General features: G+C 40.6%; 1 long non-coding RNA gene across 2 annotated transcripts; it reads right to left on the bottom strand.

The window, feature by feature from the left end:
• Positions 1–12916: 12916 nt before the first annotated feature.
• LOC104149413 (uncharacterized) lies at positions 12917–57774 on the bottom strand. Of its 2 annotated transcripts, XR_695326.2 has the most exons (4): positions 57630–57774; positions 57317–57381; positions 20236–20410; positions 12917–19046 (listed from the first exon to the last, which is right to left on the bottom strand). It is a non-coding gene; the product is annotated as an uncharacterized lncRNA (long non-coding RNA). The 2 variants fall into 2 exon arrangements; XR_011144004.1 differs by lacking the exon at positions 57630–57774 and having other exon boundaries at positions 57317–57624.
• Positions 57775–72089: the final 14315 nt, after the last annotated feature.

Genomic DNA, 72089 nt, shown 5'->3' with positions numbered 1-72089 from the left:
TGTGGATGGAAAAGTGAGGCGTTTATTTATTTTTAATAAGGATAAGTTCAGGCACTAGAAACTAGCTGTGCTTTCCCAGTTTTGTATCAGTCCCCAAGCATCCTCCTACCATCTTACAAACTCAGACTGACACAGAGCTGATAAATTGACAGAAAGTATCAAATGTCAGCAATGGCTCTGATTCCCTCTGGAGGCTCTTGGGAAGAAAGTATGAACAGATTGTTCATGCCAGAATATCTCATTATTTTAAGCAAATTGACTTTCTTATTGACTACATTGAAAGGTTGTACACTAGTTATAATTACCAGTTCTACTTAATTTTCTTTTATAAAAAGGTCTGTACTCTCTACTTGACAGTATTATTTTGATTAACCTACTTTTTGCCCCAAGAGGCCATTTAATATTTAAAAAGAATGACTCGATCATATATATGTGTAGCACATGCACACGATTATCGTGTTATAATCACTCCTATTTAATCTGAGTAGTGAAGTGCATTCTACTACATTTGGCAATGAACTATGAGATTTTGCACACATGGTGAGGTTAACAGTAATATACTCATTAAAAATAATAAAAAAAATCCTGCAACAGCAGGAGCACGAAGACCATTTTGAGCACTCTACCATAAAATACAACATTGTGATGTGAAGCAAGAAGATTAGAATCTTTGTTTCACACCCCCTTGTTTTTAGTTCGTGATTGTTTTATGATCACTATATTGAGCTGATGTTCTATTGTTAATAATAAAGTGATATGTTAATTTTTACATTCTCACCCCTATTCTCAAATCTAACTTTGGCCCATCTCTGTTTTCAAGGTGACAACGTAATATGAACTGACTACTGTTTGGCCTGCTCAGATACGGTCAAGGTAATTGTTTGAAACAGCTTCTCGGCTTTCTGAGAGACAGGAGGGATCCAAAAGAGCCTGCTGATGCAGAAACGTCTACCTAGAATGAGGGCCAGTGAAATGTCACTTGTAATCCCATTAGAGTAATCCAGGTTGGCTACTCCACGTTGCCCTAAGGGAACTACTTGGTCTCTACAGTAGTTCATAGAACAATATGGGGAAAAAAAGATGAGTATTTCAATAAAAATGATACTGTCAAGGGTTTAGGGCTGAATATTATGCTGCCTCTTGTTCTTAAAAAAAAAAAAAAAAAGATTTATTTTCTTCTTAATTTTTCTTTTCTTATTATCTCACAAACCACCGGGACTCCCTGCTGATATAGTCTAGTTCTGATGCTATTTCATGTTGCTCTTTCAAGCCAAGAAATTTAAAAACAAACTTTGATGTCCTCCACATATCAATTTTCTCTCGACACATTAACAAATCTCTGTGAAATGGTGTTATACTATGACACATGACTTTGCAAAATGACCTATTCTTATTCATATATCTGTCCTTACTATGTTTATCCTATTGACAGGAAAAAACCTTGGTACCACTACAACTACAAAGAAGTCAAGACAAAAGACCGAATTAGAAAGCATTTTCATCACTAGAAAGGTAAAACTCCTCTTGCAGGATCTTAACTACTGGCAATGAGGAAAGAGGCAAGAGGAGCCCAGCTTGGTTTTCATATCACAGGCTGTGTCTGTAAGCGAAAGAAAAGAAAATAAGCGGGTTTTCACTCATAAAGTGAGAAAACTGGATCTGGAATCCACTGGGAGAAGACATAGGAACCTACGGTGTCAGTTTTACTGTCACTTTCCAGATTACAAGCACTTTTTGGGAACTCCAGTCAGAGCTTGAAGGAATGATCTAATAAAGCACATTCTCTCTGTGGGCCCATTGTGCTATGGAATGAGTGACCACAATTAAAATGACCCCGAGATGCTTCAAAATAAGATTTCTGAGATTTATTGTGAAAGCACTTAAAAGTGGTAGGCTGCCTTTCCTACTGCATGATGAGCCCCCTCCTGAGAAATGGAAGTAGTCCCAAGCATGCCCCATATAAGCAGAAGATTAACTGAAGAAACAATCTGTCTTAGAGATGTCAGAGACCTATAGCCATTGCCGTGGAGCAGATGTAAGAAATATGTTGTTTTTATGGAGCTCTTCTAATAGCAAAATTTAGGGACATAATTTGCTTCCCATTTAATTTTTATGAAAATGATGCAAAATGATAAGTATTGCACTTTAATATCCAGTATATATTTGGTTTAACTTATGGGCATGCAGCATAGGAAATCTGTGGAGATGATGCACATCTTATACTATTCTATATACAATACACACCCTGAACATGGCTATTATATGGGCATGCAGAATAAGATCCAAAGAAGGGTTTAGGCAACTAAATTGGGGCACGGGTAAAATTTAGGTTCCAGGATGTTATACTTCAGTGGCTTTCTAGGTCTTAAGGTGCTTAAAACCAGTATTTCTAAGCAGCTGTTTTGCCTAAATGATTTCTTAATAGCTAGCGATTCTTCTTCTGCACTAATTCAGAAATGCCGTACGCAGTTATTTGCAGTAGTATGAATAGCTATTTGCTGCTTAAACTATATACCAATACATATGCATACACACACAGACACAGGCACAGACATGCTTATATGCATACATCGAGGTTTTTTTTAACAACCTTTTAACCACTGTATTGAACTCCTGCTCAATACAGTCAATAGAAGATAGAGAGCAATTCACCTCACCTAAAAGCAGAGAAAGATTAAGTTGCTTAAACATATGTATGCTTCTAGTGCCACCTGAGGCATCTCTGAGCATCTGAGGTGTGCCAGGAGAGAGAATGATATAACACAAAACGTATGATCCTCACAGCTTTCTGGAAGGGCACATGGAGGTCAGGCAGGATGCCTGACTCCATCCCAAATAACATGGGATGCCTACTTGTGGGCAACTGAATCCAACCCCACTTCTCTGCAGACTCTAATGGAAGGTTAGGCACATACCTAAAACGTAGACATGTACTTGTAGATATCTAAGCTTACATGTCTTGGGCTGAGCTGAACCCTGCTTGCCTTCTCAGGACCATGACGGACCTGAGCTCTGAGATCCCAGATGAACTGAGACTCTTCCCTGCATCTTTGAATCAGGTTCCAGAAAGGAGGAACAGTTTGGGCACATCCCTTTGTCTGTGGCAGCTCTGGCACGAGCCTGGCATTTACCTGATGTGGCTTGTAACACAGGGACATGCAGTGCACTGAAAGATCTGCTCTGAAAAAGCCCCAAGTGTTAACGTGATTAAGAGTATGACAGGGTGTCTAGGAAACCACACATTACTAATGCTAAAATGCATTCTGCAACTGCAGTGCTATTTGCCAACAAATATATAAAACCAGGTGTTTCTTATTAGATGTATAAGAATTTATTGTCATCTAGGGCACCATATTACCTATTTTATGCATGTATCTGTATGTACATGTGTATACTAATATGCAGATATAGGACGGTTTGTATTTAAAAAGAGAGAGAAAAGTGCATATAGAGTAGCTAGAACTGTATGTATGAATTTTTACAAGTTGTGAAAAGCTAACATAAAAAAAAGCTCTAGAAAAGCATAATGGAACAGTAATAAATCAGCTTAGTGCAATTCATTACACTCACACTTAAGTCTTTCAGCATGACAGCCCTGCTCTTTGCACTTAAAATGTTAAGGAGGGAACGATGCTTTTGCTACAGCTGTGCTCCAAAAATGTGTGTGCAAAGAAGGAGTTACATAACCCAGCAACTCTGGGTGGGTCTGTGCATTCGAGCTCTAACAGACCCATCTGCACTCGTCTACCCTCGCGCCTACCTTATACCCCCACCTATTGCTTTCAGAGAGGTGCAGCCAGCATGTCAGGGGACAGAGAGGAATAAAATGCCCGAGCAGCATGCTAGAGTGAAAAACCTGTTGTAGAGAGATTCATTAAAATCCTTCCGCTTGAAATCTGCTTATTCGATCCATAGCTGTATTTAAATGCGTTTTACATCCAGGAATAGGGGATTCTGTTGCGCATTGGTGTCTGACATTATTGATTGCAGAAGCGGGTGCACCGGTGGCCTGTGGAGCCTGAAATCCTTGCTCTGCAAGCCGTGCACATCGTGGCAAGTGCAGAAATCCCCACACTGGCATGTCAAAGCAGCTCAGCCTTGATCTGAAAACATGGCCTCAATGGGAAAAAATTAAGGTCATTTCTATCTCTGAGTGTGGAAAATGGCAGCAGGAATAGCAGCAGAGGTTCTGCCAGGGTTGCTAAGATGTTGCGGTGCTCCTGCCTACAGGCAAGTGGACTACAAAGCTTATTTCGCTTACCTTCGGAAACAGCCAACAGATGGCAATAACTTTTGACTGGTTCTCAGCTGTTGAAGAACAAATATCAATCTATTGAGGAGCTTGGTTCCTCCTGCATTCATAAATATGGTATCTTACAAGTGACTGAAACATGGCCTAAATATATTTTCAAGGAGCCTATTTTCTTTCTCTAGCATTACGCTATCTTCGCAGAAACAGCAAAACTGGAGGTTTTTCCAGGTTTGGAAATGTAATCCCCTTTCCTATTCAAAGCGTTTCACAGTCTACTAAAGGCCTGATACACCATAATGACCTGTTATTATGGGTACGTTACCCATTGTACAATAAACCTCTGGGGGACTGTCACCATACATTTTTGTCAAGAGCAGCATCGTGATCTTTCTAGTTCCAGCTCAGGACCTGGACTGGGATAGTTGAATAAACTGTAGTCCACCAGGAGGATATTATATGACGGGAAAACTGTTTCTTCAGGAAATGTATAACTGGGAGCTGTGTGAACTGTTCAGAGACAATTAGGCTGAGAAATGGTGTGTTTCTGGCACAAGAGCAAGTTAGAGTGTATTAGCTCTACTTTCAGACTATTTTAAACCTTTTCTAATGTAGGTCTTACTTATAGTCTGCTTTCCAGCTCAATGATTTAGGCATATAATTTTCACTTTGAGTGCAAAAACTCGTGGATTCCAGTTGCGGATGAAATCCTTCCATCACAACCTTCTTGAAGGCATCTAAACGCCGTGTGGAAAAGTGCATTTGAAGCTGTTTCCCTGGAACAGGAGCTAGTTGCTTTATGGTCTCCAGAATTCAGTGCAAAGTCCCATAGCCATGTTGGGCCAGGACCATTCTTATCCTGTATATTGAATTCCCATAATTAAGAGCTGGACTTCTCGATCCCAGCCATTCTAAGGCCTCTGCTTCAATTCTTAAGACAAAGAAATGTCTGGTACGATTTCTGACCTTAAATGAATTCAGATAAGCTGAATGTTTCTTAGAAGTTGTTTTACTGCTCCTTCATCTTCCTGTCTTTTTATGCAATTCATCTACTGGCTCAATCACAGATAAACTAGCACAAATCAATGAAAAAGATTTCAATCTTAATTGCCTCTAATTCGCAATGGAATAATTAATTGAACATACTGTATTCTGAAAAGCTTCTGTCTTTTGTTCTGCAGTTTTACTGTGCCATGTTTAATTGATTCTGGTAGTAGCTTATAATGGACTGCAAGAGCTCTCTTCATAAAATTAAAAAATAATGTAGAAAAGACTTACTGAAGCGGATATGAAAAGATGCATGTTTCCAGCAGTTTTAGGGATCATAACTTACAAATTTTACCTTGGCTCGTAAAGCAAACATGTCTTACAATAGTCTTCCATAACAGTCCCCTGCGTTCCCCCCAAAGCTGGCAGATAAAATTTATCACAGAGATGAAAGAAGGACACAGTTCCATTTAAAATTACTCAGAACCAAACTGTGATCCTAAATGCAACACTATAAAAAGAATGCTGGCAGAGACAATCAGCTGAAAGATGTCCTAGCATCATCAAAGGTATATAATGTTGCTGTTTGCGGACATGCCTGCTCCGACTGCAGAAGAACCAGAGGAATTATCTCTTCCTGTGAACACTGCATTGCTAGAGGGAAGGATGATGATCTTTTTACTAGGGTGCTGTGATTCACAAAGTCAGACTCTGCTTTTTCTTCTTTATAGAGCTTAGGCAGCGCACTAAGCCTTCTGACATGCAGTTTCAAAAGCTTGAGAATTTTCTGCTGCTTCCCCTTTTCCCCCCAAACTCCATGCTCCAAGTTCCTTATTCCCACCCATCTGTCCTCATGACTGTTCAGGGTTCATGGGACTGCTGTTTTTTTTTCTTTTTCTTTCTTTTTTGAAACTCATCTCTTTTCAAAAATCTGCGTTATCGTGCAGCCTTGCAAACAAGCGGCATTGGTAGAACAGAAGTAGTGAATTATTCCGGAGAGACATGGGCTGGAAGGTGCCTGGAGCATGATGGGGTAAGGAAGTCTTACACAGGTTTCTCAGCTAGAGAAGGTGTACCATGGAACGACACAAATGAATCAGACAGGAAAAAAGATGACGAGCTATTAGGGCTGTTGAAAGCAAAATTCAATTGACTGTCATCTTTATATAAATCTGTGAGAGTCAAGTTTGAAGTCACAGGGAAGAGGTCTGAGAGAGCAGAGAGAGTGTTGCTAAAGTGCAGGGTTTTTCGGCTTCTTTTTGGCATAGTCTTGTCCCTACATGTCAAACTACAGCCCTGTCCTACTTTACCACTGAGACGGTACGAACGCGATGCATTTTTGCTCACTTGTATCACATAACACCCACTTTGCACAGAGATGCAAATAAATACAAAAGTGCAGGGCAATTATGAACCAGAATCTATGTCTCTTGTTTTGAGCTAAGATTCTATCATTTTGCGCTCCATTCTTTTTTCTTCATGCCTTCTACTTTGTCATACTCAGATCACGCCTCATTTAGCTAAATTACTCAGGTCACCTTAGATTAATTGTGCAATTTGGCACTGATGCAGCAAACATATCCCTATACGAGTGCTGTGTCAAGGAAGTCATAATATAAGCAGGATGTAAGCAGATAGCTTCTAGAAAACAAGAACAAAGACTAGGAAATCTGATATTTGCCACCATCTTGTTTTTTATGATTAACTGGTGGATGTACAGAGTAATAATTCTCTGCATGTGCAATTTTGCTTACATATTCCAAGTCCCATCCCTTCAATTTGACCTCACATCCTCATTAATTCTGTGTTGGATATTGGAAATGTTCTTCTCCTATAGCAGTTTTCCCTTGTACAGCTATTTTCGTAATTAAGAGTTTTGCGAACAGGATGGCAGTGAGACCATAGCATGCATTGCAGGTTAAAAAAAAAAAAGTATATCCTGAAAAGTTGACTTAATTTTCAGTTAAAGTCAGCTAATGTGGGAATCAGCTAAGGCATGCGGCTGAAAAGAGGTCCCAAATATCTGCATAGAAACCTAAGCTGCCAAAGAAAGACTTTGAATAGGAGAAATTGATGTTGTTCAAAACATTATCTTCTTTCATAGGCATTGCAAGTTAACCAATCCCCAGAAGCCCTAATCCAGCAATACATTTAAGCATATACTTAGTTTAATCAGCTGCTGCAGTGAATGGGATTCTTGACATGCTTAAATTTCAGCATATGCTTAAGTTTCATGCTCAGTTAGGTTCCTGGTATATTATGTCAATGTTAAAAGTGCCATAGCTTAGGTAATCACAATCACATTACAGCTAGATTCTTTTCTTTGCTTGCCTTTTTATTATATGTTCAATATGTAGCATTAATATTTATAAGCATATGGAAGGCATATTTACAAGCACTTTCCTGTAAACAAGATGCTTGGAATTATTACAGCATTTCTTGTTTTTATTTTTCTTTGCCGTTTTATCATTTCTCTTTCTTCTTTTATGAGTTTGTCCTGAACTTTTCCATTTTAAGTTTACTGCTCCTTTAATATGCTGAAAATAAGCAACATCCTTCTTTCTTTTCTCATTTTGAGTTGCTGTCTCTCATTTGTTTGTTCCTATCATCTTATTTCCTTTTTTTTTTTTTTAAATCATTGTTAGTAGTATTCTACAGCTTTGGCTTTCTTTTCCTTTTCCCGTTTCACATCTTTCCCATTTTGTTTCTATCTCCATTGCTCTGTCTGCTTCTGCTACGTATTAACAGTGATAGAGACTGGACAAACGCTGTCTATGCTATTTCGTTCGCTGACGTTCCCACTGGGAGAAACTCTAGTCCCACGGTATTTCCAGCATGGTGCGCTTTGAATGAGCAATGCCAAGAATAACAAATCTGAAGAAAGCTTTTCAGTGCCATACCTGTAAACATCTGCCTATTTAGGTGGACAAGGATTTTAATTCCAAGCCAGAATCTTTACTCACCCCAAAGAAGCACAGATAATTACCTAGCAGCATATATATTTCCTGGGGAATGCTTCGGAAACATTAGAAAACCTACATCCATCAATTTTATTCTTTGCTGCCTGGTACTGAAACTGTGAAGGTTAAAAGTCTTATAGTAACAATGATCTAAAAAAAACTAACAAAAATCAACACAGTGAAGTTTGCTTTCTCTCTTGAAGCTCTAACATCTGAAGGCTATTTCATCAGGCCCTGGGGGGAACAGGAACCTTTGTAAGGTAGCTTAATAGGTGTTCAGTTGTCATCTTAAAACCAAGAAGAGGAAGAGGATTTGCACTCGCCATTACACTAGACGTGTTTGGAAATTTTTGGACAAAGTTAACAAACAAAACTCGGATGTCCCAACACAGATGCAGCTGTCAAAGAAAGCCCTGGCTCTGGTTCAGCACGTGAGAATATCACTTGAAGCCTTGGATATATGAGGTTCTTACTTCTGGGATAGTCTACCTGGTGGATTTGCCCTAAAGCCAGGGAGCTAAGGGCAGCCCTGTCAACCCAATATCCTTGCAGAAATGCAGGTAGCCAAACCATTAGTTTCAATGAGACCTGAGAGCTTCTTCTTTGTAGATAATTTTAGCATAAAAGAAATTGCAGATCAATTCAGTCTGTTCCAAAAGAACACGGATTTTTCCAGAAATTGGAAATATTGCCATTTGTCTAAATTAACATCTCCCCTTTTGTAATTGTATATATATAAAAGCAGCAGCAGGTTATTCTCATGCTAGTCTTAAATCTGATATGACAATTATGTATATTCCTAGGATCAAAAAAGGTAAACTTCTTTATGCTCCAGTCCTGACCCTCCCTTTAATATGTCCCATTACCTAGATTAAATGATGTGATCTCTCTGTCCCTCATATTACCCTTCTGAAAAACTACAGAATAGTATGCTTTGAATTGTTTGTCGTCAGTACTGAATGATGAAAGTATTATTTTAATGCCCCAAACGTGCTATTCCATTTTTCTCTTTGTGAAGAAGAAAGGAGGAAGAAGGTTGGGGAGGGCTTTTCATTTTCATTGGCAACCATGGCAATTCTTTCAGCAGCACCCGACGCTGAAATACGAGCTCTCAAAAGGGATCACTAGCCCTTGTAAGTACTGTAGCAAGCCCAATTAAAGCAAATATTGAATCAGACAAGATTTATACGGATGCATAGTATATTGCTTTTTGATTGTGCAACAAGAAGTTCCACTAACCTTGTTTTCACTGACCTGTAAGAAAATGCGCATTCCCTTTTGGCTTGGTATAGTGAAATCTCATAATTCCTCATTTCCACACACAAGTGCCCACCTCTTCCCTGAGAAAGCCTTATAATTTATTTAGAAAAATTTATGTAGAAAAATGTGCTTTTCAAAGTCAAGACCAAGATACGCAAGAAATTAAAAAATTAGTGTTACTTGAAAAATATTCTAGGTTCCAGTTTTGATTCTAAATATGCCCAAGTCAGCTACAAATGTTTTTGACCATGAATTCATTGTAAATGAAGTTTCATGTTGAAAGTATGTCTGTCTTGTGACAATACCTGGGGTTTATTTTGCCTGGCAGCTGTGGATAATCAAAGCCTTGTTTTGGGTAGAATCAGGGAAACAATCCATATTTTGTTACTGATGCTTCAGCGCAAATAAGCAAGCAGAACATGGAGGCAATACTATCTTTTCACTTTAAAAGGTGTGCATTAGAGCTGCCTGACACATCGTTTAACATCCTTTCAGGAATACAGTATTCTTTGCTTAACACTGAACATTCATTTCTGTCTGAATTTGTCTGAATTCTTTCATCAGCCAAAATCTAACCTGCATCCCATTGTACTGGGCAATTTCAGAGAGTAGATGTCTCTCCCAAATGGACTCTCTCCTTTGGAGTCTCCTGTACCACCAAACAAAATAATCAGTGTCAGAGGTACAAGGCAATCATTTTATATAAAGCCACCCACTCCTCTTTTGTTTTCCTAAGAACATTGTGTGCTTTTTATTTTACATCCTCCTCTTCAGATCTGCAGATGTGAAACTTTAAATGCAGGGTATTAAAAAAACCCATGAAAATTACAGAGCTTTGCAGTCAAGCACTATGTGTCTACAATTCTACAACAAGAAGAGCAGAAGTATTTTTATACGTTACTTACAGGCATCCATGTGGTAAAAAGGAAAATAAAAACCTTTTTCACAAAAAACCCCGCAAAGAGTACAATTTGCATTTAATATCAAATGCTAGAAAATGAAAAGTGCATTAGTTTTCGTGCAATAGATAAAACTCTTTAAAATGAAGCTCTGAAGGGGTGTTACTAAGAATAAAAGGAACTGTAAAACGAACATCAGCAAATGCTTCCTAGCAATTAGGTCTAACACAAGTAAACACAAGCAAGGACAAAATACGAACTCTACACTTATGAGAAATGGATATGATATCGGCAAATCAGCCAGGCGAACAATGCATAACAGAAACCTCAAAAACCTAAGAAGAGTGCCCTCTGTATCTAGTTCTGCAGCTAGCTTATCAAAAATGTGGTACATTACTCCTTGCTCTTTTTGAGTTTGGATTACAGTTAAAATCTTGGCCAAAAAAATTCCCATTTCCTTCATTGGGTCAGAACTTCCCCCTGTGGTACAAAAGTATTCCTGGAGCAGGATGTAGCTGGTCTTATATCTAGCATGCTTCTGAAATAAAATATGATTAGCTTCTCTCTCTGTAAATGTCAGCTTTATTATAAGCATGATATATTATTATTAATTGGTTTCCAATAGCAGTGAGAATTCCCAGCAGAGACTAAAGCACAAAGGAAGAGAAAACTTCTCCCAGAGATCTGACAGGATAGAGATAAAAAGGGAAATGCAGATAAAAATGTAGAGAGGTTTGTCCAAAACCAAAATCAGCGACAGAGCTTGGATGAGAACCCAGGTGTCCTCATCTCCGTGTATTTTCTGCATCCCTCCACTTTTTTGTTTATGACTTTAAGGAGAGTTTTGTGCCAGCAGATGGTGAAGCACAGACACTGGAATTATTTAGATTAAATTTATGCGGAGTTCAAGAGAAATAAACCCCTAAAATATACACATATTCAAAGGCAGTTAGAACTGTATTCATCCAGACTCCCACGTACATTTAGACTGATATATTCAGAACTGACGCGTAATATGCAGCAACTCAACAGGAATAAACTATGTACCAATATATGTACATGTATGTGTACATATATACACACATATGTATGTGTGTGTGTGCATGTGTGTGCGCGCGCACATGTGCATATGTTTGTATACTTACATATCATGAAGAACAACTTGCTGTGTAGCTTTCCACAGAAAAGGAGCTGGTTTTTATGGTGTCTTAAAACCTAAAAATGAGCCAGTGCCATACTGGGAAATATTAGGAAGGGTATAACCTCCAAGACGCAGTAGATGGGTTTCAGATGCCTTAACATAGACAGGTGGTGCCATTTTAGACACCCTGGAATATTTGAGACATCTGTACAGGACAGGTGGACAGCATAGAGGAGCTGTGTGAGATGCATCCCTTTCTGAAGAGGAAGGTGGAGACCCCATGGCATCTCCAGGATTACTTCTCTAGGCACCTAGTGCACACAAGGGAGTCTTATGCAATACAGACAATCAAGTTTAGGATGCAATTTATTTGGCTAAAAGCCGACATCCACTTTACGATGAGACTAATTGTGCCCCGAACTCTGCTGATGTTAAGGAGCTGACGGACTCTCTGATGAGTATAAAAGGAGACTATGGTGACTTGCTCAGCTGTAGACATCTACGTCTTAGAAACTTGAGTGTTGCTAGATGAAACCCCACCCAGTCTCCACATTTGGGGCACGAGGCTTGGGTCCAACTGGAGAACTTTCAGAAGAATAAGAAAATATGATCTATAGGGAGGGAGTGAATGAAATAAGTTTTTCCAAAAGAAGTAATAAAGTGCTGTGGGAATACTAGCTCTCTTCGGGTACATAAATAGCTGTTGCAAAGGCAAGGGGAGCAATCTATTCACCATGTCATTGCTGGAGGGGTTTAGAAATAATTGGTTTAAATTAAAGCAAGAACAATTCAGGTGAGAAAAAAGAAAACCCCAAAAACCTCTTTAGAACAGTGAAGACAGGGGAGAGTTGAACAGTCTGTCTGGGAAGTTGTGATGAGTGCATCATTGGAAATCTATGAGAACACCTTAAACAAGTATCTGTCAGGACTAACACATCTGCTGTTGATAGCTCTTAGGGCAGGGGGATAGATGACGTGGCCTCTGAGGTCCTCCCAACCATATGAGTCTATAACACAGAAATGAATAATTCACTTTTCATCTTTGCAGAGCCATGGAAATAAATAATAACTGAAAGTCTAATCTTAGCAAACTCAGAAGACTAGGAAAAGCATATATAAATCATTGGTAATCCTATAAGATAATTTATACCACATTGCAAAAGTGCTCAGCACCTAGACAGTTAGCTTTTCATAATACCACCACCACAATTCAAATGTCAGGTGAAACAGACTTGCCAGTTCTACCAAGCTAACAGTTTAGAGATTTTCTAGGCCAATTGCGCATATGAATTTTGAGAAATAGATCAAGTAAGTTGGAGGAACAGTTCAATTCAAATTCCTAGGATGTGTCAGATCTTTGACCATTCACGATCCCTTGCTATGACAAAGACAACACACAAATAGTTCACTGCTAGTTTTATTGTCGAATCTACTTGCTACCTAGTCTACATTACAATTTAGCGTAGCCAAAAGTCCAGAGAGAGGGAGGAAAAGCATATTTGAAATACCCTTCCCCTGAAATAGCCCATGCTAGTTACTGTCATCAGTATTATTTAACCTAGGAGCATGCACTCGAACAAAATGGAGGATACATACAGCAGATAAAAAACAGATTAAAAACATTTGTTTTATAAAGGTTAAACCGTATATGAATAATTTATACAAAATGCTCCATATAATTAGCAATACAGGAATTATTTGGTAATAACTAAACCATTACTGCGCATTTTCTGAATTAACATAACAGCCTCTACTGTCAATCTATGGAAATGGTATAGGAACTCAATAGCAGTTTCTCTGATAACTGCTTCTGGATGTGCAGCTTTGGTGTTTCTGAAACGATTTTGACTGGAATAACAGCACTAGGTGCCCTAGTTATCAGCATTATTTTTAAGTATTTGTCTTATTTCTTTCACTGATTGTTATCGGTGTCAGCCTCTGTCCTGAAGGGTTTTAAGCGTAGTACTTGTGCTTAAAACTTCACAATTACTTTTCTTGGAATGTAGCCAAAAGAATGCATCTCCTCTGCTCTCTTATTCCCATTTATCTGACTTTCTTAGGTGATGAAATGGTCTTAGCATGAAACACGCATCATTCAAGAGCTTCTTTCTCTGCAGGTCTATGCCCTCAAACTTCCGTTGCTTTCATTGTGGTGCCCAACTCAAGAGACTATTTGCTCTTTTCTTCCGCCTTCCTTTAGTATGGATGTGCGTTAATGTGTTAACATAAAAATCTGACTTCTTTCCTATGCTCCCATCTACGCTTCTGAAGGCGTACAGAAGATCAGGGAGCTGAGTGAGAAGTAAGGATAGAGTACTTGGACAGAAATTACTCAAGAAATGAAAAGTGACAAATGCCGAACCAAGGCCCAGTCCAAAGTCTCTCTTAAACCTCTTCAAATCAAGCTTCTAACTCCAGGAGCACAGACTTTGGCAGATTCCTGAAGTGTCCCTGGACTCTAAATACAGAAATCTGCAGGTGGTTTTTTTGCCTTCTCACCTTCTTTGTGCTCCACCTCAGGCTTCAGAGAACTCTACTGGAACCATTTGCCTCAACAAAATAGAAATTCTCCATTATTTGAGTGCGTATGAAAGATCCTCAGGGAAAGTTTTCAGATTTCTAAATCTTGAGTTGCAGAGATATACCAATGCCTAACTCATGATCTTGTGTTTCCATAGAACTCTGGTCTGGTAAGATATGGAGGTTGGAAGAGTTAGATGAATGCCGTATGATGAACTAAAATCTCTCTGCTTCTTGATGGAGAGGATGAGACACTACCATTGATCACAGGAGTGATTTTGAGTGGAAGAAGCAAGTGGGAGAAAGGGGAAGGTAGGAAGGAAATGATGAGTGAACGAGAGAGACCAGGGCAAAATCCAGACAGCTGAACACTAGACTTATGACTGGATGGTGGCACAAGCCTGAGAAGATACAGAAAACACTGTCCAGCTGTGGTGCAGCTGACTAAATGGCGATGATCAGTTTCTTCACATCTTTTTCAACTTTCATATCGCATGCAGCATGGAAGATAAGGTTCTAGTATGAGACGTTTGAAAAAAATCTCCAAATTAGGCAGGGCCAGGATTGAAACCTGGCTTTTCCTCTTTCCAACCCTTTTTCCAAGTTGTGATGTCAACACAAAAAGGCATAAATTACTTTCCATCTACTCTAAGATACCAGGAGAGAAAAGTGTCCACCTAGGAATAGACATCTACTTCAGTGAGCTGAAAGCCTTCAGTCCTTCTTGCTCAATTTGTCTTTTCTCCTCCTAAGTACTGCAAGTCCCCAAAATCAACTTAAGAAAAGCTTACTGGATATACGACTGCAAAGATTTGGGATCAAATAAATAGTGTATTTTTGCCAAACATCATCCAGCAAGTTGTAACCAAATCTTTTTAGGAGTTTTCTTGGTCTCACCAATTGCTCACTAGCAAGTAAGCCTGAAGTACAGTTTCCAAGTACGGGTGATTTTTGGTGTTTGGATGCTCAGCTGAAACCACAGACTTAATTTTCAAAACTACTGACTACTGAGACAGTCCTGTCGATTCCAGATGGCTGAAGAGCATTAATGGTCTTTGAAAGTGCAGGATGCAAAAACTCAGTTGAACTTCCCCAATGGAGGCAACCAACAATGATGGACATGACTGAAAAGGTCTGTGGCTTTCTCCCGATTTCTAAAATTTATACCGATGACGTTTACCCATCCTGGCGGGACGTGTACTCATGAGCTTAAATTTGAAAATGTAAAGTACTGCAGACAGCTATGTGAAAACAACCAAGGAAGACACAGCAGAGTTCTCCCTCGGAAACTTACAGTGTTATTGTGCATTGTATCTTGCTGTCCGCTTCACATTTTGGAACTGAGCATGACACCCCGAGCATGCCTGCTAAACCAAATATGAATAAAAATTTATATTACAGCAGTTCTGTTACCAGGAAACTTCTATTAACAATGTCCAATTCTGCTCCAATATACACATCCTATGCTTAAGTGTATTGCAGTCTGCATTATTTCTGTGTGTGTTTGTATGCCTGCTAAGATTTATAGTGTCTAACCGTTCAACCGACACTGTCCTGGAAAAGAAAGCTCTGCAAATACAATGAATATACATAAAAATCTCTCCTGCAAGAAAGCAGTGGAAACTTCTTTTTACAATATATTATATGCAAAGCAGATGCAGATCCGGCTCTGCATGTTTCATAGGGTTTTTGAAAATGTCTAATTTGCCTGCACTATTTACAGCATCATTAAAATTTCTTCATTTTACAAATGGAAAAATAAATCAGAGATCAATGTCATACGTCTAGAATTGCAAGGGCTTCTGTAAGTTCAGTCCCCTTCATACTTACAGAGAAATGCAATGAAAAAAAGATTGTAAGAAAAAATCAGGTCCATAGACTCCTTGTAATCACCTTTTCAGATTATCTTAGCATTGCTGCTTCTCATGTACATCAATTAAATTTATAATGTGAGAAGGAGAGCTTTGGAAAGAGTTTTAGCCTCATTTCCCCTTTATAGCCCCTCCTGTCTGGGCTTTCAAATATTTTTCTGTCTTGAGGGACTTTTGTCACGTATGAGTTTAGTGGGAGTAAAAAGGGCATTCACAGCTCCTTGCAAGATTAGGGTCTTTACACTGGTTGCATCTGGATCAGAGATGAATTTCACTGGCACATCATAAATATACATGTACCTGTGCATGTAAATCCCCGAAAATACCTCTTTATACTTCTCCCCCAATATACACCAGCAGGAATGACTTTCTATATTCTATATTAAAAATACATTTTTTGAGATTATATGTTTATTGTTAATAGATATAATACAATTGATAAAGAATTGACTGTGAGAAACTGTCAATTGCAGACTGTTGTTAAAATCCTAGCTACTAACTAACTTAGGAATCCAGAAAAGAAAAGAAAAGAAAAAACAAAACACATTTCAGGCTTCCCTGCTAAATGGTCAGTGTAAGAGACATGAAAACTTGTCTTAATATATGTCACATATAAGGGATGTTGAAGTCTGTCTACATGACAAACTGACCAGAATTACTGCAGTGAAATTATTATTTCTAGCACTTACTCCTAATCCTTTCTTTCTCTAGGAATATGTCCAGGTAGTTCCAACTTTCCTTAAACCCTTCTGCTGTACTGTATCTAAGGTATATACTTTTCCATATTTTTTGACACATTACATAGGTATGAAAGAACATCATATATACTTTTCTTTTTAAGAAGTCACACACGTCCGGTATAAAATGAATACAGTAACCTACAGATCAAGACTCATAGGATGATTTCAGTGGCTAGATGCTAGCTTTATAGTCAAGGCAGACCTGAGAGGTAATGGATTATTTTCTCACAAGTACTGCCCTACTCTAAATATTACTCACGGTACATTACACACAATGACAAGAAGCCGAAGCCACAACGCTTTACCGAGGAAGAGCATCTCACTCTCTGCTTATAACTTCCACTTTCACTGTTAGTTTTCCAACTGTTCAAACAGAAACTCTGTTTTGGTAACAGCTTGTTGAGAGAACTCCACGTTTTCCCAGTACGTACTTGAAGAAGATTAATGAGTCTTACTAACACGCCAAGTCACTCTGTTCCTTTCTGTCAATAAACTCCCATAGAACAAGGATGTCTGTCTCATTGGCTACAGTTTCATGCAGATATGCTCCAAAATTTTAATTAAAACACTAACCACAACCGATCATGAAATAAATTCCAAGACACTGTTTAAGAAATAATTGAACAGGTATTATTAGGTAAGCCTTCTTACCAAGAACTTTTGCTTCTAAGGGTCAACGAGGAGGAAGACAAGTATAAACAATATGAACAATTTCAGAGAATAATTCTTATTATTTAATTTTGATTTCTATCATCAGCTGGTACAACCTGTTTTTAAAAATGAAATCTACTTGCAACACTCTACTTGCCTATTGTCCAAGAATAAATAATTTTCATTTAAAAGAAGGCACAGTATCACTCTTAACTTATTGGTAAGACGGGGAGAAGAAATTTTGTGCGTGGAGAAGGTAGATGACAATTTCTGTAGGACTGACTTATTCATGACAGCAGTAAGGTACCAGCCAATTCTATTATATACATTTTTAAAGAAAGAAATTAAGAAATAAGATGGGGATTTCTCATGCCCTTCAGTTCTGAGGAGTTGCAGTGTATTCAGGACAGTGCCATCACCGTGCAAGTGGAAAATTGTGGGGTAATGGCGTTCTGCCTGTCCTACATTGCACAAAAAGAAGAAAACTGTAGACTTTAGCTCTCAACCAGCCGATGCTACGGGTTAGCTATGAGTAAACCAGAGCAGACATGAATTAGCCAGCAAAATCAGAGCTGATGCTGAGGAGGGAGTACCCCTTTGAGGAGGCAGAAGTAGGAGCCAGGGAGCCTGACAAGTCAGTCGTGTTAGGGGAAAAAAAAGGTGGGCTGGAGTAGAGGCAAAGAGAAAGAAGATGAAAGTCCATCTATGGGAGAATGAGTACCACTTACGCAAACCTGAGAGTCTGAAAACAATTTCTACTGTCATTATTCTAGTTTAGCAGTGATTTAATGCTTTCCTCAAAATATAAAAATATATAGTATGTAAAAATATATAAATATAGAAATACATATATACATGACTCGGATAGATTGATAGTAACTAAAATTCCTTCCTTCCACTGAAGTAGGAAGGCTGTTGTTCTGTTTTCTACTTAGTAAGAACAGGCAAAGGGAATGAAAATTCAGGGCCCAGAAAGAATATAGAGAGTTAAGACACTAGAAAACTTCAACATATTTATTCTTTCAAAACCAGTAAAAGTTGGGCAGTTGGCCTAATAAGAGACCATTAAGAACAAAGGATAATTAGGCTCGCAGAGGTGTAACATCACTGAGGGAAAACCAACAATAGTAGTATAGGCTCTTTCAGAGAGCGCATTTGTGGTCCTTACCCATTACAGTCATTAAAAGAGAAGCCACACTACTCCCAGCTTTTCTAGCAGTTGAAGGTGACAACCAAAATAGTCAGTGCCGAAAGCTTCAGCGAACAAAATTCCTGAAGGGTCTTGGGACTTTAGTCAGCACTTCCTTTACAGATGTTTCCACTTACGTCCCCTGCGTTGTCTGTCCGGCACCCAAAGCAGCCTTCTGCCGCTGCCTCTACAGAGTCCTAGCTCAACTTTTTTTTTTTTTTTTTTTCCAGGAGAGGTGTTGAGATGCATGAGTAGAGTAATCAGGCGTGTCCGGGCCCTTAGCAGTGCGAACTAGCACACTATGTGCTGGTAGCAGTTCTGGCACTGTCCATCACAGTGTCCCTGGAGTATCTGGCTTTTTTGTCCTAGATTCATAGACCAGTAACTTCTAGTGGAGCCTAAACTGTCGTAGCTGACTTTAGCTTTAGATCTTCACAGTGCTTCTGGGCCCAGACTTCAGTCCTCTAGTTTTCCTGCAGCTTCTCTGCCATATCATCCACTCTCAGCGCCTGATCTGTATGAACAAAAGAATTTATCTGGAACATGCGTGGTGAAGACATGTCTCTCCTTCAGGTACATCTGCAAGAAAGAGAAAAGAAAACCGTATCGTTCCTTGGCACGATCAGGATGACAGTAAACAATACAACATGCACCTACCCACAGGCCAAATTTTGCAACTTTGCATCTGGATCCGAAACGTAATCATGTTCCCTGGGAGACCATCCAAAGAACAGAATGCCAGGAAACTATGCATAAATGTCTGAGAGTCTAGTAGAAATGGCCAAGAGACTTTTGCAGTTTTGTAATCTGTAGATTATGCTTTTGGGGATGGAGCAGAGAGTTATGGAGAAGATCTGTTTCTGATGTATAAATTATACCAGGAGGGATCCATGAGAGACAGAGGTGAAATTTTACTCCTCCACCTCAACCATCCTTGATGTGTTGTGCTGCTGTTATCCTAGCATTCAGCTGTGTAGTAAAACCGCTGCCCGGTGTGGGGGAAATGCAGAAGCAGTGCCTCATGCGCCTGTCTTCAGAAGAAATCTGCATCCTGCTACGGAGATGATACGCACGGTCAGGACTGGGGGCCTGAAAAGGAATAGGAACTGGATCTAGCTCGTCATTACTCTGGGAACGTCAGCAGAAGATGGAATATGATGGACAGGGTGAGGTCATGGTACGTGAGTGGAGTCTAGAGACACATGTGAGAGAATGGATTAAGAAATCGCTGGGGCTACTATGTATCACTGGGTTATGATCTAATTCTACTGTTAATCCAAATGACTTCACAATCTTTTGGATCCTAGGTTTCTGTCTTTTAGGAGCTCTAGCAGCCAGAACCAAGTGGCCTAGCTTGGATAGGCATTTGCTGTGCAGAGAAGGAGAAATAGGAGGACAGTACCTTGAGAGTGGAGCTATTTACTCAGGTCGGAGATGGTCAGGCCTTTCCCAAGTATGAACACTTAGGTTTGTGGGGTTGGCAAGGGTAGGCGATAACACATCTGGTCATGACACAATCGCTTGCTTGAGAGAACTTCCAGCCTCTGCTGTCTAATTAAAGGGAGGTTCTGGTTTTATGTGCATAGAAGTCCAGAACAAGTTGGGGAGGGGTTCTTTTCCTGAGGACGGACAGTTTTAAGCCAAAAGGGAAGACTGGCATGCTCTTTCCTTGTTGTAGCTGTCAGGCCCAGAGTGCCATACGTTACCTGTTCCCTCGACAGGAACCATTGCCCGCATCCCATTTCGTCCCCACCGGAAATATACTCACCAGTAGCTAGCTCTTGGGCTGTGGCAGGGGTCTGGCTGTGCCTGGAGACATCTGGAAAAAACGTGTCCTGGAGGATGACACCAGGTCTGAAACAGGTAGCAGGCTGAGACTGAGATGCGGCGAGGATCCTTCATGGAAGTGACTCTGCAACTTCTGTTGCATGCTCAGGTCTGCCCTGCAGACAGTAGTTTGTGAACAACTAAGAAATTCATGGTGACTTGCCATCCAAGTATTTTGTGAAAATCATCTTAAAAAGGAAAAGTAACTCTCACAGTCCTGGTCAGCCCCATCCATTCCCTACGGGTAAATCCTTCTTCACCTTTTTTTCTTCTGAACTGAGAGCTGTTCTATCAACATAAGCTTCAGCCAGGTGCCCTGGCTTCTCAAAATGGCCTCTGGTTTTCCAGAGAGTCTTTGAATAGGAAACCTACACCCTGGTTTCATTTGAAAAGTCAGTCTATGTTCTTTCCTGTGAACCGCTGCAACAAGAACAATGGCTGGAGAGTTCCTCCAAAACCAGCGTTCTTTTGTAGGGGGTCTGCTGAAAGGGGATTGTTTTGGGAAGGGGGGACTGACAGGACAAGTGAAGTCACAAGGAGCCTGAGCCAGAGCGCTCACTACATCTACAGGACGTGTAAAGACAGCACTTGAGTGCATTTCACCCGGCCAGGAAGAACTACTCCTGCCAAGTTGCCTACCTAGGCCACCTCACGCTCATATTGGAGAGCAAGAAACTGGGGAGCCTGAACTTCAGTGCAAACTGAAACCTAAACAGATACGATGGCATATGTGTGGCTTGTGTTAGCTGAGAGCATGGTGGCATGCGTCCATGAGGAACCGGGAAGGGTTATCTTCTCAGATGGAACAGGGATGCAGAGCATAAGGCTTCCATGGGAAACCTCAAAAAAAGCTTCAGAATCCATGACAATCAGCTGAATCCAGCGAGCGAGCATTTTCTCTTCTCCAGGCTTCCCAGGACTAAACAAACTAGATGAGCTCTCCTTTCCAAGGTTATAGTTCTTCTTGTTCCCTTTAGTATTAGCAGCCCCAAATTTTCCTGTTGAGTGTAGAATGACATTTAAAAACTGTATTGAGTAGGTCTAACTACATATTTCTTTGCTGAAATTTCAAGTAGGATGGCCTGAGAGAAGTCTCAAGAAGCCGTTTTTTAAAATATTTGTGGTGCTTTAAACTGGGGCCTTTTGTGGGAAATGCAGGAAACGAAAGGTTCTTCTTCATAAGAATGCCTCAGGCAAAGAGAACTAGAAATAACATATACATTAATAAACAGCTTGATAATTTAATTGTAGTATTAAATAACCACACCAGCTCAGCTCAGCCCTTACCTGCATTGCCTGCCTGTTTATGTCGTATGGTGTGGTTAGGATATGTCTAGATATCTGGTATGCAAACTTCATGTATAAACGGTTCTTTAAATTGCTGATTATATCCTTAGGCAGGTTTTAGTGAATTAATAGAACTTGTTGATTGGTGAAAAGTTATCATGTGTCCTACTTTGCACAATGCTATCTAACATAAATATTTGCCTTAAAGGTGTTAACTTTTAAATGAGTGAGTTAATATACATAAAATATCAAGAATAACATGAACAAAATTATCAAATTAGTTTAGCTTTAAAACACTTCTTAGCAAATGAACCCTCATTTATGCTCACGTTGTTTAACAAAGGGAGGCCAGATGTGTTCTGAGTCATACAACAAGTCATCACAGAGGAAAAATCAACTTCTCCCCACAAATTGGTTCCCATTCTTTTTAAAAGACACTTCCTTCGTAATCAAGTGAGATCAATACCTTGATTTATCAGAATGACACATTTAAACAAGCCACAAACTCTAAGAGAAAAGTTAATGAAGACTGACTGCCTTGGAGATTTTTAACAATTCATTTTTCTTTAGGGAAGTGAGAGAGGTTGTGATTAATCCTAGCTTTTTCCTTCTCTGTCTTGTAACAGATTAGGTATATGAAAGTGGCCCGGAGTTACCTGCTCTGCTTAAAAAAGGAAAAAAAATATATATATATATACTTCTTATTGGCCATACTGCATCATAAACAAGAAAAACAGAATTCAGATGTGGCAAGTACAAGCTTTTCTTCTGCTTTTCTTCTGCTTTTCTGTGAAATTTAAAGATAAGGCTTTAGGAAAGCTCTTTCAATATATGTTTGCTGAATTTCATTAGTACAATCTTAATGTTTAAACTACCTTTACATGTCTAAAGCTTAACAAATCTGATACCTGGTAATATCTCTCTGGAGTTCCCAGCTTTCGGGCTCTAAAAGACATAATCAAAGTGTTTCATGAAGTGTAAATTGCACAATTCTGTGTCCTCAGTAATTAAAGACACCTCTTAGACTCAGTGCATGGGCTCCAATAGGAATGATGCCACTCAGAAATAAATTGCATGGCTGCTCAAGATTCTTCCCCAACACTATTAGAAACTGTCCAGGAAAATTATATGAACTAAATTTGCCATAGTGCTAATTTACATTGCCATTAATGAGAATACAAGTTTTAAATCACAGACACAGAAGTACTATTGTGCATCCAGCTTATTTCCGCACCACTCAGGGTGATAAGACATTCTCTAGACAACTGTAATTATGAGTAATTTGTAAAAGTAATAAGAACTGCTTTTTATTATAGGCAATAAAAATCAATTCTTCATTCAATTATCTTTCCTGGCTATGATATGATAGCTGCCCTGAGTGAGTGCAACAGGAAAAAAGTAGAGCTAAGTTCTGAGGAGAAGAGTTATTAAAGAAAAAGAGAACAGCATTAAAAAAAAAAAAGTACTAGAATTTAGTCTCTATTCAAACTTCTTGTCATAACGATATGGTAATAAATGCCTGGTACTATTGTTATAATCCTTCTCTTTCTTTAAGACCCCAAACTCACATAGACTCACATAAATTTAAGCATAAGACTAATTTCATTGATTCAATGGGATAATTCTCACGGTTAAGGTGAAGCACAAATATAAATCTTTGTAGGATCAGGGAAAAGATGGAGAAAAACATTCTGGCATGCGATTAGCTTTAAGAATATAATAAAACTTACTGAATTCAAAGTCAAACATGAGCTTAATTTTAGCATGAATTAGAGCCTCAAATCACAGATACCTTCTATTTAATAATATATGCTTCTCATGCTTCAAGAAAAGATGTTTGTTTATTTTGAATAGAGAATACTGTGCGGGAGACAGACTATTGGAGAAACAGGAAAGTATTTCAGGAGAAGTGTCCTTCTGGTTTGTTTATGAAGAAAGGCAGCATAAAGAAATACAGAGGCATGAAAGTACTCAAGCCCACTAGTCTGATAGGTAGGACTCATTTTCTTATCTATAAGAAATGACAGATTTTCATGGAAGTGATGAATTAAGCCTCCTCTGCAGAGAGGATTTGAGGGTGGGCCACTTGGACCCATGACACTTCATCTCCGTTCTTCACAAGAAGAAGACATTATAGGTTCGATTGACCTTTAATTCAGAATAATAAAAATGGAGCTCATTGAGTGTGCACAAGGTGACCCACCCTGCCAAGAACGTTTTATCGGCGAACCATTTAATGTACCCATAAGGACCTGGTGAATCTAAAAGGTTATTGGCACTCTCTACAATGATTATTATTCTAACCACTTACATCTGGGATATTTGTAGTTCTGGGCACACCTACTGCTTATCTTAAAAGGAACCCACCTTTTACAGCTCTCTCCAGTGTAATGCCTCACTGCTAATATACTGTTAGATCCCAGCTGGAGTCAGGTGCCATTTTGTGAAGCATTTTATTGAAGGAAAAATTCATATAAAACATACACAGAATGATAATCACTTTCCCTCTTTCATTCCATTCCAAGATCATCTTCTTTTCTGCAGCCTTTCTCGACCTTCATCGGCTTGCTTCTGTTATATCTCCTTTCTCCTTTAAAATTGTGAGGTTTACCTTTATCTCTTAAGAATTGTTTAGAAGAGATAAAAACACCAGTGAGAAACCTTCTGATTAATATATTTTATATATATTATACAATATTATATGCTATATATATCATATAACCTAATATCATATATATATAAAAAATATATTATATATACATTATAAAATTTCTAAAGTGTGAATATTAGGAAAAAGGAGTTTTATCACATTAGGGTTATCTCAAATTTGTTGTCAAGGTTTTAGCTCCTCCTCTGAAAACAGCCGTACTGACTGGCAGCTAGTATCATAGTGACAGAAACAGCAGAGCTACGTGCTTCATAGATATAAGTGATGAACTTCATATTTTAACAAAGTTAGTTGGTGGGCAAGGCAAGAGGATAAATCTTTTCATATGCATCTAGGGATTTCAAGGTACCTTGAGGAAAGTGATCCACCTACAAAATACATTTATTCCACGATTCTAGTTCTACATGATCGACACCCTTGAGTAAGGCTTCACTCGTGCCAGTAAGTAACGTACCTGAACCTGAGCTAACAACATATCAGCAGCTTTGAGGCATCCCTTCTTAGAAAACTTGTATAGCATTTATATTCATTAAAACAATTAGTCAAATCCATAAAATATTGTCTGATATTTATATATGTAGATGGTGTATCTTAGAAATTCATTAATTTTAGTGATAGTTATTTTGCTTTTCCAAGAGCATCCCATTTGTACTCATTCTAAAAAGGCTTATGCTATTTTAGACCAGAGTGATATATAATTAACTTTTAAAAACTCTTCTTGGGTTTTCGAAAGGTTGACACAAGTAATTTACTGAATTTTAAAACTAGTCAAGGTTAGGAAAAATTCTATGTTCTTGGAAATGCAAACACTAAACATCTCTGGCTTATCACAGTCAGCTTTACATCTGGCAACCTATCCCAGGCCAACTTTCCAATGCTACTGCTTTCGAGGGCGTAAAATGCATCTTGTTCAAAAAGCTGCACGTCATGTACAGAGAGAACAGCCTCGTTCATGCTTTATTCCTTTCATCAAACAGTTCGGTCCGTATGCTGTGACCCAGTGTTCGGCAGCCGAGGCGAACAGCAAGGTGCCATTATGCTCCCAGGCCGCTTGCCCTGCTGGCGCGGTCACACCTTGCTCTGCTGTGCAACCTGCCTGAAGAAGCTCCTTTTCCTGGCACAGAAGTTTAAGGATACCTGCATACAGCAGAGATGTAAGTTTCCAGACCATCTCCAAAACTTCAAGTGCTGACTCTAGCGCTTATCTATTGTCATGCTGTTTGACCAAAGGTTTTTGTCTGGTTAGTCTCAATTTCAAGAGAGAATAAGATACCTTGGACTCTAGCCCATATACTTATATTCTTTTGTTTTAGAATATAATTTCACTCTTGTCAGCTCCAATCTTTGTTGTACTTCAATGCTGATCGTAACAAACACATGGATTAAAATTCCCTGTAGAGCTTTATGATATAAGAAAAAATGAAATTCCCAGTTACTTTGTACCATCCTTTGTACACCTAAGTTTCCTCTTTTGGTTGCTTTGTGTCCTTTTATACATTCTAGATCTAAAATGAAGTTCAAACCAGCCTGTCTGTTGGCATATTTTATGATTTCCACAGACCTGTTTCCCAGCCAAGAGAATCCTCAATCAACTCTCATTGCTGCACCCGTATTGTTGCCTTCCCGAGAGCACAGGAATTCAGCCTTGCTCTGCAGTGGAATCAAATGGAGCCATGTCGTCGCGCTCTCTGGCAAAGCTCCATGAAGGCAGTTTAACGGTGGGCATCTTCATAGCGATTACTTCTCTCCCTCCTCATGATAGTCTATAGCCATGGAGAGTATGAAGAAACAGGAGAGACCGAGGCCTCTAATCGCTATGCTCAAAAATCTTGAAGACAAAACCTGTTTGGCTTTAGCACTTTGGCATTCTAGAGTAAAATGCTGCCTCTCTGAGCGAGACCCACTCATACAAATGTAGGTATCTACAATACAGACATCTAATTCGAACCAGCAGTCGAGACTCTGTTTAGTTAATGGAGAGAAACAGGTGCTTCTAGGAACCAATTAATCTCATCCTGCAGTAGATGTCTCAGATAGATCATACTCTAAAAATGCCTGATTTTCTCTGTTGGCTGTAAAGGAGAATCTAGCGTGACTAACTTAAATGGAGACATCTACATCACAGTTCTCTAAATTTGAGTTAGTTGAACCCTACCCTGGCAGCTTCTGCTTCCTAGTAAATTCAGACTCTTGGGGATTTAAATACATTCCTTGTTTGAGTTTATGATGTTCTGTCATTCATGATGCAAAAGATAAATGTAAAAGGAAAGGCCCATCTGTATTTTATATTTCCTGCTTTAGGGGATGCTTTAATTCCTGCCTTTCCTTTTAAGCAGCATGTGGCATGTCTTTAAATACTTACACCTTATGTCCTCCCTGAAACAAATCAGAAAACTTTCTGTCTGTCTCAGATTCTGCTTTATCTGTGATGGCTGATGTATTTGTTCCAGCTACAGATATAATCTGAGGGCTGACTTCAAATGTTTTACAAGATCTTCCCCCTATAAGTCTTTTAGAAGGCCTCTACACTATCTTCTCTGCCATGACTTATATTCCCTCCATTTGCTGAGCAAGATCGTTCTTTTCTTCCTCACTACTTCCCGACTACTACATTTTGCAGATCTATTCCTTACTGTAAGATTTTTCTCTAGATCACAACTGATAATGCCAATTGGTTGGCCCTATTATGTCTTGCTTGACATGCAGGGAGCGTCTTAGAAAACTTCTTTCTAAAATTAAATCATCAAGTGCATTATGCATTTTCTACATTCTCTGTCTCTGCCGTCCACTTCTCTGTTCTCTTTCCCACTATGACTTTTGTCTTTCATTCCAGACGCCCTGTACCTTCTTGAGTGACAATTTCCAACCAAGCTTTTTCTTAGGAACAGCTTCTCAAAGTGGTGCCTTTAGAGGGACGTTCAGTTCATAAGTGAGAAAGGTGCTCTCACAAAGAAAAAAAAGCACCAGGGAGTAGTGTACTGAACCGGAGTACGAACTTACTATCTACACTAATAGATCGAAACCGGTTCCCTTTAGTCCTTTACAAAATTTTGTTTTTAACCAAAAAAGTTTGGAATTGAACACCTGAAAGATTTTCAGGTAGAAAGCATCAACATGAGATATTTAGTTTTTTAGACAAAATCAACGTGAAATGCTATCTTGAGTAGAATAAACTATTTTTCAGAGTATGATATACCCACCTCTGGGGTCAACAAGAGGACATGTTATCCTGTCCTCAGCAGCGATTCTGAATAGGGCTGGCGTAACCTAACCCCAAAAGCTCCTCAATGCAAATTTACTCTCATAAAAGTGAGTGCTCATTATACTGGCAAGATCCTGTTATATGCATAAACTCCCTGAGGATCTAGGAAGAAAATGTTCCAAGGCCCTCAGGGGCTAAGTGTGTATGGTGAAGTATATGAATAAATCTGTCAGTTTTGAATCATTAGGAATGGATGGCTTTAGGGTTGGTTTTAAATGGGTGCCAGTGTATCTCAGGGTTTTGCTAGAGACAGAGAATGGGCAGGATAAACTTAAATTATTTTTCTCGTCTGGATAGGGTTAATGGGAATGTTACCAGGGATTGTGTGGGAGTTAATTGTATTAACAAGGAAAGATAGAAAGCTAAGCAATGTCTGCTGAATGTCATAGCCATTTTTTCCTATTTTCTTGCAAGCAGTCTAGGTGGCATAAATCAGTAATGACTCTGTTGGAATTTATAAAATGTATTTCAACTGTCTCATAGTATTTATTCTTTCCCTATGAATTAAAGACAAAGCATGCAGGTGGATAGAAGGCAGCACTTTAAAGCACTGAGTTTATATATATGTTATCTCAAATGCATATGTGCATCTCATTAACAGCAATGTGAACTATTCATATAAGTCACACAAAAGTAAACTATTTACCTTTTCTTAGGAGACTGAACTGCACTGAATTACTTAGACTATGGGCAAAATGCTTTTCAATCCCTAAGAAAAGGAAGGATAGTCTTGTATTGTAGATCTGAGTTTTGAACCTGATGTGCCTGGCTCCCCCAAAGACTCTGCAGCTGATCTTCAGATGTACATTCAGGTTAACAATTTCAAAAACGTCCACTAGGTTTGGTTTTGAGACGCCTGAAGTTTGATTAGCAGAGGTGCTAATCACCTAGAGTCAGAGTGAAAATCATTCCTGAAAGTCAAAGTTGCGTGACTGCTGTGGAGTTCACAAAACAGAGGTGTAAAAAGGACCTCTTAGCAGGCGATGGCTGCTAAGTTAGCTACCCAGCAATGGTTAAACCAGCAAGGCCAAACCCGCAAACATTTACAGCTTGAGCTGAAAAGTAAAAGTTGTAACTGAAGACAGTGACCAGCTCTTATCTTCTATGGATCACATTGGCACTGAGGAAAACCAGTGCAACACACACTTACTGTATCCTGCCTTCAAAGTCTTAGCTGTAGACTCAACAGACTGCAGCAATGATGCTTAAATACTGTCATTCACTTGGCTTGCCAGGCTGTCATCTCTAGGGTGCCCCAGGACTGGCACTGCACTGTGCTACGCAAGTAAGGAGGGGAGTCCCCAATGCATCTACTCATCCTGGAGCATTCTCTATTGGTGGGCACTCAAGTAGGATATCAAAAAGAATGAAAAACCTATATACGCTAACAAAAGTCCCCCGAGCTTAAGGAACAAGAGAGACCATAGAGATTCTCTGTGTCACTCTCCATGTCTTAATCTTTTGTGTAAGCAAATAGTGGTAGAGATCTTGTCTAAGCATTGGTGAGCAGATCCTTTTTCACACAGTAAGATGGTCAGCTCTCCCAGCAGGCTACAGGGAGTATTCCCCAGGGAATATACCTATATATAGGTAGTAGGTAGAGATTCGCCTACCAGCAGTCAGACTCACAGAAACAACCAATTCTGGTTTCTAAGACAAACCTCATTTTGCTGCACACAATTAGCTATTACAGTGACGTGTACTTTAAAACTGCTCCAAGGCACTAATCTAGGACAGGCGTTTTGCATTGTGACATTTGTTCAGCAAGAAAAATTCCAATACTTTGCTAACTACACCTCTTTGCAAGAATTAGGTATTTCCCTTTCTTATTATTGCCGCACTGAAGAGCCCATTTTCTTTAGAGAAACCTCAACAGGCAGTAGTCCAGTTTTTAACTGTCTTCATCAGTTCTCCTAACTGCCTAGATAACACGGCAGATTGCAGTATTTTTGTTGTTTTAAATACGTGAAAAGTGAGCAAAAGTCATAGGCACAGAAAAAACAAGAGTGATTTAGAGATGACTGCAGTAATGTACGAGTACTCTGAGCTTATCTGATTTGGACTTTTCCTGGGGAAAACAAATAGACACAGCTGTGATAAGACTTTCTGCAATTATATTTCAGGGAGATTCTGTAATCTGCTTATTAGATCTGTCATTTTCAATAGAATTATTAATAATTTAATATAAACAGAGTATCTGCGAGTTCCTGTGATATTTTTTATGTCCTGTTAAACGGAGACTTCTCTTTTGACTGGTAGACTGTTAATTGTGCTCTGACATCTTGGTCTCATCCACTTTTCCTATTACTTTGTTACAGCTGTGAAATTTCTGACAAAGCAAGGTTCTGTGGAAAAATGCCAATTCGTCTTAAAGAAGGTGCTCTGAGAAAATATCCCCTTTTTTGCTGAAATTACACTAAAGCAGGTTTCTATCAGAAATGAGCTTGGCCTCCTGCCAGCTTATCTGCTGGTTTGTTTGGAAGCCCAGAACTTCTGTGGCTCTGGGAAGTCTCACTGCATCTACTGCCTTCAAAGCAGAGATGTGAGAGCTTTCAGCCTTTGCAGCTTTGGCACGGTGCAGACATGTGGGCTGTTTCAGAAACGGGGAATTGGGAGCAATTCAAGGTTTCAAAAGGTTCTGCACTTTCCAGGAAATGTCGTGAGTCTGGCACTTGAGAAATCCCCCCAAACGCCACAAGAACTGAGTGGGACAGAGGATATGAAGATGGGAGGCACTGAAGAATGAAAGAAAGAAAGAGATTTTACCTATTTCTAACGGGGCAAGACAGAGCTCACAAATTTATCACATCCTGAGCTGGAAAGCCTTCAGCTTTCCCCACTCTTTTACTTATTTATTTCTGCCTCACTCCCCTGACAGCCTGGAGACCTTGCTCAAGTGGTAGCTTGCAGCTTTCCTGGTTCTTCAGTACAGCTGGAGTCCTGGAAATACCAGGGTGGGCTTGAAGGTCCACAACCCTGGGGCAGACCCAGCCTGCGCATTAATTCCCTCAAAGTTGCGTGCCTTCTGGTTTGAAGACTTCCAGGCCAGCTATGTCCTCAGCTCTCAGCATGGGAATATGGCCCTAAAGCTTTCAAAAAGCCTTTAAAAACAGCAGGAAGGTTCCGATTTATGCTGTGGACCTTTAGTGCCCCCCCTTCACAAAGGGACTGAGCTGCGTTTCTGCTTCACAGAATCCCTCACCCTCTCTATGCACAAGTGCATGTAAGACCAGGACACTGTACTAAACACCATCATTTCTACTCTGTTATTTGATTTTAGGCACACATTTGGAGATTCTGGCCTTACGTTTTTAAATATATTACAAAATCTACAGAAAAGGAAAAGGAGAAACAAGCCAGCCACTGGTAACTGATTAATTCCTTTTGACACTTTATTTGCTTAATATTTTGTTAGAATAGCATAACATTTGCATGAACATGAAATCCAGGGACATGGGCTTTTAACAATCAAACTGCTAACTTAAGTGTCATAGCGGCATTTGGGTGATTAATGAAAGGTGTTTATATAGCCACTTACTCCATTTCGTTCGGCAACTGTGCAAAACTACTTACAGAGAGTATGACACGCTGCTCCCTTTATAGAGCAGTTTCCGTATGTTCATTAAGGTGGGGAAAAAAACAAGGAAACTAAACGCAGGTGTCAGCTGAAAGCTTCAGAGGATCAGAGCTTCATTGCATTGCACTTTCTTCTGTGATTCGCAATTAACGCAATTCTGGACTTTCGAATGTTTCTGTCTATTATCCCTGTGGTATTAGCATTTTATCTAGGTGGTTTTATTTACTATTTTATTTTATGGGTTACATTTTTACCAACACAAAGAAAGATGTTTGAGGGCAATAAAGTGTTCTGCTGCTTTTCGACTGCTAAGGGATAGAATATAAGCTGCAAGGATGTTTGCTTCTCTCCCTATTTTTTTAAAGCACATATCTTTATGCTGAGGACCTTGAAATCTCTTGGGAAGAACATCTTAAATGAAGAATGAAAATGTTTCAGGCTTCTCACCATAGCTGTGAATTGAAAAATAAGCACTTACGCACTATGTTCACTCACCTAGCTAAGGGACTTCATGCAGCCTGTATTTAAGGACAAAATGTAAGAAGTATTAGTGCTTGAGCCATCAGTGAGAGGGTGCATTGCACAGAGCTGAGCTACTGCAGCCATCCAAGGAGAAACCAGTAGGGCAAAGTTTGAGGAAATGCTCTGACCTGCTGCCTGCCTCACCTTCTCCCTCTCTCCTGGTACCTTCTGCACCACCTCCCTCTCGCTACCTCCACTGTATCACTACGAAAGAGGCAAGATTGCTGTCCGCTGGGGTTTCTGCAAGGATGGTAAGCAAAGAAAATCAACTGAAGGCCTTCATCTATCTTGGACTCCTATTTCTCATCTTCACAAGAGTGGGAACAGTGGTGAGAATGGCTGAGATGTCAAAGGAGTCGCTGCAGGTTGTTATTTCTGGCCCTCAGAAGGCTGGTAGGGAAAGGAGAGAGGCTATTTGTACCCTGTGGCAGGGCAGGCACTGGCATTCGCAGGGCAACAGCTGTTCATGCTTAGTGTTACCATGTCAAGAAGCAAGGCTTCCCTCTCATTTAGTCATCTAAAACCCTGGGAAGGGGTGAATGCTATTTTCCTATGTCTTTTTATCCTTTCAACTAAGAAAAGGAATCAGAGGAGTTGCCCTACTGTTTTCACTCTCGGCTCATGTCCTTATCCAATACAGTCCTAGGTGCTTTGTAAAAAATGTGCAAAAAGCTGAGAGCTGGTGGAGAAAGTGCGAGCTGCCCCTTGCTGAATCACCGTACTCTTCTCCTAACCTCTGCTAATTGGAAGCTGACTTAAGCACTGAGGCTTCTAAGGAGCAAAATTTGCCTTGACCTTTACCAGCTGTTACCAAGGAGGTGAGCAGGTGAATACACTTAAACAGAGCAAACTTCAGAAAGTTTTTGCTTCAATATACAAACCTGCTGTGCTTCTGGAAGCATGTAAGTCGAATAAGGGATGGATTTGTTAGCACTATCGAGCTGTACAATGTTAGATTACAATATTCATATATGGTGCCTGAGCTTTTTTATAAAGGGTACCATTTTGCAAAATGGAAATTGCCATCACTTAAATGATGGCAATTTAAGAAACTGCTATAGCTGCCATGGCATGGGCATATATGTATGGGATTATTCAGCACTGCAGCTGGTTTTGCAATGATATTTTTGCTCCTGACGTATAATATCCTCCTCAAGAAAATGACTATGCAGTGGTTCAGCCACGGTATTTCTACTAAAACAATTGAGGCTGTACTGGGTTTTGTATCTGTGGAAAGCTGCTTGCTGGTAAAACGGGGTCATGGACTGATGTCGGAAATTTTTCTTCCTCCACAGAGTCCAGCCCCTGAAACAAAAGGTAGCCTAGCCCCAATATTTTCTTTTGCTCAGTGCACAGGTTACCAAGAACAACTTTTGGATATGATTTCACATATGAGAATCATCTCTTCAAGAATGAACACAGCTCCTTTTCCTTATGAGGATCATATCTTCCAAACCAGGCCCTTTGAGGACAGCCTGATGGAAAGCTATGTATTCTTTCCTGCACCTTTGAAGAACTGCTGTCCCTCTAACCGTTGTTTATGCTTTTTATCATCTAACATCTCAAATGAAAATATTTTACTGATCCTGTGTTCAGAACGCTCCATTTTCCTCTTGTGTAGCTCTGTAAAGAAGGTGCAAGTGCAAGTGGAGATAAAAAAGATTGCAAAACTGTTCTCAATATATGTTTTCCATGAGCAACACTTGCTCGTCAAAGAAAGCTACTGTTACAACAGCTCAAAAATACAAAACCTCTCTTTGCATCGCAACATATTAAAGAGTTTTCAGAAATACAAGTTACAGGGAATTATGTAACCCTGGATGCGCTCAGCTGTCTGTACCACACTTTTATATCTTCCTCTTTAAAACTAGTATTTGAACATACTGTGGCCACAGTGACTTATGGAGCAAACCCCGGCAAATTCTAAATCAGGATTAGTGTCTATTAACTCTATTAAGTTCTGTTTGGCAGTCGACCAAAACGTCAACCGAGCTCACATTCCTCTTTATCCAGTGACTAATGCTGGAGAAGGCGCATGCACAACATCAAGTGGAAAAAGGTGTCCGGGGCAATACTGCAACTATCAGGCCAAATTCTCTGCTGGCATAGCTCATAGCATTTCCAGGCCAGATCTTTCAGAATAGCCCATTTGTCTTCAATTAATTTTTTGTATTCACTTTTTAATAAGCAACTTTCCAAGCAATGAGGGTTTTTAGCTGCATGACTCCTATTAAAGTCAATAGGAGTCATGTGGCTAAAACGCTATGCGATGCTTGAATTTATTGGAAATTGGCATCTGGTGCTGAGAGCACTTCTATTGTTTGGTCTTCCTACCCAATCACCACTTTCCGCCCGGCCATGTAGCCTCTTACGCTCCTACTCGCTGGAATTTCCGTGCATAACCTTTCCATTCCTTCCCCAATATGCTTTCACACACCAAAAAAATAAAGGAGCCTCCTCGGTAGAACCATTATTGCCTTATGCCCTTTTGTTTGGATTTTCTGTAGGCAGGCGCTTTGTTCAGCCTCAGCTGTTGCTGAACTTTGCTGTTGGCTGCCGTGAATCACTGTATCGTTCACGCCATCAGTTACGCTTGCACAATACTTCAGGATCTGGTTAGATGAAAGGTGCTCTGCAAACAAGAGCTTCTCTCCTTCGCCTTTTGTGTGGAAATACTAAGGGTTAAAATACAGTGAAATGCCTCTGATGCTATTACTTCATCAAAAATAAGCTTCCGACAACTGGTATCAAGTGTTACCTGATAATTTCTTGCTCCCCTAGAATGGTGGTAACTCATCAGGAGCTATTCACCGTGCTCCTGCTTCCACTTAAATCAAGGGAAAACTTTCCACTGGTATGAGAGATGCAGATTTTAGCTCCAGACGCTTATGTATTAACTAGTGCGAATAAGGGCTGCAGATCTAGTAGCGTGGCTGTAGGAATTACTTTTGAATAAATGCTCACAGCTTGTGTTCTCATATAAATACCAAAACAACTTTTTATTGATTGTCCATACATCTTATATTGATGTGCATGTGGGCAATTTGCTAATCTGTATATGTAGTGGAAGAGCGACCTCACTAAAACAAACGAGCAAAAATATTTCAGCTTATTTTTTAATGTAACAGTTAGGGCACCTGTCCTGATTACATCTAGGGAACGAATGAAAATGGTGCTTCCCCAGGGATTCCCAGAGAAGGTTGCAACAAAATGGAAAAAGAGACATCTTCACAGATGAAGATTTTTCTTCTCCCAGAGGTGGCTGGGAACACTCGAGTTTGAAAAAAGGTTTTTATTAAATGGCAATGTGCTGGAGTTTACATTTACTCTTATGAACACTGTGTAGGAAAGTCATTAATGATTGAGTCTGAATATTGTACAGCCCTGTAATAAAAGACACAGGCTGTCCAGTATCCTGAAGAGAAAGCTCAGCTCAGATTCCTTCAGGCTGAATATGTTTTTCAAAAATAATCTCGGGACTGAAAATCAAATCTATCAGGCAACACTAGTCAAGCAACTGGGGACTGTGCCAGCCAGCCTATTTTAAAGTATAGCTAAAGTAGACTGAAGATTATCTTCAAGAAAGATATTGAAGAGCAACAGAGCACCGAGTGAATATAAAACGGTTTCTGGGACAGGAGCTGTTGAAAACCTCATTAAGTCATCATATTTTAACATGGATACGCTATGCAAAAAAACAGTGTTTCTGTGCAAGACAATTTTGCATTTATTCAGTCTGCCAGAAAGATTTTTTTTTAAAAAAAATTTTCACTGAGTGCCTTTAGTGCTCATTTAAGGTGCCAGAGCTTCAGGAGCTTTGTTTATCTGAGAGAGGTGCAGCAGTGGCGCTGCAAAAATCAGTCCTCGGACATCAGTCCTTGTCTTCATTCCTTGCGGCCGGGCTCATAGATAAATAAGGTCTTTTTCTTAGGCATCTCTTCACTCCCCAGCCTCACTCCCCAGCCACAACCAGAAGTATGCGAGTCAGCAGCAAGTGCAGGGATGGTTCTGCAACATTTACCCTGAAAAAACTGAATGAAGGCTTTCAGCACATTTTACTTGTGTGACTACTATGGCCCAAGTCAAGATGCAAGCGTGTTTCCATTTGATGAGGCTCAAAACGACCTTTGCTCATTTTCCACAGGATTTTCTGTGGAGCGTATGCTGTAGCTATCGAAATAGCTGTTGAGATTTTCCAGTTTTTCTGAAGCCCAGATTTAGCCTGAAATGGACTTTGCTATTAAATAAAGGAAGCCAAAAACTCTGGCAAAGATAAATCTAGTAAGATGAGTGCACAAAAGTGCTAATACTAATATTAACAATTTGGTAAGGGCGGTGGAGTATGAGAGCTTTGTTTTTGAAGAAAGTGAGGAAAAAAAGACTTAATTAAAGAAGAGCCTATCTGGAGTAAATCTAACCTGGGCTAAATTTGAACTGCCTTAGAGGAAGCAGATATCTGTGTCACATTACGATACATCCAAACTATGCAATCCGCCAGCTAAAAGATTTAACACAGAGAGTTAGTTTTAAACTAAAGAAGACCAGCACTTTAATCTTTTTGCTTGATTTTCCTTTCAAACACAGTCATCCATTTAGCTCCCTGCTGTCCTCATGAAGAATTTCCTTACGATGAAATCAGGGTTCGGAGATTTATTATGCAATGAGCGGAGCAGGTTCAAGCTGATAAAGGCTTCCTGGGTGAGTGAAGGATGCTTAATGCCAGGAAAGATACTCTTTTAATGTGAGGTTCTTGACCGTTTATTACATAAAAATGTTAATCTGATAGTGTTTTTAATCTGCTTGTTATCGGCGGTTGCTGCTTGGTGTTAAGGACAAGATAAAAGCAAGAGCTAAAGAAGGAGATGTGGGGAGCGCTTGCTCAGTTAACATGCCGGATACAACACACCTGCTTCTCATTTATCTGCTCTTGCAGAGCGAGGAAGAGAGGGCTTACAGAAGCGATAACGCCGCAGCCCGGCAGCCTGATTGGGCCGGGCATGCTGGCGTTAAAAGGACACCGTGCGAGAGATAAGCGGCGATAAAGATTGGGACAGTCATTTCCCAGGGAACTCTATGGAGTGGAGGAGGATTTGCTGCACATGCCATTTCGAGGGGTTCTCCAGATACAAAATATATAATCCCTCCTCGTCAATTCAAATCCTTCTCCACCTCCCAAACCGTTTTGCGAGCAGCAGAATTAATGAAGCCCAACTGCACACAAGTTTGCATCCTTCGTCCCCTTAGCTTGTTCGAACTGCTGTATGGGGTGGTCGTCCCCACGAAATCCTGGTGGGCAAGAGACATCGTACGCTGCGACTAGTCTTGACTTTCATGGGACCCGATTGCTGCCATAAAATATATAGTGGCTAGTAAACTGGGCTGAAATCTGCTCTTGGGTTCAGAAGTTAATAGTACAGGCGACCTGGAGGACAAGCACTGTTATCACGCAAGTCTAGTTTTCTAAGACCAAGATAAATGTTATCTCTGCCTGCAAGACAAAAATACAGTCTACTCCCGGAGGGAATGAGCTCAGTAGTAAAGTTTTTTTGAGGTTTTTTTTTTTGAATTTACACTGACATTTGCAATCGATGGAGTAGCTGGACAGGAAACTGCTAGCCCATTTCAGAAAAGGGTGGGGGCTGAAAAGCATTTTCCATAGTACGGAACCAAACCATGGCCAGTCATGCTGAAGGAGACCTGAACTCATTTCCTGCTTGGGAGCGCTCATATTTCCCACCATCTAGAAGAGTTCTACAGTAACCCGCCATTTTTCTGTTTCAGGGTGACTGCTCTTCACCCAAACAAGATTTTTCCAGTAGAATTTCTGTCAAAATCATTATACGTCCATAAAAAGGAGTGCTTTGGCAGTGCAGGATCTCTTAATGCAAACTCACACAGCTGAGAAGCTTCCAGCTTGCCTGAGGGCTGAAGGTAGGTTCACACCACAACTACACTGAGTAGCTACTGTTTGCGTAGACGCACACACTAGCTTTATTGTAACTTAGGGAGAAGCCACAGAAACATGGGCCTGCAAGCTCGGTGCCTCTAGGAATGGGCTATATATTAAGCAGATAAAGCCTATGAAATGAACTGCAAAAGTTACTTGGATGCTAAGAGGTGAAAGTCTGCATGTGCAGGGTGGAAGTAAACTGGCCAAAACTGGAAAAAAAGGCAGAGCCGGATAGGTGCTATGCAGGCTGCTATCCTGCGTTTGCTAGCCAGTGTAATCAGTATATGACCAGAGGTCTTGTACCGTAGCCCGTATTAAAATAGGATTCCTTTATCCACATACGTTAAATTCAAGGGAGACACATATTAGCACTTCCCATGCCCACGAGCATGCTGGTTCTTCAGGGAAGGCATGGGTAGAGCGAACTCTCCAAGGCAGAGGAAAACTAATGAAACATCAACAGTATGTTGCTTAGTAGAATATTCATTTACTGACCTGCTTAACTGCATTTAAAACTGTGTGCACTGGAGAGATGCTCGGCTAATAGCATCGAGCATCTGACATTCTCCATTTCCTCAAAGAAGCTGGGCAATATTAGCAGAAGTGCTGCAAGGTTCCTGAAGTGACCAGGAATACCTCGGTACGCAACCTGTTTGAATGAAAGGTTTCTACTGCATTCAGACCCAGGAGCTCCTTGCTCACAGTCACAGTAACTTTCACACGTGCTGGCTGTATGAACACGTGCTAGGTTGAGAACTTACATCTTTTCACAGTGGCGGCAGAGGAACCATGTGGCTGAACAGCATACGGTAGCTGCTAACCCAGGTTCACGTTTATCTGGTGACCTAAAACCCTATCAGATTCATTTTGCATCGGGAAACTAAATAAAAATCTACCATGGCACAAGCCACCAGGCGTATGCAGAGGATAAACGAGCGTAAGGATAGCAAAACAGACTCAGAAATGTCAAACACTGAACTCCTTTAGATGTTCTCAGCTCAGCCTATATTCCTTCCCCAGGCAAACATCTGAGTAAACAGACGATCCCTGTGCCTCGCGCTAAATGAGTTAACATTACTGGGGCAGCACTTTGCACGCCAGAGAGCTTGGGTCCCCTGAGTTCAGCGGGGACCGTTAGCAGACGGATCCCAATTAATCTCCAGTGGCAGGACACAGGAAGGAGTGAAGAAGAAAAACAACCACAGACGCAAACCGCACAGCTTTATATATCAAGTCCAACATCCAAAAGCAAATTGGAAGTCAGTGCAAGCTGCAGAGAATAGGTGTAATGTGTGCTGTACGCTACTTCTGCTAAGTAAGCGATCAATATATTTACTCCCTGGATAGAATACAATTTTGCTGTTGTGACAGTACTACTGCTACTACTCTGCGAAGAAAAATGACTACATGGAGTCTCTGATCCCTATCTGGTCAGAGCTTGTACTCTTCTAAAGATATTTTTAAAGATAACTGCAAATCAGAAAAAAACGGACTTACTGAACAATTGCAGTTCACAAAAGCCAATAAATTTAGATGTAAAATAAAACTCAGCAGCTACTGATTAGCCTAATCTATATTACTGAGATGCAGCCAACCTGTCTGGATGGTTTCAGCAGCATGCAGCAGTTCTGCAGTTCCTCCATGGAACAAACAGAGTCCAAGTTGGATTAAAGCTTTTTGCTGCGTTTCCTTTCACGTGGATTGTTAAGTAAAACCCTTATCTTTTCAGTGTTTCTTTTTTTTTTTCTTATTTTTAGTCTTGATGTTCGTGCTTATTCAGGTGTTTAGTTTCATTTCACCGTTACAAATGCAAATTCACCTACTCACAGCATTCAGGCTAATCAGCAGGTAACAATGACAAGCTACAGCTCTGTTAGTCATATCTCATTACCTGTGGTGAAGGGAGAGTAGAGAGGAAGGTGGGAAACCAGCCCATGAGGAACGGACACATCGGCTTTCCACTAGAAGCGAACCAAAACTACAGTGATATGACATGCTAAGGCAATCCTACAGCTTGCCTAGGCATCCCATAGAGGTATCCGGCATCCCATAGAGGACAACTTGGGAAGCTCAGAAAACAGAAGCAAAGAGTTTCTTTGCGGTAAAACTCTTTAAGGACGTTGTGAAATTATGGCGAAAGCAGCCTAGAGGAATATTCTCTTTTTTTCTGACCATTGGAGTTTATTACCGGGAGATTAATGAGAAGAGTTTGAAGCAGAAGATTAATGTGGTCTATTCTCACAGCCTATTCTCCTCCTCATAAATCTCCCGTTATTACACATGCACTAAGCAGCATGTTGCTTCACCTTCTCTGAGGTACAACTCCCCCAACAGATCTCTTTCATTTGCTTTCCTGTACTTCTCATAGAGGCCAATATTCTACTGAAATTGTCCTAACCCCTTTCCTCCAAACAATCAACTTTCCTCTCCTCTCACACCAAACAGAGAAGTGAAGAAAAAAAACACAGATTCATGGAACTATCCCTTCTTGGATGAAATTTTGATCTGAGCATACACATGCTTAAATAGGGTTGTTGAAATCAAATAGTCCAAAATTAGTGAGATAAGAATTTGGTCTTCTCCATCTCAGGGAAGCTTGGTAGTTGTCTTCTTTTTGTCTTAAAAGACCTAGACAACCTTTCCTTTCATTCTCTATCTCCTAGTCTCAGACAGTAGTGTTTTAGAAAGGTAAATAGAAGTCAAGAAACTAACGTCACTGATGGCCACCATCACCTCAGCTGTCACGAGGGATTGAACCCAGAACCAGCAGACTCACATCTGCTATGGCTCACCTGCTGGGAGCAATACGTATATCATAGACCAAATCCTTGGCAGAGCTGACACTGAGGTATCCAAACACCTCACAGTTATGATTTCCTTGGTTACCTGCAGTTTGCTGGGGAGAAAAAGAAATGTTAGCCTTATTTTGATTGTATATAAAATTGAAGGACCAGCTAGATTAAATGATTTATTTAGGGGACATCTGCAGCTGAATCAGGAACCGAGCTTTGATATCTGTTGTCCTGCCCCAGCACGCTGTTGTACCTACCTGGTGACAGGCTGCTCTTCTGTCCTATGGAGCAAGGAAATCAGTGCACCAGGATTCAGCCCGTTAGAAATTTTGTCCCTTATAGCAGGACTGCAAGAGATTCACAAATTTGCTCCATGCACAGAGGCTAGAAAAACTCTGCCAAACGCCATCCTAAATTATTCTTGTGTAAAATTAGTTGGGTACGAAACAGTAATAACAAAAAAAGCAGGAAGGAAGAACTGTTTTTGAAAGTTTTTTCTTATTATGCAAAAACAGAGTCCAAAGATTTTCCAGGGAATTGTTGAGTTAAATAGCCACAGTTGTAAATTGTGAATTCATAAATGAATACAAATGTGTAGCTGTCATAATTGGCAGATGACACTTCCTGAAGGATAAGCATGTACTCTTCCCCGCGAAGGCGGCATGCTAGAGTTGCATCTCCTGAGACTTCTAATGTACAAATTCTTTGGCAATTCTTCCTAAGGCGGAACTGTTTTTAATTTAGAAGACGTCAACCTACTTGTACTAGTGGGAGAAATTAATAAGCCAAGGATGCAGGTCGGCTGTACTGTAATACTGAGTAGATATGTCTCCATTAATTGCAGGATTGTCTATGCTCACTTAAAAGCTGTTCAGTCTCGGAGCTTGATCCTATTACCTTTGCTCAGATAAAATTCCCTCAAGTTTCTGACACCTTTTCTGCTGCTGACCCCTCAGGGGTGGGTTTGTTTCAAGCCTGCATGCACCACATGCTGAATGACATACTTCTCCAATCTATACAGCACAGATACTCATATGTCCTCTATTACTAACCTGCACTGTGTTATCTGCCCTAAACACTTAGAAAGTGCTATTTTAGAGATGGGGAATTAAAGGAAAGAGAATTTAAGGGCCATATTTAAATGGCCTGAATTGCACTCAGGGTCTTGGATATCATGTTTTCTACTGGCTACTGTGTGCAGCTTCCTACACGGTGCCTTATGACGGCATCGCAGTTCTTCAGAGACATCCAGCTCTCTCCACTGACCAGGCACAGGCACTTTATACTGCCCAAGTATAGCCCTGAGTATCCTGAACAAGGGAACAACGTGAGCCTGGAAAAAAAGAGATATTAAAGCCAGTAGCAACTCTTAGCCTAATATTTTTCTGTCCGATTTCTGACCCTCCCCTAGCGCAACTCACTTAAAAGCCCTGTGCAGGAGACGGGGGACATTTACTGCAGTTATCAAGGTCTATCGTTCTGCAACAGAGAGTAGGGGAAAACCTTGGTCTAAACGGTTAGACACTACGTTTGAGCTTGCAGATCTTCTAGCAGATTTACAACATATGCAGATACATGAGAACAACCAAAGTCCTTTGGTTTTCCTCACTCACCTTTCTTCATGGTTATTCCACCCCAGTAAACAATCTATTATCTTCTGGACTATCTTACTCTCCAAATTTAGAAACTCTAGTCACAATATTAAGTGAATAATGCTCTCTAAATACCAGACACATGTTATGTACGATTAGACTTACTTACTAAATCTACTGTGAGGTTAGGGTAATAAAAAACATGGCCAGAATTAATGCTGCGTTCTCTGTACATAACCTATGTAAATGTTTCTAAATGAAGGCAAATAAAGCGCTTTCATTCTGCAGTGAAATTCTGTATAGGTCAGCACACTGCCTAGGCAATGGGTATGGGTATTTTTTGCGATGATTGCTATTTTTCTATATAGAGAGGAAGTCTACCCCGTGTAGAAAAGCAGCGTATATTAAAGTCTGGACAGTGCCTGTTTTTAGAAGTAGGCTTCAGAAGGAGCATTAATATTAGAGATGCACCAAAATGTTTTGTTTAGGAGGTGAACAGCTTCTACTAGCCTCAGTAATCCTAAAAATAGCTTAAGCAAGTGGAATACATGCTACATCGTGGTTAGAATCAACTATTTTAATATTATTTAGGTATATGTTTTAACTGAGATTGAACCGAGTTTCGGGGTCAGATTTTGATCCTAGCTTACGTTAGAGAACACTCAGTGGAACCAGCCCAAATTTGTGCCGACATTAAAAAAAATCAGAATCTTTTATTTCTTTTATTTTTCATTCCTATCATTAGGCAAACACAACATGAGTACTTTCAGGTTGTTGGGAACCATGGTATAGCTTCAGCTTCTGCGTATTACTAATAAAAGCCCTTCTGTGTTTATGTTATCTGCTCCATCAGGTAGGGGCAGTATTTTTTGCAACACGAATCATATTATCTTCATTAAACAAATGACTAGCCTACCAGGCCTGCAACTATGAATAAGTACAAAGGGATTTTCACACTCCCAAGCAGGAGCTTACCATTGACTTACGACTGCATCCTTTTAGAAGCCAAAAGGATAGTGTGGTCTAGTAGTTGATGAAACGCTAGACTAATACTCAGATGTTTCACAGAATTATTTATGACCTGAGGCAGTCACACCTTCTCTCTCTGCTTTTCTCACTTCTCACTCTTTGGATGTCTCTCTTCTTCAACGGGAAACTTTTCGGTAAAGACTTTCTTCATGTACAACACTGAGCACAGAAAAACCTCAGTTTTAAGCAGAGACTCCAAATGGTGACATCAACAATAAGCAACATCTACCACACAGTATAAATGACTGTAAAATGGTATATAGCAAAACAATGTGGAAACAAATTCATTTGAGATATTTAAGGTTCAGAAAATTTGATGATTCAGTCTAATTGGACACATTAAACAAACTATATTCAAGAGATATGCTCCTGGCATGCTGTAAAAGCCTTTTTTTCCCTTCTTAAAATGAGAAATCTGGTTAATTAAATTTACTTACTAAACAGCTTGCGTTACAACAGGAGAAAATGACAGATGTCTTTCATAAAATTAGTCATATTGTGGTAATTTTTCCCTCTCCCCCAAACATTTTGAGATTATGGACATATTTTCTCCCATTAAAAAGCTATCTGTCATAATTGCTAACTAATTCAATGCAAAAATGTTCTGAAAGAAAAGGTGTTCCACGTGAAATGTAGAATAAAGCTGAAAAGTTTTCTGTGACACATTTTCTCAATGCAACTTTATTCTGCAGGCTGTTAGCTGCTTGTGGAATACTGCATAATTTTAAAAGCTTATACTTATAAAGGCCAATCATGTATTAATTCATTTGGTATTCATTGAGAGACCTTTAATCATGATGGATTAATTTATTATAAATGCGGATATAATATGTTATTTCATAATATCATCACTGTAATTTAGCAATTAAACAGTCTGTTATTATTTCAATCACTGCCCAGATCTGTTATCATGTTACAATGTTTTGCTCCACGGTGAATTATTTTACACTGAATATAGGACAATGGATTTTTTTGAAGAGTGAACCTTTGGGGAGACAGAAAAATATAGATAATTTGCTCTGATATTCTCCTTTGTTTCTGAGATGATTCATCCTAAATACTTAGAATCAGCTAGTCAGAGGCTTTAAGTGATTACAGGTTGGATCCGAAGCTTGCAGAAGTCAATGCTGCACTTAGCATCTTAGACACTATGACGAGCGAGAGTGGTGCAAATATTTAGCAGGAAAAGGCTATGGAGAGGATAAAAATCAGACAGGGACACCAATGAAGTGCAGTTTGGAGTAACAATTACAGATGGTCAGGCACAAGAAAATCTAATCTGTTTCTGAAAGATGAGTGAGGTTCTATTATTGTTTACCTGTACTCCTGCTCCTACAGGGGAAAATACAGGGCTTTCCAAAGGGACAGGGACAAGGCCATTATACCCTCACTCTTGAACCTACATTTCTGCAAAATTCTTATGCCTTCTGACACTTCTTTGAACTCAGAAAAGGCATACATTCACAAAAGGTAAATTTATGCCTATCTAATTTTACCAAAGGTTCAGAGGGCTAAACGTTATGGTGACTCTATATTACATAGAGTGACCTCGAAAGGAATCTGGCTCAGAAGTGTAATTTCTGTGTTACAGATGGGTAAATCAAGCTGTTTTGAAAATAAGATGTCTTGTTTCAGTGCTTAAAGCAAGTCTGGAAAGATCAGAAATAGGATCCCTGGAAAATGATACCCACTCGTTCCTCTTTGGTGTAACCACTTGGCCTCATTTCTTTCCCTAAAGCATGCTGCCTTAATATATATCATGTTTGAGTTGCCATTATATCAACATACAACTCCACAGTTCGCCACAAATGCTAAAGCTATTTTCCAGAGTGGAGAAGGTGGTAGAAGTTACCAGGTCTGCATCTTTGGCTGGACCCTTGAGAACAAATCGATCTGTTACTTTGAGATCATTTTTTAAGCTCCCTCTATTGACGTTTAAGTAACTGATTCTTCTCCGTCATTGTTAGCTGTCTTTTTTCCTGTCTGTCAAGAGCTTGCTAAATTAAGATTCACAGCCCAGGATAGTTTTCATATGAACTCAAAAGGAGTCAATATGTTTACTTGGATAAATGGTTATTTTACAAGGTAGTGTAAAATGCATAATTTTCTGTGGTATATAAAGCCATGAAGCACAATCCATCATGAGTGACTCATTTAATCTCTGATATATCAGTGGATGCCTTCTTCAAAGAGCAAGCTGGCATAAGTGATTCATTTTAGGAGGAGATCTGGAAAAAAGCTGCACTGAGAGCCAAGTGAAGAGGTCAGAATCAAAACGATAATAATGTATGGGTGATCACATGATAAAGCTCAAAAAAACCACATTAAATCCAGTGTATCATCCCGCCTGTTCAGGATTCCCCCCCTCAAGAGCATTTTCTGTTGCTTTTCTGTCTCACGTTTGGGTTGGATAACAGAGCTATCTGTAGCAGGAGATGAAGAGCATTTTTACAGGCTAACAAATCTACTAGAACCAATGGTTTTAATCTTGCCTTGGCTACAGAATCAAAGCCAAGTTCTCCGCAGGTGTAAATGGGATCTGCTCCACTGCCTTAGGTGGAGTTTCACTCATTTACACCATTAAAGAATTTGGCACCAAGGACCGCGAGATCAAAAAGTTCCAGTTGGCAAAGGGATGTGCAGGAGAGAATCCGTCCGGGGAAAAATTCTGGGAAAACTTATCTATCATATGGACGGAAGAAATATTTTTTCTCCAGAGGAGTCCGGTATTGGTAAGTCCAAATGCTATTAAATGCTGGGACATGTCTTCTGAAGCTATTAATTCTAAACTGGCCAGCTACAGAGCAAGCCTGCCAAAACCCTGTGGGAGGAAAGCACAGTGGATGTGGTCCTCAATGCGTATTTTCACATCATATTACATGCATATTGTATGCTGTTCTTTTCCGCTGACATAACACTCATTGGTGGTCTGTCGTGTTCATTTGCTAAAATCAGGCTTGGATGATGACCTGCCATAGCTGCGTGCACAACAGGCACCAAGAGGAGCAGTGTTATTAGTAGATGTGCCTACGTGATGGCACATGCTGCATTGCCAGAGATAACTTGCTCCGAAATTGGAGCTCCTGCATATGCTATGAGGCCTTAGCCATTATTATTTCCAAGACAACTAAGAAAGATCTGTTTATTTCTTAATTATTACTTTGGGAGATCTGGGACGTGGTAAAAAAATCAAGACTCAGTTAGAAAAAACTAATCTAAATTGACATTTCAAGAGAGAAGAATAACATCCCCACCCCTTACCCTATCCCCTGCTCTGTTAAATATATGCAGCTGAGTTTTCCAAATGGATAGCATCTGTGTATTCACACTTTTATATCTTTGGATGCTTGCTCAGAATCCAATTTGCTCCTGGACAAAGGCGGATTGATGAGTAGCTGCTGTGATTATTTGGATAGATACAGACATGCAAGTTTGGTTGATCTGGAAGCCAGCTCTGTTCCAGCAGCCCTTTCGTCAGGTGTTGCTAGCTTGGCACCACAAGCCGGCTCAAAACATGAGGACGGTTTTCTTGCCTCTGCTTGCACCCATTCACGTCACAGAAGGATCCTGCACTGTTTGCACAGGTTAGTCCAAATATCCAATCCACTGTTTTGTCTCCATCAGTGGCAAAAACTGGATGCCTATGTTAGTCTATAAGAATAAAGCACACACATGATAATTTTCATGCTTCCAACACTTTTTGACTCAGGAATGGCCTACAGATATATCCACATACTGAATTTTTGCTACACAGGTCAGGGATGACCTCATTTTATATTTGAAAATGTCCTATTTAATCTTCATTGTCACTCACTGCTTATTATTCCCTGCCCTCTTTCGAGCACCCCCATAGTAGGGTTGGCAAGGTGAGGGACACTGTGTGTCAGGGGCTGTTCCCAGGAGCTTGCTGGGATGTGGCCGGTCTATTTGGGGTTCAGGGACTGTATACAGATGGATATGAGCTGCTGTGTGGTCCTTGACTGTTTTATTTGGTAGTACTGACATAATCATAGAGGCGTGTCCACAGGTAGGGTGTGGACAATGCAGGAATATAAATCACCATCACCAGAAGCTTCAATATCAGTTTTACGACCTCTTATTCCACTTGGGAGCCCTGAGAACAAGTTTCCCCTCCCAGGAAAGGTAACTCTAAGGCAATGAATGAAGCTGCTTGAAGAAACTTCTCTAGGCTTTTTGGATTTTTTTTTCAGTGTTTTGTGTCAATGAGTTTCTCAGACTAGTTTTGTAACATGTGGAAACTGAAGTGTTATATGTCCTGCTTCGACGTCATTTAATTTCCCCTAATGTATTTGAGGAAACTTGTGCAGGGATACAAATTTAGATAAGATAAAGTACTCTTAAGTGTCATGGATTACCATATTTGATCTAGTAAATCTTTCCTAACTCATCGGAATTTGTGAACCAGATCTCATGAGAAAGACTTGCCTGAGATTTGTAATAGTTTGAGGTTTGAAGCTGATTGGAAATAGCAGGTAAAAGAATAGCTTCAGCATTTGCACTCTTGGATTCAACCAAAGTCAAGTAGTTACAGCATAAAAGTATATTCTGATCATCCTTGCTCAGAACTATACAGCTGTTTGTTTAGAAAAACACATCAACTGATGGTATTTCCAAGATTTTCCGTAAGGTGACTTTAGTGCTGTAGATTATAAAATATCGTGAAAGGCAGGAAATGTGTATCTATAGAAAAAGAGTGTGTGGACAGAGTCTCACCTTCCAAGAAATCATTTTATTGACTGATTCGACTTTTACTTTGGGATTTTGCTGCCAAGCAGCAGCATTTGGATCTTTGTAGGTCACGAGTTGGATCTGCATGAATCTCTAAACAGGGACACAGTATAGTAAAGTACAGAGGTCTAATTCTAATATTCTTAATTATATCGACCAGTGCCTCTCTGCACAAAGCTCCTTTGAACTCCTTCTTCCAATTAAGCAAGTCTGAAACCTCTAAATCAAGATGAGGTGCTTTGCTGCAAGAATGCAGTTAAAGTGTACTGTAGCCTTACAAAATATAGCTAGCCTTACTATAGAAATTCCTGGCTAAAATTGTTTTGCCTGTGTTATGCAAAAAGTCGGGCAAGTCGGATCAGTAATCTGGATCGTCCTTAAAGACTAGTGTGGCCCTGGAGAACATCAGCTGGGGTCAAAGGCTCAGTAGGCTTCCAGGTGTTGCTCTGGTTTTATACCCGTGGAAGATGTGGCGGACTCACAGTTGTGCAAACGGAACTGAAGTTGTTCTCAACAGAGCAAAACTGAAATGAGCACGAACATAAAATACTTGTATTTTAATATAGTTCTGATGTGGGTATAAATATACCTGTGTGTCCAAAACAAAATGGTGGTTCGGTTTAGTGGAGTGTGTATGTTTTTTCCTGTTTTATCCATTATTAACTTATTCATAAAGATTTCAGCTGCAGTGGTGTCTTTATCCTACCATAGCAGGAGCTCCTGGCTTCATAATTTCACTGGAGTAACCCACATGATGAATATGAGCTGAAGAAATTAAGCCAAATCCTTCTAGGCACTGTATATATGTGCTTGCCAGAAAAATTATGGCCAGTCGAAGGAGCAGGATGGAAAGTAGCCACCTCTATTTTGGCGCTTCTTAAAGTCCACCGAGGCCATTATACGAGCCTTTCACACTTTGAGTTACATAAGTACGCTATGAAGCGAGGATACAGGAATCGGAGGGCAGCACAGACTTATTTATGAGTTACTTAGCAGTCCCTGATCCAGCCATTGCCATAATGCATAGCCTGGACGCAGCTTATTCATACTCCTGGCAAGAACCATCCTCATGGGGAGCTGTGCTTTCGGATGCTGCTGGCCAGGATATGAGCATACTTTACTGCTTCTCTTGCAGAGTATGAGTACATCCACTCTAGGGGCAGTTTTAGCATTTGGCCCTATGCCTGGACATCATTACTATTGGGCACTTGCGCCGCATCCAATCACGCTGACCAAAGCCTGTACTGAAAAGATTACGTTCTCCCAAACCAATATTTTCAATTTGGTCCTTGTGCTTCTGACAGCAGGAAACTTTTGGAAGCACCAGAGTCAGTGTTATCCGAAAAACTTGATGAGTATCACCGGTTTCTTGAAGGCAAGATAATACAGAAATGCAGTACCCTCTAGCTAAATGGGATGAGCTGAGGTTAGGTAGTTAAACAATATGGGCTCAACATGGCACAAAAGCTCAAACTGCCTTTAAGGAGCTATTCTAAGTACGCACCTGGCTACAGAGCTCAGGGCAAACGGACGGGATTTACTTTAACTACAGAGGAGAACGTTTTCCTGTTTATACTGAAAACAGTGCTGCTTTTTTTTTTTTTTTTAAATGTTTTATTCTACTTAGAAAGGGGACTGAGGAGCAGAACACACCACATGTAAACGTACCCTGAATGTGAAAGGGGAGGGAGCTATGAATGTCAAGCTGCAAGTATTCCTCTTCACATCACAAGTGCAGTAAAGCATTTTCCTATAGCTGGGCATATAGGAGTACAAATTAACCACAGACTTTGGATACAAGTCTGGATATCATCAAATTTATGGCTTCTCAGCGTACTGAATTTCCAGAAACCGAACTGGTTAGTTTGCTTGGCAGAGGTCATCGACTGGAAAACTACAATCATACTCCTGCAACAAAACTTTTATTTACGTGATGAACTTGAAGCATTTCTGCAGTTGCAGCAGCTTCTATGGGACTATTCCCATACCATAATCTTAAGCATACAATTAAGGGCTTTACTGCATCATTGCCTGAACAACCAGCGCTGCTTTCTATGAATGCACACGATGTTAGCGACCAACTCTAAGCTCATTAAAAGCAACAGAAAGGATCCAACTGACTTTGGATCAGGACTTATTCGATCAGAGAAGTGACTTTGTCTCTGGGCTTACTGTTTCGCAGGTCACTGAGTTCCCAGACTTTGAGTCATTGATTGCATCGCTTTATCAGTGAAGTTAGAGATTTGGCATTGACTTCGATGGGTACAGGATCAGATGTGAAGAAGCAGAAAGGAGAATCATTTGCAATTTGTGATTCTGGGTTTGGCTATTTAAAGAGCAAACAAGAGAGTAAACGTACTGAATTCATAAACACAGCGTAGACCCTGTTTTGAAGCGCTGTGTGTGCCGTGCAGCGTGCTTGATAGTGTGCATTGCATTTCTTCAGAACAGCACTGGATACGACTCTTGCCCTCCCTCCCTTCCCCTCAATGCCCAGACTAATAAATCTCCCATTTGTCTCACCTGTAGTTACAATAAAGCTGTTCTCAACAGTGTTAACATCTGCCATGGTCATTCTTCTGGGGTGAGAAAGGCAAAGCATTTTCATTTGCTTGTTCATTTGTGAACACTAGTTTAGTAAAGCTGTCACTTGTGTCCAATTATGGGTGAGGATTTTACAGCACAGCTTTCTTTCTAAAGCTAAACTGACATGGCCAAACCCCATTTTACAGGTGGTCTTAAATTCTTCTCAGCCATATTTAAAATCCTTATGCTAAGAGATGGCAGGTGCCATGTGTTTTCACAAACATTAACAAATGCAATTTTGTGGCAACTTGACCATGCCAGTGAAGCAGTAAATTTCTGTAATCGCTAGGGTTAAGAATTTCACACAGGACTTTGCTGGGAATATGCAAAGCCCATTAGTACAGGAGCATGATGGAGATAAAATTAAAATACCTTTACAGTAAACTCCTTCCCAAAAAAGAGTAAAGTCTGAGATTTCTTTTTTCTGCTGGAGCAATGAAAAATGATAGAGAAAAATGCTGAAATAGAAAAAAGGCTTTACGAGGCTCACCCAAACTACCCTTCTTTTCAATGACTGCCACCAATTTAGCTGAGAAATGATAATTTGGTTTACACAAAAACTAACATGGGGTTATCCTAATGCATAGTTTGGCTGCAAACCTTTATAGATCTCTTTTCCAGAGAACCCTCTGTTCCTCTACCCTCTGTTACAGTAGACTTAAGCTTGGATAACTGCCTTCTCAATAGAAATCTTTTTGATTTTTTGGTTTAGGGAGATGGATAAAACTTTCCTCGTTTCCTAGTACGCACAGGTCATGCTGGTGCGCCCTCCACCAGTCACTAGCTGTTGTGTTCAAGCCTGGGAGATCTGGATCTCTGGGCATGAGCTGTGCTTTTGGAGCTGAGAGACCCTGCGCTGAGGTTGCACGTGTGTTGCATTAGCTGTAGACCCAGAGGGTCTGTATAGAGGGAGGGAGTGTTCATATATTATCATTTTTCTGACCTGGAAGTTATTTTAGTAGATATTTTGCAGATTTCCTATGCAATCATACGATTGCTTGTTGTGAGACAGAAGAAATATTTTGAAAGCTACACATACGGGTTCCCTCCGCCTCTTAAGACTTCACGCAGGCGAGGTGAGGTTAGGGAGATCAGCACGCACTCTTTCTACACTGTGTGGCTGCAGCGGAGCCAAAAAAGAGATTTGCAGAGTGGCCCTTTGAAGTCAGTGGAGTTTTGTCATTGATTTCAAGAGGCCCTGGATTTCATTTGCAATGTGTAAGGTTAAGCGTGTGTGTAAGTCCTCACAGGATCAAGGCTTAAATGTGTAAACTTGTTCAGCAAGAGTACCCAGCTTTTAGTGTGCTGTGAATGCTTTCTCTCTTACCACGTAACACTGGGTAGGCTGCTCTTGCTCTTCACTCAAGTGCAACAGCTCCCTTTAGCTTGCATATGTCATTTATAATTTGCAGTGACTTAGGATACAGCAGAAGAAATGCTTTAGTAGAGCTATGTATTAACAAAATGCCTACTGAAAGCATTGACTGCCTCAAATTGACTAAGAGCCACTATTCATCTGTTCTTCCAGCTCTTGCTATGCAGAATGCAGGCAACAGGTTTTCTGGATTGCTCGCTAGGTCAGTATGCACGGTGTCTATATATTAATTACTGAAAATAGCAAATGTCTTACAGAGCAAATCCTGCATTCAGAGTTCTTTCTTGAGGTCAGCAGCTCTATTAAGGACTATCACGCTTCTTGCATGTTTCAAAATCCAGGCACTTTCTGAATACAGGCTTTAATTCAGCAAAGCATGAGAGACTCCCGCTCAGGTTAAAGATAGGCTTACCTTGGTTATGCCTGATCTCAACCATTTTATTTTTAAAAGAGGGGTAGAATCCGGTTTATCTAACTTAAACTTGCACTTAATATTTAGGATGCTCAAGGTTATCTCAGCCAAGAAAGAAAACACTCCTAAAGGAGCTTGTACCTGTCTGATGTACAGTGAGTCTGTGTTGCCGAATGACTTAGCTGTCTCGTTTGATCCCAGTTGCCCTGCAACCATACTGTATATATATTTGTGTGTGTGTATACAAATATATATTTATAAATTTATATATGTATATATTTATGTGTTGGTAGGTTCGCTTTTGAAACTAATCAAATTATCCTTAGATAAAATCAGACGGTGATGCTGGGGATGGCGGTCTTTAGGCATCACTCCATTTAGGCTTTCTGAACTGCTCCAACCTTGACACCCTCTGCTCCAGTCAAGCGGGCTGTGGGCATCACCCACAGATCTTCTTGCCATGTACGAGAGCATGAAAGCAAACCCTCAGGGCCAAGCAGGTGCCATACAGACCCGGGGGGCCACAGGCTTTATTGCACTCGTAGAGTTTCCTGACTCTCATATGATTTAAAGCATTGCAGCATTACATGTAAAAGCCACTGTTCTGCAGAGTAAACAAATAAACCAATCATAGCAGCTCCCTTCATCAGATCATTTCAGCCCAATAAAAGTAACCAGGAGGAACAAGATTAATTGTACATTAAACATCCCACTCGTGGTAGCTTCCCCCAAGCAGCCCTTGAAGACTAATGATATACCTGAGAGATGTTACTCCATCTACGCAATCCAGACCTAATTTCACTAGGGTTAGCCTTGTTTTAAGTGCACTGCCAGGTATCTGAACCTTAGTAAGTCAATAGTATTATGATCGTTTTTCAAGGTATGCAATTTACAGAGTTTTAAGCACTCTGTCTTCATAAAGTAGTTACAAGAGAAGCTGGGCAGATAAGGAAAAGATGTCTAAATTAAGCAATGGAACCATACGGTTAATTAAGGAAATTTAAGGAGGAGGAGAGGTGGTTAAATGATCTGAGTCTTGTATGTGATGTCCTACAGTGGGACTCAAAGAAAATAGTCATTTAAAATAGGTCAGATAAATCACTCCCTGAAAGTGCCTGTTTGTCTCCGCTGCCTGTAATGAGACCCTGAGGTGGTTAGCTCAGATGTAGGTATCTACAGCAAAAATGTCTGAATTTGGATGAGATGAATCCTATCTCTGGTGTCCAAAAGCCATGAACAGAGAATGAGAGATATACAGGCAACTGGAGAGTCCAGTTGGGGAAGGTTAATTAAAAAAGAGCTTTTGGCTTGCTGCCCCTTTCCCACGCTCCCCGAGGAAGATGACGACTTTAGCAACAGGACTGGGAGAGACACAGCTCCAAGAGCTCTCAGAGTGCATTGGCCTCAGGATGGGAGACTAAGACATGAGCATCACAGGCCACGGGACATGCACGGCGACCGAGGAAGATCATGTATGACAATTATCATCTAGAACTGTGCTCTTTGGGGCTGTGCTTTTCTTCCCGCTTTGTTTCATTCTTGCATTCTTCATTTTACTTTTTATCTCAATAGAATACATTCTTTGTTCATATTCTTAATTTCGAGGCACCTCACAAATAGCATGCGTTCTATTGCTGTGGGTGCGACGAAAGTAATTAGGAGGTATTTGATTATTCTTAGGGTTTCTTGTGCCCTGCACAGGGTTAGGAGACCCCAGGAGTCTACAGAGAACCACACGCAAGACGCCAAGTGATGAAGGGCTGCCAGAATGATGGAAGGAGCCTGTCTGGGCAAGGGTAGGCCGAATCTGTTACTAATCACCGAGTGTGAAAGAACCAGAGACTTGGGGGTCGCTCTGAGCCAGGTACAGCATTTTTGCTTTGTTTCGTGTTGCAGAGCCTCAGAAGCGGTTCTCACTGAAAGAAGACCACAGCTAATCTGTTCAGTCGAATGGAAATGCAGCAAGCCCCTTACAATAACGTAAAACATTTGCAGTTCAGAGGGGAACCAATCATTTGCAGTTAGAAGAAAAATGTAAAAGCCTTTCTTTTATTACTAGAATGAAACCAAACACGGTCAGAGGTTAAAATCGAAGCATATCGTCACAACTCTATGATGCTTCCACTCAGCTGACCAGAAATGTGACACTAGTAATTGCTTTCAGGGAAAGAGGGGCTATAGCGTGTCCTTAAGCCTTTTGCAGAGTCCCGAGATAACTGCGAGATTCTGGCCTCTGTCAGGAGAAAGAGACTGATGAAATCCCATCATTATTGTCCCACTGCAAATCTGGGATTTAGCCTAGTTCTGCATGCTGGGTGCAGCTCAGACTTCCAGTAGTCTTGTACGGAGAGTTTGAGATACGGAAGAAATACTGCATTGTGCTTGCTTTTTCCTGTAAGGAAAAATCATGGCTATGTTATCAGAGTATTTAACTGTAGAATGTCCTTAATATTTTACTAATACGAGAAGAAGGAAGATGCCGAAACTTATGGCATTTCATAAGTAAGATTATGGGCTGATTTCTGATTGGATGACAGGGCCCTAATAATAAAGCTCATAATTTTATACTATATTCCTCTGGTAACAACAGAATTTCTTTGTGTATAACAGAACCGTTTCTATTCAGGAACCTTGTTAACAGTTGTAAACTCAGATTATCATTTTTATTAGCCTGGTATTTTCTTATTTCTGTGTTACTGACAGGAAATTATAGCGAATTTTCTAGTTCTTTTTTTTTTTTTTTTTGCTTTGAAAGTAATTTCATTCAACTGGAAATTTCCAAACATTACGTAGAGTATTACTAGAAGCTAACTGCAATTTAAAGAGTACAGGTTGGTTAAAAATATATATTTCCAGATTAAATTCAAGCAGAAAGTAGACTGGTAGATTGAGTTAGTGTATTTTTGGGTTTTTTGGAGATACAGCCATCTGGGTTTTTATACTTCTTGCCTTCAGAAGTAAATTATGATCACCGGACTCCAGATCAAAACTCGGCTGCACTTTGTTGCCGTGTTGCCTCTTCACAGTACCATTGGCACCAGTTACCCTCACGACAGAGTAGCCACGGCCACGTTTGGGCAGGGCTCCACCAGCCTTGCCCATGGCTGAGGTCCCCACCGTGGGTGGCGAGTGGGAACTGCTGTGGAGTTCCCATGGCTTTGGGTGACTGGGAAACTTGGATGAGGGTACTGGCTGTTGTTTTACCCCGTTAGGCCATTTGAGCAATGTAAAAGCACTCTTTCTAGGAGAATGTGAGGCTATAGCTGCATAATTTACTGTCAACAGCCTACAGTTTATTCATATTACATCAGATACGCTCCTAACTGTCAGTTGATACGGAGTGAATAAAAACTTATTTCCATAACAAGAACGCTGAATTCAATCCTTCTCTTCTCTGGTTATAAATGGATGGGAGTTTAGGATTACGGGGGACAAAGCCTAATTTTCTGGGCCTTTGCAGACCTTGGTGTCTGGGGTGGGGGGCCAAGTTGTCAGGGCAGAAATGAGATGTGGGAGCTACAAAGACCTCATTTCACAAGACACCAGCTTTTTCCGCACAGGCGAAGCAAACCTTCTGCAGAAAAGTGTTGCAGGGCTTGAAATTGAGGCTGAAATAGGGAGTGAGAAACTTCTGTGAGTGCAGTGCCATTAACCCTGTCCTCTAACAAAGTTGTTGCAGCTGTGAAAGTAATTTTCCATACGGCATGAGTACATCTTCTTTTTTTCTCCAGATAACTAAAGGGAGTTTGTGCTTAATTACTGATCGTTGTTTGCCTCCTCTCTCCCCTCACAAATCCACTCCTGTGAACACTTTATGCATTTGTCAAAACAGACGCTCAGGTTTGGACAATCTGATGTATTAATCTGCAGACAGTTAATTGCAAGACACTTTTTTTGAAATATTGAGGAGGACAGTTTTCAAGGAGTTAGAGGACAAAGTCACACTGGGTTCCTAAATCCACTCTATTTTTCTGAAAAACACTGTCCTATGTTCTAAAGTTTTCCTTGACATGACCAGGGAAACTTGAATTGTAAGAGTCGTGTTTATTCACATAGTTTACTTCGAAATGTTTATTCACATAGTTTACTCAAAAGACTTCAGTAAGAGCCTACAGGATCAGGTCCTAAGTGTAACTGCAGTTAGGTAAAGAGAGATTTTTCATCGATGATAAGATCCAATCTTGGGAATACCCAGCAATTTCCTCTACAGTGCTGGACAAGCTCAGCTTTCTTGTTGATTTAACTGGGTCTTGCAGCATTCAATACTTGGCAGAATCACATCCACAAAGTCCAAGAAAAAACACACTAGATGACAAGTTCTATGACGGTAAAAACAAAACAAGACCTCAGCACTTCTCATTTCAAAAACAATGTATTCATGTCAGAAAGCGAGCAGAAATCAGACCTCGGAAGTACTCGTAAGGCAGGAACTACAATGTGTACAATACAGAGCTGATTGTATCTCACAGGCTTGTTTTCATAGGAAACTATCCATAGCATCAACTCAATCCTGACCACAGCAGTGCTAGATATATCATGTCAAAGTTTGTCATCTTCTTGCAAATAACCACTGCTAAGACTTGACGAGGTACGAAGTGGAACATCCCTTCCCCTTTCCTCCAGAAGAACAACACAATGGACAGTAAGAACTTAACCCAGGACTAAGCAATAAATCCTGGGTACGCTGACCCCACTCAACGCAAGCTGAAAAGATATTTATTTATTTTTTAAAAAGTTTCCGCGTTGCACTTCCTACCTAGTAAACAGCTGAACAGGCACAATGATTCCCAAGACCATCTCCACCCCCATCTCCACCCCCGTTGTATCGGTGCTTCAGGCAACACTCAAAAAAAAAAAAAAACCCACGCACACAAAACCCCCAACTCAAGTATCTTTTCTGATAGGAGCATGGAACAGTAACCAAAAAACAAGCAAGTCCTCATTGTCATAGTGCGACAGTCACAGCGCTGCTTCTGTTGAGCAAAGAGTCAATTCACAGAGAGAAAAGCATCATGAGGACAGACACGAAAGCTGCTATTACCCATTTTAAGTAATAGGAGAAGGTCACATATCAAGCAGTTACACCTTTTCATTGCATCCTAACCCTCCACAGCAGGGGAACCACACTTATGACTGCGTTAGATATACAAAAGCTTTCAGTTCCAAAAAAGGAAAAGAAAAGATGGGGAAGGGGGGGAAAAAAAAAAAAAATTCGTCTTACCAGCACGTTGCAGCACCAACTTGCTTGAAGGAATGTTGCCTTTACAGGTTTCTCTTTTAATTATCCTGGAAGCAGAAGGGGAGGGGTGGGGGGAGAAAAGAAGACGAAGCAGGCTTGTTAAATTAGCGCGTGCCAGGATCTTTTCAGTTTGTCGCAGAGTAGAAAAATACCAAAAAAAAAAAAAAACCACACGCAAAGAAAGAAAAAAAAAAAGAAAAAAAAAGAAGGAAAAAGAAAGCTCAGTAATTTAAATTTGCTGTCAGTTCAGGCAGCATCGTTCTGTCCCGCCCCTCTTCCCACTGGGTTCTACTACCTGCAGGGCTGCAACTGACAGCTACTGTGCAAACAAAAAAAGAGGCAAAAAGCATGCTGGGACCATGCTGTCTGCTGTCTGAGTCTCTCTCCACTTCTGATGACTGAAAATCGTTAGCGGAAAGGTTCTGTTGTCGTTTGCTGGGATTTGTAAGTTGGGTGCTTTGAATGAAATTTAATGTCATTTTAATTGATACGACACGGCACGTGACGGAAACCGGTGACTGCTTCCCCCAGCTTTCCCCAGAATGGAAACTAACCTGAATGCATTGATTTTAGTATTATGGGATATGTAGGACATGCACGGGCTTTTAGCATGTTGCATTTTGCAGGCATGCATTCACGCCTTCCGGTAATACGGGGTGCAAAAATTGTAGGTTTGAATGGAAAGTCAGGAAAGCCTTTCAACACAAACAAGTTAAAACTCTGGCACTCAGAAAAGTTGCCAGGATGATTATTGCTCTACTTTTTGGTTTTCCTACTAAACTTTTTCAAATTATATGTAAAAACAAAAAGTAGCAGAAGTCAGAGGCAAAATGAACGACCGGCGCAACACTTGTGCAAAATGGATAACCTAACAGTCAGAGTAGATAAAAAGCTACACGTTTGACCAAATGTTTAAAATAACAAGAAAAAAATTACAAAAGCTATGAAAACCTTTTTACAGCTATTTTAATTGTTGCTGACAGGCTTTTAGCAATAGGGCTAAAACCATCCTTCCAAAACAGAGAGAAACGTAATCTATAACTTCTGACTATTAATGTAGTCACCAAAATAGAGTTCCCACCTAATTATAAAATAAAATTAAAAGAGTGAAATAACACTTTTCCTTAATACTTTAGTAGTAATTGCTTGGATCATGCTACAGGAAATATGCAACATTTGTATTCAGTGATTACTCTACTTATGTGTGTAACCATAAAAAAAAAAAGCTGAACGTTTAAACTTAATTAAATTAATCTCTGTTTTACTCGAAGTTTGCCATTTAGACAGGAAGAGACACATGCATGCTGAACATGCCTTTCATAGACAGCTGGCTTCTAAACAGATTTTTAAAAATTCTGCAGAAACTAATTACTGCTGTAGCTGCACCCGTCCCGCGGCCTTTACTCACCAAAACAGCTCAAAAAGGATGACTCTTACCATCAGAAGTAGCACAACAGGGCTTGAGGGGCAGGGTCTACATCCCTCATAAAGCTCCCTTTAAGGTTCCCACTTTAAATTGGGACCACGTTCAGCTTTTAAGCTACTTTCCTTCTCTTTTAAAGCCTCCAGACCCCTTTAACAGGTGACTATCTAGAGCCAGCTCTGCAGACCACAGAGGTCTCCCACTCTTCCAGAGATGAGACTTCATTTGTCATGGCCAAGAGCCATCTCTTTGTCACGTTTACCAAGATCTCTTAGTAATCTCATGCTGTCTACAAGACTGTTTACTGTCCCCTGTGGGTTCAGTCGCAGTATGGAGGCGAAAGACAGCATAGGATTGTCTTCAGGATGAAAATTCCAGTAATTAAGGACAGTGAACAGAATTCAGAAGCACAAAGCAGATCCCTCAAGTATTTACAATAAAAATGTAGCATTTCTGCATTAGTAAGTTGTCATAATTTGCACTCATGAAGCTTTGAAATCATATTTTTTTATGCTAGTAAAATGCTGTAGTATACATTTTCCTCCAAGTTCAGTGCCCCCTGGCTCCCTGCTATTTGTTTTAATCACAAAACTTTCTTTCCTTCTTGCTAGCTGTTAAGATGAAAAAATGATAAATGGTAAAAAATATGTTCTTCATGACTTGACAGGGTTTAATCCTTATTTTCTTCATACACATACACAGACATGTGCTCAATTTCAAAATTCTGATAAATCCAACTAACTTATTATCCTTCTATATTTCCTTGCAAAAGTCAAGGGTAGCCTGCTTTTAATGTACTTGGCATTTTAAACAAGGCACTCAGACCTTCAAAAGACAAATAATTGAACTTTGCCTTTAGTGGAATAAGGTAATGAACTAAATAACAAATACTATAAAAGCTAGATTTAGCAAGCAGATACAGTCAAGAAGGCAATTTGACTAATTGGTTGAGAAAATGCACAAGAGCTCATAAAATCAAACACTTATGGAAACACCTTATTTCTGCTATTAAATTTAAAATAAAAATAGTGGTAAAGCAAGCTGTTATTATCAAGCTTGTCTTCTGTATTGTAGGACATCATAAAACACAAAAACAAATGTACTGGTGTTTAAAAGAGCAGAGTCTGACTGAAGTCAGTGGAAGCTTCATTCATTTTAAGGTTTTAGTGATGCTCTTTGTTGCTATTAATCATTCAATGCCTCCATTTGAATCTAATTTCGTTTGAGGGTCACAGGCTTTGGGCTATAGCAGTAAGTCAAGTCAGGTACTATGGAAAAGGTAATACTTTCTTTGTGGTTCTGCAATCAGTTTTTAATGAATCAGAGTTAAATTAAAGAAGCAGTAATTAATGGAGGTTTCCTACGATCTAATACAGCAGAAGGTATCTAATTAACCTGTGTATCCTTCATGAAGCTCCCTCAACTGAGCGAAGCGTTTCCTGGTTTTGTTGTAGTCGGGGACATTTTTGCCTTTAACCTCAGTGGAGTTCATATTGACCGGGCTGTCTTTTAGAAGTTTTTACATCGTTGCCTTCCAAGGTTTGGGTCCTAAACAAACTGAAAGAGCCCTCTCCTCAAGCTTCTCCCACTTCTGTTTTCCCTGTAGTTTGGCAGATGTCAGAAGTCGCACCCTTCAGAAATACCCATCCCCTTCGAAAAAAAATAGACCTTCAAAAAACATTTTTCCACTGCTTCTAAATGGACACTGCTCTACCGATTTGGGAAAAGGGTTGAGAAGGGCTTTTAGTCCAATCTGAACCGAGTCCCAGCAGTAAGAAGAAAGATTTGCAAGCTTGGCAAATACCAAAAGGGAACAGAGAGATCCCTTCCCACCTCTTGTAAAGTCTTTCTTCATAGCCAGGTCTATCTAAAGGGCCTCAGTCTGAGTGAGTCAAACCCTCTGCCTCTCCACCCCTGGGAAGCAAAGGAGCTCACCCAGCTGTATCGAGCCCCTTCCCCTCTTTGGCTGCATACAGGGGATCTAGGGAAGGTGCGAATGATATGTCTGAGCAGTGTAAACAGCCAAGTCCCTTACTATATGGAGACTTGGGAACAAACGTGGGCCATGCAGCCAGTCATGACTTCCAACTTTCAGCAGTCAGGCACTTTGAGATTTATAATCTGTATTGATTATGCCCAAGTAATACCCCACCGCCGGTGACTTCCCGTACCATATTTCGTTGTGTACAAGCTGAGACTGCTGTTGCACGTAACTGCTTCCTCCTGCAGCTTTAAATTGAGGGTGGCTTTCCCCCACCTTTAATTGCTTGCCCCTGCCGTTCACAACAGAAAGATAGTTGAAGGTGGCTTCTAAACAAAGATATACAGTAATTAAAATCTCTTTTAAAGAGAGCTTTCTGTACAGCACCTGCTGTTAATTGAGTACTTTGTGTACAGTTTCGTGTAGTCTTTGTAGCCTGTGCATTATTTCAGAAGTGGCAATTTGTTGGAGGAATCCTATGTCTAGTGAGCTGACCTATATATGTTCCATTACCCTATGCTAGAAAAAGCAGAAGATATCCCCTCCTGCCCTGGGCAAAGTCCATTTCATAAAAAAGGTTCGATAAAGCGAAAGGAAATGTTGTAAACTTCTGCTTGCCTTGTGGCTAATCACCATTTAATTTCTTCCAGGAAAAAAAAAAAGACTTGTTACAGTTCCTATTAAAGCACCATGGTTTTATAATGTGCAGTTTTGCTTTCTGAAAATCCTTATTGAGGAAGAAAAACTTCTGTAGCTTATGCATGTGACTTAATAACTGACAGTTACACACCTTAGTTCTTTGTTGCCTTGTCTGTGGTTGAATTCATTTTTCATACCTATGTTGCTGTCCCCTGGGTACATCCTGCTGTCTCCTTACAATCAAAAAGGGCTAGCATTAAAAAAAAGGCTAGCGTTAAAAAAAAAAACGCAGAATTTGGTGCATCAATAAATTAATCCAGCTTTCCATGACAGCCTTGCAAATGCTTGTGTCTTAAGTATAGCTTGTGGGGTGGAAGTAAAGCACTAAGACAAGAAAGGGAGACAGATACTCTGCTTAAGTTCCCTCTCTTTTCACAGAAAAAAATAATGTAAAAGATAAGGGTGCCGCTTCTATTCATACAGTGGTTTTGGGTTTGGTTGTGTTCAACAGGATGTTAGCTGATGATTTGGTGGGAGCTTCCAGATGCTAAATCTGGAAATATTTAAGCTGAGAAAGAAAATTGCTGAGAAGTTTTGCAATGCGGCAATAATAGCCTTGACTCAGAGGTGGAAGGGGACGTCGTCTATGCTGGTGTAAGCAGGAGAAGGAAAGGACGTGACCAAACTCTCCTTATTAACATTGAGTCTAGGAGTCCTTAACTGCCTCCTATGAAATTTTCTTCTTAACAGCCTCAGAATAGGACAGGGATTTACCGCATTTCTCACTGTCACAGACCAGAAGGGTAAAACAATAAAAAAGATGTCTACCATGGCCACTATGAGATGGTCAGCACCAAAACTTTACAGAAAGCATAGGAAGTTTCCAATTCTTAGGAAATGCCGCAATAAATCAGACAGCAATAAGCATTATATATTTTATCAAAGACCACCACAAACATATATCTTATTTCTTCTGATACACATCTTCATAGCCAACCCGCATGAGCAAAGCTTCCAGACACATTTAAATGTATTTTCACAATACACAGCCACGAATAATTCATTGTTGCACCAGCCCTGACATAATCTATTATTCACTGATATCCTAAAACTCCCTGAAATGGTTCCCAATACGAGTCTAATGCCTACTTGCCTTACAATATCAGTCTATCTACAGCTACTGCCATGGAAAAAACTGGCCAGTTTGGAGACTACATGCTGCCTAAATACCTGTTTCTCCAAAGTTCAAGTGACTAGTTAACGAGGCAGTCTCAACAGCCCCAAACACACCTTTTCAGCCTGTGATTTCTGAGTCACTAACCCCTTAGGATTATGAAGCTTATCCCCTGGCAAGCATCCCTCCATCCTCTCAGACTCTAATTTAATGCCCAGGAATGTGATCACTTTGATGGTACCAGCTGTTTCTTCTCCAGCCAAAGCACTCCAAACACTTTGGCAGCTTCCCTAAATGTGCTCAGTAAATCCTGACACACAATGGGAGCGCGCTCCTCAGCTCCTTGGCAAAAAGGCTTTCTTGTCTGCCGCGCTGACCCTGACATTGGACTTATGTGTTCACACCTTACTGTGGGGTAGATCCAGGCAGGATCCAGCACGAATGCAGAAAGTGCGGGTTGGCAGCTCTCAACCAACCTCATTATTGCCTTCCTGCTTAAAACTTAACAGGTGAGAAGTATGCAAATAAACAGGCAAAGCAATGATTTGGTATTTATTGAGCCTGCCTCTAAAATCTTCTTTGTCTTTTGCAGTCTTTACAAGAGGTATTATTAGCAGGGATAGGAGCAGTGCTTATTAAAGTTTCCCCATGTTTCCTCTTATATAACCCCGATTTCAGCTGCTTGTGGCTTTTTACCACACTGCATTTTGGGATTAAATTTTCTCTGCTAGTGGTCTGCTTGTGATTGTTGAAAACTTCAGCCAAATCAACCCAGTCTTTACTGAGAGCCGGTCTTAAAGAACTTCAGATGACAGTAGTCTTCACTTTCAGGGGATCTAGGACTATTATGTTTCTGCCAGGATTCAAGCGGTGATTTGAAATTTGTCCAGAAGGGTGGCATTTGTGTCAGGAACAGCAAAAAAAAAATGCATCCATAGCAAAAACTATACAAATGGAGGCACTTCTGCAGAAGCTGGGGAAAAAAAGCGTAGGATGCACAAGCTACAGATTTGTCCGTCAAGGAGTCTACGGCTCCCTTTAAGAGTCCACCTGTACCCGCCCAGGTCCAGGACTCGTCACGAACTTCAGCCGCTGGGATGCTCTGGGGCTCCCTGACGGAAGCACAGGCTTGATTACGGTCAAGCGATTTTCCACTTTGTTTAATTATTAGCTGGCTCCCTCTAATAGCATTGGCCTTGCTAGCTAGCACTCTCTCAGCTGAAGCCTGGTCATGGTTTAGGGAGTAGCGCAGCATGACTGAGATGGCAGGATGTCACCACCCTGATTTTGGGGGAGAAAGCTCAGGGATGGAAGCTTAGCCATATAGATTTGAGCTGTGCAGTGCCATTACTCTCAGGGCTGTAGCCTACTTCATTTACTACTGCAGTTATGGCCGTTATATCTAGCTCTGAGCACCTGAACTGTGAGTAGAAATGCTCTGAAACTAAAGACAGGGGAAAGGAGCTGGGCCTGCGGGGAATATGTTAGGAGAGCAAATTCAGACACAAAGTCAGGAGGACAGAGAGAGAAAGGATGGGAATTGCCTGGAAAAGGACAGCTAAAACAAAGATGCTGCTGGAGAGGAGCGTGGGGTAGGTTGTGAAGGATTTCTTGAACGCAAACAAGGAGGGAAAGTGCAGTCAGTCTGGAGAAGCACCATCAGAAAGAGGTGAGATGGGTAAAAAGATTTCTATGGTAAAGGATGCCTGATTTTGGAGCATTGTACAACATAGGCACTGGGGGAGGGTATAAAAAGTGCTAGAGTGATCTAAACTGTAGTTTTTCCTAACTTTTTGAAGTGCCTCACTTGCATAAATAATACTGTTCTTGGACAGCTTTTAGCTCGCCTGGGAGCTCCACAGACTTCTAGTGGTGGCCGTTGCTAGAGGTCCTTGAAATTGCTGAAAATATGAGTTAATAATAATGAAAAGCAATATAAAGACCAGCCAAGTCCCATTAAACTCTTTACTAGTTGCTGTGCCTGCTACTTACTTATCATTTTATTTTTATTTTTTCTTCCCCTCTGTGTGTCTCTTCCGACAGCAGAGCTTTGCCTTGAAGGGCAAAAACATCCCATCTGTTGTGCTCTGAGGGTGTAAACGCACATCTGAAAAATGGAAATACTCCTCTCTTTGGTATATACAAGAGGCTGGTAGACCCTCTGTTGCCTGCACTGGAAATGGGTAATCTCTGTCTCCCTCATGGCTAACTATGCACAAATTGTGTCATCTTGTACACAAAGGGCAGATCTGATTGGGGCATATGTTATCATATAGCTGCAGTCACACAGAGGCCCTCAACATGAATACTATTAAAATGTGAAGCGCTCATAGATTATTTTAGGCTTCACGGAGAGCCATCACAGCTACTGCAATAAATTAGAGCAGTTGCCAGGCACTTATGTATCAGTGCACCCTAGCTGTCGCTTCACAGGCTGCAGCGCGGCTCTGCCCAGCGTTTGGAGGAGATGCCGCAGGCACGTTTTCCCGGGCCAGGGCTTCTGCACCTTGCTCGCTGCTCCCAAACTGGAAGGGTTGTCCTCCAACAGTGCTGCTGTGGTCTCCTGCAGAGAGCCAGGGAGACAAGTGCAGGTCAAAGGATGTGCCGAAACCTCGCTGTCGGTCTGCAACAGCTTTCCTCTGTCATCCTCCTGAGATTTCTTTCTCCCCATCCAGATGCAGACCCAGGATGTTTTTTCGGGACAATTGTGTGAAACAGCCCCTGTCCTGCCTCACGTCTGCATCACCCCTATTCCTTTGATATAATGTTAAATGACCATCTGCCAAGAAGCAGAGAAGACAATAACCTTAAGCATAAACATTCCCAGGTATAAATGTACCGTTGCTCTGTAATAAAGCATTAGGCTTCCAATATAAAATTAAGAATTGTATGTTGCACATAGCATATGTAATGAAGAGGAAATTGATTTTTTTTTTTAACTATATTTGTTTCAATTCAATTGACTTTAGGTAATTCAATGGGAGTAATTATTAGTTATTACAGCACTTAGGATAGTTTTTATTAAAGTTTTGGTCCTAACAACGAAACTCATTAACCATTGTTAAGCATTGTACTTAAAATAGGAACCTCTCACCGAAAGGATAGAAACTGGATATGTCAGAGGAGAAAAAAAAGACATAAATTAGGCCTAAAATCTGATATATCTTAAAATTGCTGTTTGCTGAGGAATGCTTTCTAAATTACAAAATATTTAATAAAAAAACTTTCAATTCGGAATTAAAGCTTTTGGAAACAAGTATCATTAGTTTAGTGGAATGAAATAATAGAGTTTGCTTGCAGTGATGTGTATATATCGCTATATAATGAAATAAGATCCATCTCTGATATAGAAAATTCCATATGTTGACAGCGATTTATGAAAAAGTGTATTACTACCTCCATGTTATCACTATAAAAGGAAGGTCTAAAAGATATTTAATATTTTCTCCACATTCACAGCAAAGGTTAGGGAAAGAAAGAGGGACAGAGCTCTGAGCACAGTGTACAATTCCTTGTGTTAAACTACTATTGCTTCTATTTCTAACGTTGTCTAGATGACGTAGTAACTAAATAAATAGTAAGGGCTGATTTTCAGTAATATCTAGGCATTTATTAATTAGATTAGTCTGACCTGAAAAAAAAAATCCTTACCCTACACAAAAACAATGAAGTAAGCCCCTTCAGGACCAGTTTGAAATATGCTTTCCTAGAAATCACATTTTATCAAATGAGAAGGGTTAAGTCAATAGGAAGCAGCACAGGTTACAAGTGTCAATGATCTGCAGGGTTATCGAGTTTATGTTCTTATTTGACCAAAGTTTATTATCGCACAGCCCTAGAATTGCCTGCTCCTTCTTTTAAATGCCTGAAGTGATAAAGCTTACGTCTTCTCTATGTGTGGCTATTTCACTGGCTACTAGATTTTGATTTTGGTCTCTTTATTTTTGTCTCGTTCTCCTTGGCCGACTACAATGATAGTATTGGTAGAATAGGAAAATATTTATCTGCAGATGGACATGCCTGCTTTCATATGGCTTATGCAAGTAACTTCTTTATTGTGTCCTTATAAAACAATTACTCCTGAAGGGAAGAAAAATGTCTTAACTCCTTGTACCTTGCCCTCTGGTACTGAGGTGCTTTCATTTAGAGATAGTCTGCCAGATATTGCTGCACACACAGCTGCAGCGTTTCATCTTGTTTTATGACACATATGAATTTTGCCTAAGTCTTTAACTCAACAATATTTATTTTTTTGTTTCTGCTTCCCACTGCAAATTATCTCTAAGTTCTCTTTCACCCTAGATTGCTTTCACTAACCCTGCATTTCAGGGTCTATTCTCCTTCCTCCCTTTGCTACTCAACATTAATTATTTTTTCTCTAGTGGGATTAGCTTGCAATTTTCCAAGCTAAACATAATTTTGCTTTAAGCTCTATATTCCTAACCTATTCAGGTCCTCTTGCATTATTTCACTGGGGTTGATAACCTTTACTGATTTTAGTACCATCTGCAGCTTTCATTAGTATTCTGTTTACTCTTTCCGCTGGACCAAAATGAAGACTTTAAGGCCTGACCTGACTCCTGCTGTACCTGCTAGATACCTTCCAGCAACTTTCAACTTTGTTTTTCATTACCCATCATTTAGAGTCCTCTAGACAGTTTTCAATGCAAGTGACAATAAAAAGGTATTTCCCCAACCTTACAATAGCTATTAGAAACAACAGCAAGTAAAGCTAACCTCCCCACCCCCAGTCCCTAATAAAATAGTCAGTAAACTCTCTTTGCATGGATCACTAGCATAGCTATCGCTTTGACGCTTAAAAAAAAAAAAATCCAAGCAATAATCCTAATTCTGGCTGGAAAACAAACAGAATGCAAGTTCTTATCATAATGTTGTTGAAATTGTTCTGAAAATTGTTCTGAAATGTGTTATTCTGACATTTATTGAAAACATCAGTAAACATAGTTGTTGGTAGACAACAAAATGGAAAGTTGGTGTTCTCCTTATAGCTAGTGGGTCATTTGCATTTTTCTGTTGTCAAACTTGTGATGAGAGTACCTGGACCTGCGTCTTGGAGGGAGTTAAATTACAAGTGAGTTGTCTGAATGCTTCTTGAAGATCTAGACCTTCCTCCAAGAGGCAGAGTAAGAGTACTGAAGGCCACATTCTCAATGGCTGATGTTATACTGCCCTTAGAGTGAACACGGCAACCTCATGGTTACCCTGGTCAGAATAATGAGTGACGAACATAGGGAGCTCCTCACTCTTACAATGCACTGCCATGGATCTTTGCAGGCAATTTTGAAGATCACGTGTCTGAGAGAGCTAATGCTTGGACCTGCTATGGATTCCCCACTCTACAAGGCTCTACAGAACTCCCGTGCCCTTGTGTACCCTCCCAAAGCTCCACAGGACAGGCAGGAGGACTGGCTTTTCCATTGTGGGAAGGGTGGGGTTCCTTGTGTGCCAGGACCAGGATTGTCTCATGCCAGAGGGAAATTGCAGGCAAGGTGGATTACATACAGGGCTAGACCAGATCAACGTGTTCTGGTGGCTCACTGCTGCTGGTGAGGCTTAGCTTCCAGGGACTTTTGCCTCTTCCAGCTCTGCCTGACACCTTCTGATGGCTATTTTCCATTTTGGAAGAGCCTAGGCCTTTTGTTTCAGCTGACAGTAGGGATTGTTGAGCACCTGTTCAGATGGTGCTGGGGGAACAGCTGTATGGCTGGTATGCAGGAGCACAGCAAACGGAGATAGCTAAGACAGAACTAGCAGTTGTTGCAGCAGCTGCCACAGCAACATGGAAAGGGGCCCAGAAACTCTGCTCAAGACTGCGGGTCTGATTAAGGCTCTGCAGCGATGGTGTCAATGTGACACAGGGCATGAATGGTGACTCCCGTGGTGGGGGAAGCAGGAAGCTTTTGTGTTCTGGCAACAGAAAAAAGGCTCCTTCTTCATCTGTCAAGGTGACATCAGAACTGGTTGAGCCTGAGCCAGGTGGACACATGACAGAAAAAGTGGGTGGTATTCATGGGAAAGTGGAGGCACCCACCTGCAAACTTGGCAGGACGTCTTAGAGGTTTGTAACTTGCCAGGTGCTCAGATCTGGATGCTGCAGAGACTGCTGAGGTTCATCCAGCCCTTGGACTATTGCTGCTTTTCTGCTCACCCATGTGGGCACCAATGATATTTGCTTTGAAACGAGTGATAAGAGAGCTTATGGGTAAGGATCAGAGGGCCAAACAACACGGGTGATGCGGCAGACATCTATTGCAGATTGCCTGATTGAGAAGATAAATTAGATGAAACCTTTTTAACAGTTGGACCACAGGACCGGGGAACTTTAACCACCGTACAAACAATCCAGATCCTTGGAGTCCGGTATCAGTTTGTGACCGACCAAGAACCCCTACAATGGTAGAAGGCTCAGAGGGCAAAGCACCCATGAAGTTCAGGAGCAGTGTAAGACGTGGCTCGCTAATCCTTGCTGACTTTATCTGAGCACAAAGGGAGCCGAAGGGTGACCTTTGTTTTGGATAAGCAGTCACTAGTCAGTTAGACTGGTTTGAATGTTTCTTCAAAAGAGTGTGAAGGTCTCCCTGAGAACAGCCAGATCAGCCTGGGGGAAGTGTATACATGGCTCAGCCCACCAAAAAGTATAAAACCTCCACAACTAACAAAGAAATTTTGAAGAGCAACAGGCGTGAGCTGGCATCAACCCATGTATTCTTTCCCAGTGACTGGGGACACCCAGCATCGTGATGGCGAGCCTATTTGAAACTGATACTGGCAATCACATTGGTATTGTGATTGAACTGTCTAGCTAGATTTTGTTAAATGTATACACTTGAATTGTGATTTCAGTATATTACTGAATCACTTTACTAAATCACAAATCCCATGTAACATCAAATTCACTCAAAATAAACTTATATATGAAACATTACACCACCCGCATGCATGGAATATCTAAAAGAACCCGGTCAGAGAGGACTAGACTCTGACACAGTTCAATTACCTGCATCAAGAAACTGGCTAGAGGAAATGCTCTGCTGGATGTTTTACTCACAAAAAAGAGAGGAACTGGTCAGCGATGGCAAGCCTGAAGGCAGCCTTGGCTGCAGTCAATGTAAGATTGGGAAGTTTAAGATCGTAAGAGAAGTGAGTAAGATAAAACAGTGGAATTAAAAATCTGGACTTTGTCTTGTTCAGGGGTCTACTTCCCTATGAAGCTAGCAAATTCTCCTGGAAGCCATTTATAAGCATGTGAAAGACAAAAAGGTGACTGTGGGTCACCAAAAAGTCACTGGAGTCTAAGCGGTGTTTACCTTGGATTTAGCAAGGCTTTCAACATGTATTCTTATTTAAACATAGTATTCCGATTGTCCAGTTGGTGAGCTATAGACTTGATAAGTGGATAGTCATAAGGTAGCTGGAAAATTGGCTGAACTGTCATACTGAAAGAGTTGTGATAAGCAGTATGAGGTCCAGCTGACAGCTGATGATTAGTGGTGTCCCTCAGGGATTACTGGAGGCAATGCTAGTTAATGTCTTTATCAACAATGTGGATGATGGATAGAGCACATTCTCAGCATTTTGGTGGATAATACTAAATTGAGAAGAGAGGTCAACAGGCTTGAGAATAGGGCTGCTGCTCAGAAGGATGCTGGTAGGCTGGAGAAATGGCCTGACCAGTACCTCGTGAAGTTCAATGAGGGCAAGGGCAAGTTCTTACATCTGAGGTGCTTCAGCCTCATGCAATACTACAGACTGGGGTACAAATGCCAGGGAAGCAGCTCTGTAGAAAAAGATCTGGGAGTCCTGGTGGAAAACAACTTGAACATGAGTCAGCAGTGTGCCCTTACAGCAAAGAAAGCCAATTGCATCCTGGGCTGTAGTAGTAAAAGCCTGGCTGGCAGGTCCAGGGAATTGATCCTTCCACTCTACTCAGCACTTGTGAGACCACATCTGGAGTGCTAGGTCCAGCCTTAGGGTGGCCAATACAAGAAATAAATTCATGAGTCCAAGACGGTCAGGGGGCTGGAGCATATGACATACGAGGAAAAGTTGGGAGAGCTAGGTTTTTTCAGCCTGAAGAAAAGAAAGCTCACGGGAGACCTAATTGCTGTTTAAAACTTCCTAATAGGATGGTGCAGAGAAGATGAAGTCAGATTCTTCTCAGAGGTGCATAGTGTCTCAGAGGACAAGAAGCAATGGGAACAAGTTGGAACATGGGAAATTCCAATTAGATATTAGGAAAAAAATGTTCATCTTGAATGTGGTGGGTTCTTCATCCTTGGAGTTATTCAAAACTTGACCGGACGAGGCCCTGAGCAACCTGATCTAGTTGGCAATGGTTTGAGAGGAAAGTGGAACTGGAGACCTCCAGAGGAGCTTCCCAAGGTGAATTATTCTGTGAGGCTGTGATTCTAATAGCCACTCTGTCTTCCTCAGTAACTAATGTTATGCGTGTACCCAACCTTCCTGCCATTATTTTATTTATCTGGAGATATTCTGCTATAGTCACCTTCTGATTGGCCCAGCTTCTTCTTTCCATTTGGCCAATACAGACTGTCTCAGTCAGTCATTTTAGATCTGGCTGCAGTGCCAGATGATTGAAGAACTTCGTCAATGTGTAGGCTCAGGAAGACATGACAGGAATGGTCTTTAGCTGAGCACAAAACAATCTCTTTATGGACATGCTACCCATGCCAATCTCTTTCCTCACCCCCGCCCTCATATTGCACTGTCAGGATACTGCAGCAAGACAAAATGGCCTAGGGATCCTTTAGCCCACCCTTTCTTGGTCAATATGGAAGCATACTTCATAAACAATCCAAAACTATCTGGATTATCCTGGCGCAGAATGGTCAGGTCTCAGGAGCAGAGAGGATAATCAACCCCTAGGCTAGCCTCAGACTCTGCTCTGCCTGACCTGCAGACTACTCTGGCCTGACCTCTTCAGATGTTTAACTTTGTGTGAAATGCCAGGAAGAGGGGGCAGGTTGCCTTCTCAAAACACGGTCTTAGTCTAAAAGGCAATTTCTGGGGATCTACCTGGGAACAAGGGAGGGACAATGGAGCACGGTATTACCCTCTTGTTGAGAATTTCCCTTTATGCTCTCCATAATCCTAGATCAGTCCTAGACCAGCCTTACTGCTAGCTGTCTCAGGAACAACTTTAGCAGAATGGTGGTATTAAATGCTAAAACTACTGTCTGGTAGGTGTTCTTTCACTCAGTCCTGTCCAGGAATATCAGATAAGACTTCCTGCAGTAGCCTCTTCACTCCAGCTTTGCTATTTTGTGAAAAGACAAAATACATGTGGCTTTGGCAGAGCTGGAGATGGAGAAAGCAGTTAATCTACTTATAAACATCCTTGCCACACTAGTTGCTGGGCTAAGAATCAGCGTTTCTCTTTAGTGCCCTAAAAATTGCTGCTTTGGGATGTGTTTCTGGTGGCTGTACAGACTAAAGAAATAGCGCAGAGGCTTTGAATCAAGGGAGGGCTGGATTGCAGGTGAATTGGATGCAGGGT

This window comes from Struthio camelus, chromosome 1 (assembly GCF_040807025.1).
Source record: "Struthio camelus isolate bStrCam1 chromosome 1, bStrCam1.hap1, whole genome shotgun sequence".
NCBI classification, from domain to species: Eukaryota; Metazoa; Chordata; class Aves; order Struthioniformes; family Struthionidae; genus Struthio; species Struthio camelus.
This window is presented reverse-complemented; position numbering and strand designations above follow the sequence as displayed.